Here is a 61453-nt window from a genome sequence, read left to right on the forward strand (position 1 = left end):
TGTTTTGTTACTTAAAATGTCATGCTAATCACATTAGCTCAACCGTCCCACCGATCCTGTAGAGGTTAAAAAGCCAGCCTTAATTAAAGGGTCAGTGTTGTATTTTGAGACAGCCTGGAATATGCAAATAAGCCAATAGGCAGAGGGGTAGCCTACAATGTCTAATTCTCTGTACGGTAATAATAATACATTTTATTTTTGTACATGGTTTCTTGCAACACAATGCAATTTACAGTTAGCTTTGGCCCATGGTGTTACAAACCAAGTACAATATTAATTAATTAATGTCAAGCCTTTCATGAGGTAAAAACACTTTTAAAAGTCTCATGCAATGTAGTCCTGCATTGAACACCACATATAGGCTACTGTAGGCTATATCATAGAAATTAAAATCTATTTCCATGTGAAAATGTTATGTGATTTGGTCCATTGGTTTTGTTGGTAGGCCTACTTTATGCTCCAATAACCACAATAGCCGTCTAGTAGGCTATATGTGGTGTTCAACGCGGGCCTACATTACATGAGACTTTTAAAAGTGTTTTTACCTCATGAAAGGCTTGACATTAATTCATTAATATTTTACTTGGTCTGTAACTGTAAGGGTAAAGCCTCAGTGTTCACTGTAAATGCGTGCTGGAAGTTGCACACAATTCTCACAATGTTCAAGTTTCCACTCACAAGACCTCAAATTTGCTCGGTACCCCAAAACATTAGAGGGAACATGGGTCAGGATACAAGTAGCTGATACAGAACTATACTTCCTTTTTAAGACCGTCTACACCGAGTATGTTCATACTGCAGAACAAATCACCAAGAAAAAGTAGAATGGTAATGTAAAAGGTACTTACAGAGTGAAGAGAGGAGTTTGGTAGTAGACTTTATACTGGCCATGTGAAACAGAAGAGTGTGAGTTCTGTGGCTGACACCAACTAGATGTACTGAGGGGCTAAGATGTTGATGCACAGCTGACTTCCTGTCCTCATGATGCGTCTTCCTGACAACCAACACATCACTGAAGTGCTTATAAACAACATGTGAACATCTTTTTGGAGAACACGTACTATACTGTAAGGAAAGTTGGAAAATATCCCTATTAAAATCCTTTAAAATAAATGCAACAACCTAATTGGACCATACCAATAGGCCTATGGTTTCTCTGCACTTCTGTATGTCTCACCAGCTACACTAAAACATTTTGTTTCCAGTGGACTGTACTACAGCGCTCTCTACTGGCATCTCAACAACACAACAGCCATCAATGTTTCTCAAAAACAGTCTATTTTGCAACAGACAGGCACTTCCTGGTTTCTGTGGTGGATGCCTGTGTAGTGAACATCATCCTGCTCGCCTGTGTCCACTCTCTTTGCTGCAGTAGGGGTCATGGCCTGATGTAGCCAGGTGGTTAAAACACATTGCTGTATTCATTTCTATCCACTAGATGACACTGTCCATTTAAGAGATCAGTAAATAATGTGTACAAGGTGTTATGGGATTGCGCCTGCTAATTGTGTAAGAGCGAGAGCAAGCAATTACATTGGAGAGCTGTTGTAATCCATTATGGGTCCAATGTTACTTATTATGGGTCCAATGTAACTCACCAGCATTATAACCAGGAATACGACTTTCCCGAATTGGATCCTTTGTTCGTACCCCCCAGGGCAATTCAACTTATCCCAGAGGCTGCTCCAAGATGACGCCGGCGGAGAAGAGTTATTCGGAGTGGACACCTAGTCAGACTCAGGAGGCGTGCACACCATCCACCGCTTCCAAGTATATTACTCACTAATTTTCAGTCTCTGGACAATAAAGTAGATGAGCTCAGGGCGAAAATCTCCTTCCAGAGGGACATCAGGGTCTGTAACATAATCTGTTTCACGGAATCACGCAACAGCGCCTCATCAACCTCAGGAGGCTGAAGAAATTCAGCTTTGTACCTAAGACCCTCACAAACCTTTACAGATGCACAATTGAGAGTATCCTGTTGGGCTGTATCACCACCTGGTACGGCAACTGCACCGCCCGCAACCGCAGGGCTCTCCAGAGGGTGTTGCGGTCTGCCCAACGCATCACCGGGGTCCCACTGCCTGCCCTCCAGGACACCTACAGCACCCAATGCCACAGGAAGGCCAAAAAGATCATCAAGGACATCAGCCACCCGAGCCACGGCCTGTTCACCCCGCTACCATCCAGAAGGTGAGGTCAGTACAGGTGCATTAAAGCTGGGACCGAGAAACTGAAAAACAGCTTCTACCTCAAGGCCATCACTGTTAAATAGCCATCAGTAGCTGGCTACCACCCGGTTACTCAACCCTGCACCTTAGAGGCTAGAGGCTGGTGCCCTATATAGACATGGAATCACTGATCAATTTAATAATGGAACACTAGTCACTTTAATAATGTTTACATACTGTACTGCTTTACTCATTTCATATGTATTGTTGGGTTCTGAGAATATAAAATGTTACTTATTCATGTCACTGATGGAGTGCTAAGGTTGAGGTTCTACACCAGAAGTTAAGGGTTATAGGAGGAAGGTATATAGTGGGTGCAACTAAGCTTGGAATGTGTTGAGTGCAGGGAAGCGATTACATGTGGCAGGCATTGATAAGGGGAGACGGGTGGAGATCTTAGATACAAACAATGTCACTGAGGGAGAGAGGGTAATGTATAACGTTTCCATTATGTCAGGATATGTCATTGAGGGAGAGAGGGTAATGTATAACGTTTCCATTATGTCAGGATATGTCATTGAGGGAGAGAGGGTAATGTATAACGTTTCCATTATGTCAGGATATGTTATTGTTAGCCATCAGGGATCCTCTGGGAGGAGAAGAGACACAGTCTAGTATCAATAACCATTTAGTCAATGCCACTACGACATTGCTTGTCCTAATATTTATGTATTATTTAATTCCATTCTTTTACTTTTAGATTTGTGTATTGTTGTGAATTGTTAGATACTACTGCACTGTTGGAGCTAGGAACACAAGCATTTTGTTACACCTGCAATAACATCTGCTAAATATGTGTATGCGACCAATACAACTACATTTGATTTGAGATGGGTAAATAATACTCTAATCTTACTGTCGTACCGAAGTATATCATATTTTACATCTGCAATGTATAAGAGTTTGTTTTGTAATATTTAAATGCCAGATGGTCATGTTATCCTGTTGATACTTTCAGATTGACATGAGGATGTTAGCTTCTTGCTAGCTGACTACCAGTGCTCTCAGAACCACGTTGTGGAGAGATGAGGATCTACTGTTCTATGTGGGGTTAGGGTAGCACGTGGACAGCGTTCATATGGTAATTGATGACAGAATGGATTTTAGCTTTTTGTTGATGGACATCTTGTACTCAGACATTTGAAACGTTAGAAAGTCCATTCTAACTGTGAACATTGTGGTCTTTGTATTTTCTTGTATTTTTGTTGAAGAAAGCAGAGCCACTACTGTTTCTGCATTTCATTTTGTACTTATTGTACATATTGTTTTTATGCACTTCACTAACAGATGTTTTTCACTTGGTGGTGATTTAGACTTAACTTTACTTTATGGTGACTTCACCTTACATTATCCTATTTTAAATGTAAGCGTTGACAAAATTAACAAACCCAAATGAGTTTTGTGTCCTGTGCTGGGTTTACTTTCGCCAGGCTACACTGATGTTGTCATACAAGGGACTCGAGTCACCCTAATGGGAGAGAGTAAAATGAAGTAATACCACAGTCATTGAGTCCATCTCCACACAGACCACTGTAGTTCTCAGTCAACTGACTCCAACACTCCTGTCCAGGAGAGCGGAGACATTCAGGTCCTTCTACTGTACAGGAGTATTTGCCTGCATCCTCACTGGGTCTAGGATCAGGTAGTTATCTTGGATCTTTGAGTTGGTGAGACGTTGTCCGTTCTTGTACCAGATGTAGGTGGAGTTAGGGTTAGGGTCAGAGTACAGGTGGTGCTACAGGTCAGTGTCAGATTCCTCTGCCCCTTTGTCACTCACTCCCTACATCACAAGGGACTTGCTGTGGGGTCGTACTCTGGTTACCTGGTCCTCATGTTGAGCTGTGTATGTGTCACTGTTAGGATCAGGCGGACTCTTGTCGTGGAGATTTCCTGTATTACTCAATAAAGAGAGAGAGAGAGCCACCCACTTACAAGTCAGAGTTAAATTATATATTCCATTTTTAATATATATACAAGCTTCACCAAAGCCCTTTTTTGACTCTCAGATCAATTCAGTGTCTATCAATGAATTCTCTGAGAGTCCTTACAAAACAATTCTTAGTTTCATTTATAGCCAAGATACACCCCTCTCAACTTACAAAGAATCCTTTACCCGAAAGAGGAGTATCCTATTGCTAGACAGCATCAGCTATAAATCATCGTTCAGTTTGATCTCCCAAGACAAGGTTTAAATCTCATGCTTGATACTTCACTGTCTACCAAAACATTACCTCATCCAATGGCATATATCAATTGTCATTTTTAGATACTCCCAAACCTGGACAAACTCAAAATCAGACAGTGAGCCCCTTAGGTCAAATACTAGGTCAAGATAAGGGCAACCTCAGAGGGGACATACAATGGTTCCAAAAACGGCCAAACTCCTTCCCCTTATGAGAAAAGTAGGGAGCGACTGGCGTACAGACATTGTATGAGATAACTAACTGGTTCCCCAATTAATAACTCCATCCCGTCACATGGTTTAACATATACATTGACATATGAAGATAAGCCTGACCTCTCCCCTCTCTGGCCCCATTCTAATGACAAGTATCTCACAAGCATATGATGAAAATAACATCTTTTTAAAATCTATGTTACATAGCTGATTCTGCCACGTCACTCTCTGTTGGAGAGAGAGACACACAGAGTCATGGGTAACTGCATACGTGGACTGTGTCTGGAAGTGGGCGTTCTGAAACAAGTGGGAGGCTCAACATCAGTGGGTGTATTGAATCCGAACAGCTAATTTGGCAGATTGGTTGCCACTAAAGACTATTTAAAACTTCTTATGGCTAGGGGTTCCGCTAGCGGCACCACTCGACAACATTACACTGAAAAGGCAGCGCGCAATTATTTTTTTTGAAATATGTAACTTTCACACATTAACACATCAATTGCAATACACCAAATGAAAGAAACTTCTTGTTAATCTACCCATCGTGTCCGATTTCAAAAAGGCTTTACAGCGAAAGCACAACATATAATCAGTTAGGTCAGAGCCAAGTCACAAAAACACACACAGCCATTTTTCCAGCCAAAGATAGGAGTCACAAAAAGCAGAAATATAGATAAAATGTATCACTAACCTTTAATGATCTTCATCAGATGACACTCATAGGACATAATGTTACACAATGCATGTATGTTTTTTCTATAAAGTGCATATTTCTATCCAAAAATCTCAGTTTACATTGGCGCGTTACGTTCAGTAATGTTTTGCTTCCAAAACATCCGGTGATTTTGCAGAGAGCCACATTAATTTCCAGAAATACTCATAATAAACATTGATAAAAGATACAAGTGTTATTCACAGAATTAAAGATAGACTTCTCCTTAATGCAACCGCTGAGTCAGATTTCAAAAACACTTTACGGAAAAAGAACACCATGCAATAATCTGAGTACAGCGCTCAGAGACCAAACCATTTAAAAGAAATATCCACCATGTTGGAGTCAACATTAGTCAGAAATAGCATTATAAATATTCATTTACCTTTGATGGTCTTCATCATAATGCACTCCCATGAATCCCAGTTCCACAATAAATGTTTGATTTGTTCAATAAAGTTCATAATTTATGTCCAAATTCCTCCTTGTTTTTAGCACGTTCAGCCCAGTAATCCATCTTCATGAGGCTCGAGCACTAGGTCCAGACAAAGTCCAAAAGTTCCGTTACAGTCCGTAGAAACATGTCAAACGATGTATAGAATCAATCTTTAGGATGTTTTTAACATAAATCTTCAATAATGTTCCAACCGGAGAATTCCTTTGTCTGTAGAAAAGCGATGGAACGAGAACTACCTCTCACATGAACGAGCGTCACGAGCTTGTGGTACTCTGCCAGACCACTGACTCAAAGAGCCCTTATGAGCCCCTCCTTTACAGTAGAAGCCTCAAACAAGTTTCTAAAGACAGTTGACATCTAGTGGATGCCTTAGGAAGTGCAATTTGACCCCATAGACACTGTGTTTTCGATAGGCCAAGCTTTGAAAAACTACAAACCTCAGATATCCCACTTCCTGGTTGGATTTTTCTCAGGTTTTCGCCTGCCATATGAGTTCTGTTATACTCACAGACATCATTCAAACAGTTTTAGAAACTTCAGAGTGTTTTCTATCCATATCTACTAATAATATGCATATATTAGCAACTGGGACTGAGTAGCAGGCAGTTTACTCTGGGCACGCTTTTCATCCAAACGTGAAAATGCTTAAAGTGACTGCTTGCTGCTTCCTTGTAGCATTTTAACTAAGTCTAACCCTAACCCTTTTCCTAACCTGCTAGGTTAGTTATCCTAACCTGCCACATTAATTATCATTACCTGCCTAACTCAAATCAAATGTTATTTCTCACATGCGCAAAATACAACAGGTGTAGACCTTACAGTAAAATGCTTACTTACAAGCCCTTAACCAGCATTGCAGTTCAAGAAAGAGTTATGAAAATATTTACTAAATAAACTTAAGTTAAGGTTAGTTGAGGTAATTTGTAAAGTGACTATGCATAGATAATAAACAGTGAGTAGCAGCAGTGTAAAAACAGGGGGGGGGGGGGGGGGGGGGTCAATGTAAATAGTCTGGGTGGCCATTTGATGAATTGTTCAGCAGTCTTATAGTGGAAGCTGTTAAGGAGCCTTTGGTCCTAGACTTGGCGCTCTGGTAACGCTTGCCATGCGGTAGCAGAGAGAACAGTCTATGACTTGGGTGACTGGAATCTTTGACAATATTTTGGGCCTTCCTCTAACACCGCCTAGTATATAGGTACTGGATGTTAGGATGCTTGGCCCCAGTGATGTACTGGGCCGTACACACTACTCTCTGTAGCGCCTTACCATCAGATGCTGAGCAGTTGCCATACCAGGCGGTGATGAAACCGGTCAGGATGCTCTTGATGGTGCAGCTGTAGAACTTTTTGAGGATCTGGGGACCCATGACAAATCTTTTCAGTGTTGTGAGGGGGAAAAGGTTTTGTCGTGCCCTCTTCACAACTGTCTTGGTGTGTTTTTACCATGATAGTTTGTTGGTGATGTGGACACCAAGGAACTTGAAATTCTCGAACCCCTCCACTTCAGCACTGTTAATGTTCGGCCCTTCTTTTCCTATAGTCCCCGATCAGCTCCTTCGTCTTTCTCACATTGAGGGAGAGGTCTCTGACCTCCTGAGGGAGAGGTCTCTGACCTCCTCCCTATAGGCCGTCTCATCATTGTCGGTGATCAGGCCTACCACTGTTGTATCGTCAGCAAACTTAATGATGATGTTGGAGTCGTGCTTGACCACGCAGTTGTGGGTGAACGGAGAGTACAGGAGGGGACTAAGCACGCGCCCCTGAGGGGCCCCAGTGTTGAGGATAAGCGTGGCAGATGTGTTGTTGCCTACCATTACCACATTGGGGCAGCCCGTCAGGATGTCCAGGATCCAGTTGCAGAGAGAGGTGCCCAGTCCCAGGGTCCTTAGCTTAGTGATGAGCTTTGTGGGCACTATGATGTTGAACGCTGAGCTATAGTCAATGAACAGCATTCTCACATAGGTGTTCATTTTGTCCAGGTGGGAAAGGGCGGTGTGGAATCCGATTAGGATTGCATCATTTGGGGATCTGTTGGGGCGGTATGCGAATTGGAGTGGGTCTAGGGTTTCCGGCATGATGGTGTTGATGTGAGCCATGACTACCCTTTCAAAGCACTTCATGGCTACCGACGTGAATACTACAGGGCGGTAATTATTTAGGCAGGTTAACCTTTCTTGGGCACAGGGACTATGCTTGTCTGTTTGAGACAAGTAGGTATTACAGACTCGGTCAGGGAGAGATTGAAAATGTCACTGAAGACACTTGCCAGTTTGTCCGCGCACGCTTTGAGTACACGTCTTGCTAGTCCGTCTGGCCTAGCAGCTTTGTGAATGTTGACCTGTTTAAAGGTCTTGCTCACATCGGCTACAGAGAGCATGATCACACAGTCATCCGGAACAACTGGTGAGAGTGCATGCTTGTGTTGCTTGCCTCAAAGCGAGCATAAAAAGCATTTTGCTCGTCTGGTAGGCCCGCGTCACTGGGCAGTTCGTGACTGGGTTTCCCTTTGTAGTCCGTAATAGTTTGCAAGCCCTGCCACATCCGACGAGCGTCGGAGCCGGTGTTGTACAATTCGATCTTAGTCCTGTATTGACGCTTGCCTGTTTGATGGTTCGTCGGAGGGCATAGCGGGATTTCTTTTAAGCTTCCGGGTTAGAGTTTCGCTCCTTGAAAGCGGCAGCTCTACCCTTTTGCTCAGTGCAGATGTTGCCTGTAATCCATGGCTTCTGGTTGCGGTATTTACATACAGTCACTGTTGGGACGACGTCATCGATGCACTTATTGATGAAGCCAGTGACTGATGTGGTGTATTCCTCAATGCCATCGGAAGAAACCCAGAACCTATTCCAGTCTGTGCAAAACAGTCCTGTAGTTTAGCATCTGCTTCATCTGACCACTTTTTTATTGACTGAGTCACTGGTGCTTCCTGCTTTAATTTTTGCTTGTAAGCAGGAATCAGCAGGATAGAATTATGGTCAGATTTGCCAAGTGGAGTGCGAGGGAGAGTTTTGTATGCGTCTCTGTGTGTGGAGTAAAGGTGGTCTAGAGTTTTTTTCCTCTGGTTGCACATTTAACATGCTGATCGAAATGAGGTAAAATGGATTTAAGTTTCCCTGCATTAAAGTCCCCGGCCACAAGGAGCGCTGCCTCTGGATGAGCGCTTTCCTGTTTAATTATGGCCGCATACAACTCAATGAGTGCGGTTTTAGTGCCAGCATCGGTTTGTGGTGGTAAATAGACAGCTATGAAGAATAGAACGGTCTACAGTTTATTATGAGCAAAACCTTGATACTTCCTTAGATATCGTGCACCAGCTGTTGTTTACAAATATACATAGACCCTCACCCCTTGTCTTAGCAGAGGCCACTGTTCTATCCTGCCGATAGTGTATAACCTGCCAGCTGTGTTATTCAGGTCGTCGTTCAGTCACGACTCGGTGAATCATAAGATATTACAGTTTTAAATGTCCCTTTGGTAGGATATACGTGCTTATAGTTCATCTATTTTATTACCCAATGATTGTACGTTAGCTAATATGACCGATTAGTAAAGGCAAATTACCCACTCGCCGCTGGATCCTCACAAGGCACCCAGATCTTCGTCCTCGATATCTCTTGTCTCTTTCTCCTGACGGGATGCGGACCTTGTCGGGTGTCTGGAGTAAATTCCTCTCGTCCGACGCATTAAAGAAAAGTCATTTTTCAATACGAGGTTAGTATTTGCTGTCCTGATTTCTAGAAGCTATTTTCGGTCATAAGAGATGGTGGCAGAAATATTATATACAAAATAAGTTACAAATAACTGCGAAAAAACAATTATCTTCGACGCCATTTAAACGATGTGTAGCACTGTAAGACACGTGTTTATTCTCAATCTGTTGATTGTTTTAAACCTGTTTTATTCTCAGGACCAGGACTACAACATCGAGTGTTGGGACCCAGGCCAACAACATATCCTGGTCTCTATTCTCAGGACCATGACTACAACATTGAGTATTGGTACACAGGGCAACAACATATCCTGGTCTCTACTCTCAGGACCAGGACTATAACATTGAGTATTAGGACCCAGGCCAACAACATATCCTGGTCTCTATTCTCAGGACTATAACACTGAGTATTGGTACACAGGGCAACAACATATCCTGGTCTCTATTCTCAGGACCAGGACTATAACATTGACTATTGGGACCCAGGCCAACAACATATCCTGGTCTCTTCTACATAAAACAACTAAACATTTTAAAAATACATAAGAAAAAATATGAATATACAATCAGCAATGTAAAACAAATGAAGAAAACATGAAACCAAATTCCAGATGTGTGTTTGACAATGACATTTACATGCAAGCGTTCGTTCCGCATAACTAATCACCAATAAAAAGTAGAATGGTAAGGTATAAGATATTATCAAGTGTATTTCCAGAGCGAGAAAACCGAACAGTGTGAGGTCTGTGGTTGACATGACCTATAGGTACTGATGGGCAGAGCTGGCTTCCTGCCCCCATGATGCCTCTTCCTCACAACCAACACATCATTCGATTCACAATAAAATGTGTGAACATCTTTCTGGAGCACACTTAAAATACAATAAGAAAAGTGTGAAGATATATCCCTATTAAAATCCTTTAAAATAAATGCAACAACATAATTTGACCACAATAATAGTCTTATGTCTTCTGTACTTCCGTATGTCCCATCAGCTACACTAAAACCTGGTGAAGGGTTTTACAATAAATATGTGGACATCTTTTAAAACCAAACAAATTCTACAAGAGGCCTATGATCCTTATAAAAATAGATTATTATTATTATAGATATAAAATATGTGATAAGCAGACATTGTTGAGCAGATAATGGATGTAATTTATTGATCTTTTGAATACATGAATACACACCTTGTATTGTTGAAACACAATTCTACATTATTTAAAGGATAATAGGAGTTAATGAAATAAGATACAGCTCTGAACACCCCACCCCACCACACACACACTGCACTCCTACTCCAGGACGCTTGATACATATGGATGCAGAGCTGCATATTATGCTACACAAGTTACCATGGCAATCAGACTTAGTAAACTGTTAGAGAATGGGAGTTGGATGACTCTTCACAAGATGTTTTCTATTCAACTTTATTTAGGGATCTGGAACCGGTGCCGGAGAGGAGGGAGATGAAAGAAAACATGTTTGAGCTTTCTGGTGTTTTTTCAGTGACCCCGAATGAGCAAAGCTCTTTCCACATAGACAGGAGTAAGGTTTCTCTCCTGTGTGTGTGAGCTGGTGTGTAGTCAGGCTGGAATCTTGAGAAAAACTCTTCTCACACTGATTACAGCTATAAGGTTTCTCTCCTGTGTGTGTGCGTTGGTGTTTAGTCAGGTGTTCTGATGTCCTGAAACTCTTCCCACACTGATCACAGCTATAAGGTTTCTCTCCAGTGTGTGTGAGATGGTGTTTGGTCAGGGTGAAATCTCGAGCAAAACTCTTCCCACACTGATCACAGCTATAAGGTTTCTCTCCTGTGTGTATGCGCTGGTGTATAGTCAGGTGTCCTAAATTCCTGAAGCTCTTCCCACACTGATCACAGTTATAAGGCTTCTCGCCAGTGTGTATTCGCTGGTGTGTAGTCAGGTATCCTGAACGATTAAAGCGCTTCCCACACTGATCACAGCTATAAGGCTTCTCGCCAGTATGTATGCGCTGATGTGTAATCAGGGCCCCTGAATGATTGAAGCTCTTCCCACACTGATCACAGTTATAAGGCTTCTCTCCTGTGTGTATGCGCTGGTGTGCAGTCAGGTTTCCTGACCGATTGAAGCTCTTCCCACACTGATCACAGCTATAAGGCTTCTCTCCTGTGTGTATGCGCTGGTGTGCAGTTAAGTCTCCTGATTGATTGAAGCTCTTCCCACACTGATCACAGCTATAAGGCTTCTCTCCTGTGTGTAAGCGTTGGTGTATAGTCAGGTGTCCTGATTGATTGAAGCTTTTCCCACACTGATCACAGCTATAAGGCTTCTCTCCTGTGTGTGTACGTTGGTGTTCGCTCAGGGTTCCTGAATGATTGAAGCTCTTCCCACACTGATCACAGCTATAAGGCTTCTCTCCAGTGTGTATGCGCTGGTGTGTAGTCAGGTGTCCTGAATGATTGAAGCTCTTCCCACACTGATCACAGCCATAAGGCCTCTCTCCTGTGTGTATGCGCTGGTGTGTAATTAGGGATCCTGAAAGAATGAAACTCTTCCCACACTGATCACAGCCATAAGGCCTCTCTCCTGTGTGTATGCGCTGGTGTGTAATTAGGGATCCTGAATGATTGAAGCTCTTCCCACACTGATCACAGCTATAATGCTTCTCTCCTGTGTGTATACGCTGGTGTGTAGTTAGGTGTCCTGAACGATTGAAGCTCTTCCCACACTGAACACAGCTATAAGGCTTCTCTCCTGTGTGTATGCGCTGGTGTGTAGTCAGTTGTCCTGAACGATTGAAGCTCTTCCCACACTGATCACAGCTATAAGGCTTCTCTCCTGTGTGTATGTTCTGGTGTGCAGTCAGATCTCCTGACATCCTGAAGCTCTTCCCACACTGATCACAGCTATAAGGCTTCTCTCCTGTGTGTATGCGTTGGTGTGTAGTCATGGCTCCTGATTGATTGAAGCTCTTCCCACACCAATCACAGCTATAAGGCTTCTCTCCTGTATGTATGCGTTTGTGTGTAGTCAGGTGTCCTGATTGATTGAAGCTCTTCCCACACTGATCACAGCTATAAGGCTTCTCTCCAGTGTGAATCCGCTGGTGAATTATCAATTCTGTCTGTTTAGCAAAACTCTTCCCACAGCCAGAGCAGCGGTGGTGAGGTTTCTTCCCTATAAGTCTCTGCTGGTGTTTATTGAGACGTTCTGATCTGGAGAGACTCTTCTGGAGGGATGTCTTGTCAGCATCATGTTGTTGAGGATCCCCAGATAAGCCCCTCCCACTGAGAGAGCAACGGTTAGGTCTGTCCCCTGTGAAACAAAGATATTGAATAGCATGGACATATGAAATCAGGCTACCTGATGGGACTTTGATAAATGCAGAAAATTGCCTATCAAAATAAACGTGCGACCATGTTATTTATGATTATCATATTTGATTCTGAAATTCAGACATATGAAGTTCGTATGTGAAAACTATTTCTAAGATTCATACTTTCTGTTTTTCCCTAACTCACTGCTGTCATGACTTTCCCTCCTGGGTGATGATCAAAGACAGCCCCCCCCCCCTCTCCCACCAGAGAGGAAAAGGGGGGGGGGGGGGTTCTAGGGCTTTAATGATCGGTCGTAAACTTTCTCTCTCGTGCGCGGCAGTATCGAGAAGTCAAAAATCCTTTGTGTGTAGAGAGAGAATTTGCCGCCAAAACTGCAACATCCAAAAGTGGATAATGAAACAATATTTCTCACATAAAGAATGTGGGAAATGGTTGGTGGTGATTCAAACAATTATCATGTCAAAACAGTTGTTTTGTGTATAACTAAATACATTTGAAGTCGGAAGTTTACATACACCTTAGCCAAATACATTTAAACTCAGTTTCACAATTCTTGACATTTAATCCTAGTAAAAATTCCCTGTCTTAGGTCAGTTAGGATCACCACTTTATTTAAAGATTGTGAAATGTTAGAATAATAGAAGAGAATTATTTATTTCAGCTTTTATTTCTTTAATCACTTTCCCAGTGGGTCAGAAGTTTACATACACTCAATTCGTATTTGGTAGCATTGCCTTTAAATTGTTTAACTTGGGTCAAACGTTTTTGGTAGCCTTCCACAAGCTTCCCACAATAAGTTGGGTGAATTTTGGCCCATTCCTCCTGACAGAGCTGGTGTAACTGAGTCAGGTTTGTAGGCCTCCTTGCTCACACATGCTTTTTCCCATTCTGCCCACAAATGTTCAATAGGATTGAGGTCAGGGCTTTGTGACGGCCACTCCAATACCTTGACTTTGTTGTCCTTAAGCCATTTTGCCAAAACTTTGGAAGTATGCTTTGGGTCATTGTCCATTTGGAAGACCCATTTGCGACCAAGCTTTAACTTCTTGACTGATGTATTGAGATGTTGCTTCAATATATCTACATAGTTTTCCTTTCTCATGATGCCATCTATTTTGTTAAGCGCACCAGTCCCTCCTGCAGCAAAGCACCCACACAACATGATGCTGCCACCCCCGTGCTTCACGGTGTTCTTCGGCTTGCAAGCCTCCCCCTTTTTCCTCCAAACATAACAAGGGTCATTATGGCCAAACAATTCTATTTTTGTTTCATTAGACCAGAGGACATTTCTCCAAAAAGTACAATCTTTGTCCCAATGTGCATTTGCAAACCGTAGTCTGGATTTTTTATGCGGTTGTGGAACAGTGGCTTCTTCCTTGCTGAGCGGCCTTTCAAGTTATGTCGATATAGGACTCGTTTTACTGTGGATATAGATACTTTTGTACCTGTTTCCTCCAGCATCTTCACAAGGTCCTTTGCTGTTGTTTTGAGATTGATTTGCACTTTTCGCTCCAAAGTACGTTAATCTCTAGGAGACAGAATGTGTCTCCTTCCTCAGCGGTATGACGGCTGCATGGTCCCATGGTGTTTATACTTGCGTACTATTGTTTGTACAGATGAACGTGATACCTTCAGGCGTTTGGAAATTGCTCCCAAGGATGAACCAGACTTGTGGGTCTACAATTTTCTTTCTGAGTTCTTGACGGATTTCTTTTTCCCCCCCGATGATGTCAAGCAAAGAGGCACCGAGTTTGAAAGTAGGCCTTGAAATACATCCACAGGTACACCTCCAATTGACTCAAATTATGTAAATTAGCCTATCAGAAGCTTCTAAAGCCATGACATCATTTTCTGGAATTTTCCAAGCTGTTTAAAGTTACAGTCAACTTAGTGTATGTAAACTTGTGATAGATTATTTCACTTATAATTCACTGTCTGTAAACAATTGTTGGAAAAATTACTTGTGTCATGCACAAAGTCGATGTCCTAACAGACTTGCCAAAACTATAGTTTGTTAACGTCGGAACATTCAGTCTGCAGCTGTTTAAGTACTTTAGTCCAGTAAACTCGACCGAGGACCACCGCGTGTGTACCTTTTGAAGGATCCAGTCTAACGAAGACGAGAGGGGAAGAACATTTCCCTCCTACCACCGTGTGGTACTCTGATGTATCCACTCTAACAAACACTTCCAGAACAAAGAAGCCTACAACTACAACTAAGGACACTGTGACCTCTGGTGGACAACCAGAGACTTCAATCGAAATACTCCCCATATAGACGGACCATGTGATTTCAACAGAGAGACGACCAAGACATACAAGTGTAAATATATACATTGCAATTATTTTCGAATGAGCAGTCGTTCATGTGCAAAGTATTCATTCTCATGAGCATAGCTTCCACATGTATGTACCAGCCCACACTCTTGGTCTCTCCCGCTCTCTTTATCTTGCCCCTTCCTTTCATTGTGTGACAAGCCATCATATCGGGTTAGTCAACTAGGGACTTTTCATTGCATGATGTTAGAAATCAATTCAACCTATACTGTGTGTGTTTATGTATTTATATGTGGGTAGTTAGTAAATAAATAAGCCAATTTGTGTATCACTGAATTCAGAATGAGACTGATGAGGTAAGAATTAATAATTGACTGTGATTGATGTAAGAGAAATGTATATCTATAGAGTTTAGTCTGGCGATAGTAACTCGTTAAATAACTTTTCCCGTGGTTCCCCAAGTTACTACTGAGTTAATTGTTACATGATTCATTTAATCACATAATGATTAAACATAGTGAATTGTTTAGATAAAATAGCAGTCAACACATTAATAGTGATGTCATGACACTGCACTCGCGCAAAAGAATGATGCTTGCGCTGCTCGTGCTAGCACATGCACAGATTAAATATAACACTCAGAAAACAGTGTTTTTAAAGGCGTATGCTTACCTCGATTATGACCTTAAGCCAATTAAGATAAACAGAGTAAGATGTTTACATGACTAATGCCATAACTAGTTTAATGTCAAATGATGAGTATGCATTTAAACACACTCATTGTAGGAGCGCTAGTTATTTTGTTGCTTTGACAAAGTCCATTTTGAAGATTATTATCAATGTGATTAGTGACCCTCATTTTAAGGTCAACCCTGTTACATGAACTGAACTCTCGTTTTAATATGGTGAAACATTTTGTTAAAAAAATTGTTTTCAAAATAAGCATTGAATATCTAATAGTCAAATCAGAGTAAAACCAGGTGAGCTGGCGCTACTCTTTTTTATCAATTTACTGCTGTTTTATGGTGGAAAACTGAGCAAGTCAACCCTTTTCCCCATACATAGACATGCTAGAAATGTTTTAACAAGTAAAAAATAAATTGTGAAGATTGCATTCAATTGCCACTCCCTGTTGCACAAAACAAGCTTCCATTCACCATGTCACACGCGTTTTTTTGGTTCCTTTAAAGGACAATTTTACCCATGTAATCTGGTGGTTTTGTTGTTTTCAGTAGTTCCCTGTTACGGTCAACCATGTTACATGCGGACCAAACCAACCCTGTTACATGCTGACGAAACCAGACGCGTGTGTGTATCTGCGCGCGCCATCACGTGCACGTTGATTTTGTTCACCCACACCAGAAGCGATCAGGACACGCAGGTTGAAATATGAAAACAAACTTAACCAATTATATTAATTTGGGGACAGGTCAAAAAGCATTCAACATGTATGGCAATTTAGCTAGCTAGCTTGCTGTTGCTAGCTAATTTGTCCTGGTATATAAACATTGGGTTGTTATTTACCTGAAATGCAACTGACAATTAATCCACATAAAATGGTAAACCGAATTCGTTCTCATCATCTCTCTGTAACAGTATAACTTTAGTCCGTCCCCTCGCCCCAACCCGGGCGCGAACCAGGGACCCTCTGCACACATCAACAACAGTCACCCACGAAGCATCGTTACCCATCGCTCCACAAAAGCCGCGGCCCTTGCAGAGCAAGGGGAACCACTACTTCAGGGTCTCAAGGCGAGTGACGTCACCGTTTGAAAGGCTATTAGCGCGCACCACCGCTAACTAGCTAGCCATTTCACATCGGTTACATCTCCTCCTTCCTTGAGGCTTCTTTTTCTTCTTTGGACTTTATATGGCGGTTGGCAACCAACTTTACAGCATTACTACAACCTCCCGGAGTGTGGACCTAAATTCATCACGCTCCTAAAAAACCAATGAGGAGATGGGAAAGGCCGGACTTGCAGCCCGTTGAGTGTCACAAATGGAACCAATTTCTATTTGACGATCGCTGACTCCCGCGAGCAGTGCGGGTGCAAAGATTGAATAACATTTATGTGCACGCGACGCGAGCAGTGTGGTCAGCATGTTACTTTATTTGGCACATAGGCACTTGGTATAGTAATATTTTAATTCAATGTTTTGAGATGGGGGGGAAAAAAACATTAAGTTGTACATGACAGAATGTTAAAATTAGGTGAAAAATATTTTTGGACCAAGGTACACTTAAAAACCGGTGGAATGACCCAGATATTTTCATCAATATATAATTATTAAATGAATGACTAAAGATCATAAAGATGGCAGAATTCTGATATGACGTCACTGTTTTAGCACTGTCCACTGAGTTCTGAAACTACGGTGCGCTACATTGTTCAATGTGCCATTAAATCAACACAATCTACTTTTTTGGTTTTTCAAATTGCCAACATCTTGGAGCTAAAATTGGGATCATGTTTACTGTGCTAATGACCATACCAACAGTAAAGGAGAGCAAAGTAGAATACAGTGAACTTAACAAAACAAGGAATTTGTGTTAAGTAATGCGGGCCGCCATCTTTATGCACTATTGTTTCAGAAGCAGACTGTAGTCTAATCTACACACCATGGTTCTTACTTAATGATATCAAATCTCCATCTTCCCTTTCTTCTCCTCTCTCAGTTCCACTCTGCCCCGGTGTTTTCCTGCAGTCAACCAGACCCTGCAGTAAAGCAGTACTGGGAGACGTTTGACCTGGGGACTCCGGGAGGGTAGAGGGGAACGGACTAGCTTTGTCCTGTTGGAACAAGAAATATTAAACATAGTTAATCATTAAACTAAATATTTGATTAATTTAGTCTGAACCTCTGATTGATTTGGGTGCATCCCTAGAATAACTCCTTTTTCCTCAAATGTTCAATCCTTCACTACTTCCCACTAATCTAATAGCGTTGGGTTGGTGGAGGCATGGGCTAGTCAGAGTTTCCACCATATTTATCATACCAGTCATTTCCTTTCGAAACAAAGAGGAAGAGGCGTTTTGTTGCTTATTTGATTGAATATACGTTTCATAATGATTAGGTTGTTACGAGTGTACTGATAAAAGAAGGACACATGCCATGCCAGCAACTGAGAAAAAACACTGAAGGTCCAGATCGACACTAGTTACCCCAGCCACAAAGTCATAAACCACGTCCTTTTCAAAAATGTATCTTCCTAAAATGGAATCTTAAACCTGATCTTAACCACATGGCTAACCTTATGCATGACCCTAACCTTAAAATCAAAAAAGCACATTTGTTTCCATGAATTTCTACGATATACATTTTTGACTTTAACTGTGTTAACTGCCTTCCATTTTTTTTTTTTAATATGTATTTTAATGAATTGCCATTACATATTAGAAGGCAATCGCTGGGAATTAATTATTGGGTTTAGTAGGCTAGTTGAGAACAAGTTCTCATTTACAACTGCGACCTGGCCAAGATAAAGCAAAGCAGTTCGACACATACAACAACACAGAGTTACACATGGAATAAACAAACATAGTCAATATTACTGTAAGAAAAAAGGTATATATACACAGTGTGTGCAAATTAGGTGAGATAAGGGAGGTAAAGGCAATAAATAGGCCATGGTGGTGAAGTAATTACAGTATATCAATTAAACACTGGAATGGTAGATGTGCAGAAGATGAATGTGCAAGTAGAGATACTGGGGTGCAAAGGAGCAAGATAAATACAGTATGGGGATGAGGATCATCTAACTTTCAAATCAGTGGAGGTGAATAAGTGTACACTTGTTCAGGAGGAATGAGAGATAATTAAGTAATAGACACAGATTCCTAAACATGATAAAGTAGTAAGTTACTTTGCCGAAGGAAAACAAATCCCAACGAGTTTTACCGTCGTTTTTGTCCATCAATTAAGTCCACAGGAATGTGGTGAATCAAAGATTATGAAAACTAGGCCTAGATATTTTATATAGCACATCTGGCCTATACTGTTAAAAGGAAATCAGACCTACCGTATCCATTGTGGAAACTATTGTTCCTTCAGCGTTTCTTCGTCAGACAACTTGTCTTAGACAGTAGTACAGTAACTTTATTTTTTTTTTATTTTTTTTTTAAACACAGAACATGGAAACAATTTATCTTGCTTCGGATCTGAAACCAGTAGTAAACAAAAATGTCAATGACTGTTAAACTTAAAACACAAATATGACATTCCTGCGCCACAATAATATTGTCGCCGAGTTAACTTTAGTGTTTGATTCATATAACCCGTTTCGTCATAAAACAGCGTAGCTAGGTAGCGAAATGTTAGCTAGACTCGGGAGCTCGTGTAATGGACATATGTGCTTCAGGAGCCTGTGGGTTTGATATGATTCCACCATGGGCAACAACAACTGGCTACTAGTTCGTTTTCTGACATATGTTCAACTCGGAGCTAGTTTGTCCAGTGGCTAGTTAGTATTCTGTCTCACACTGGCCGTGCAGTAGCAAAATACACAACTATCTCGATTTAAGAGTTCCTGGTAGAGATATTTAAAGAAAGGATAATATAGGAACTGTAAGAAATTGAAATAGAGACTGGAAACTAGCAATAACTACACTTCAACATAAGCCATATATTATACAAAAACACACATACTCCTCATTTCTCTTGGACATATGCTGGACTTAAGACACCAACTATAGACACACATGATTCCCCTCCCCCATAATAACCACAGACACACCCAACCCATGGTTGGACCTCAGGACAAAGAACTCTCAGGAACCAATGGAACGTGGACACCAGGCCGGAAGCAGGACTACCCAAGACCCAGATCGACCAATCGGAAGGCCGGACTCGCAGATCTACCTACTTTGCTTGTTGTCTGTATAGTACTGAACAATTCTGAAAACGCTCTCTTTTCCAAATGACCCCATACGGATCAGATAGAAAAGAGCCGTGCTGCACGCTTTGCATAATATTTTTACACTTGAATAAACCTGCCTTATTATAAAATTATCCACCTCGTCCTATGTCTCCACTTGGTCTCCTGTCTCAAGTAAAACGAATTATCATCAACAGAACCCCATTCGTTAATGAATGGAGGAACGTATATCGCCTCACCCAGAAGACTGTCGAACAATCTCGTTCACGTTGTCATGCTGGGTCACGCGGTTGCTAAACGAATCGTCACTCAATCCCTTCTCATAGTCAGGGTATGAGTCGAGAAACCTGCATGATTTCCTCCACGGTAGATAATGTCACGATTCCAAATCTATGCGATATTACAGAGAACAAGTAAAGTATCTCACATACCGGAAAATATTTGTAACGACGAAATTGTTCCGCTTTTTCTTCTTCAGTGGACTTCATTGGTGGGTGTCATCCAATATTTTTGCATTACCGCCCCCAACTGGACTATAGTATAAATCCATTATACTTTAGGGCCGCCTTGTTTACAGTATGGGTCGCGACCCGGACCTGTTAATGGTGGGTCGCAGCGTGTCAGAGTACATTTATAATTGTTTCATTAATTGCTGGAATTGATTTTGCCAAGTGCATCTGCGCTCTCTGTTCAGTGCGCTTTCTGCTTGATGGGGCGGCAGGGTATCCTAGTGGTTAGAGCGTTGGACTAGTAACTGAAAGATTGCAAGGTCAAATCCCTGAGCTGACAAGGTACAAATCTGTCGTTCTGCGCCTGAACAGGCAGTTAACCCACTGTTCCTAGGCCGTCATTGAAAATAAGAATTTGTTCTTAACTGACTTGCCTAGTTAAATAAAGGTAAAATAAAAAAAACTAAGCAGCGGTCTCTGCTCGGGTTGGCAGCTGCGCAAGTGTGCTTCGAGGTTTACCGGATCTCTTTTTCTGCAGTTTTCTTGAAGATCACTCCGCGACACACACGAGGCAGCGCTGTCGATCAGGCAGCAGATGATGCGCCGTCGATCAGGCAGCAGTTGATGCGCTGTCAGCCACTGACTTGTCTTTTTCTTTTCTTATTTTTTTTATTTTTAAATCAGTATGCACATAAGTGTACAAACAGACAATGATAACATATGCTAGGGGGTACAACAAATGACAGATTATACAAAGACCTTAAAAGATGCGCACATATTGATTGTTTTAACAGCTTTCTTATTAGAAGAATGTATAATGGTCTTAATGTATTGCTCGAATTCCTGATAGAAAACACAGAAGCGTGGTTTTTTTATTAGTGAATTTACATTTATGAATATGAAAATGTTTCATTTGCATAATTGGATTTATAAGGTAAAATAGTTGAGTCCACCATATACATATGAGTTCATAAGGACAGATTTCCTAATATTTTTTATTTATTTATTTCACCTTTTTTTAACCAGGTAGGCAAGTTGAGAACAAGTTCTCATTTACAATTGCGACCTGGCCAAGATAAAGCAAAGCAGTTCGACACATACAACAACACAGAGTTACACATGGAGTAAAACAAACATACAGTCAATAATACAGTAGAAAAATAAGTCTATATACAATGTGAGCAAATGAGGTAAGATAAGGGAGGTAAAGGCAAAAAAAGGCCATGGTGGCGAAGTAAATACAATATAGCAAGTAAAACACTGGAATAGTAGATTTGCAGTGGAAGAATGTGCAAATTAGAAATAGAAATAATGGGGTGCAAAGGAGCAAAATAAATAAATAAATACAGTAGGGGGAGAGGTAGTTGTTTGGGCTAAATTATAGATGGGCTATGTACAGGTGCAGTAATCTGTGAGCTGCTCTGACAGCTGGTGCTTAAAGCTAGTGAGGGAGATAAGTGTTTCCAGTTTCAGAGATTTTTGTAGTTCGTTCCAGTCATTGGCAGCAGAGAACTGGAAGGAGAGGTGGCCAAAGGAGGAATTGGCTTTGGGGGTGACCAGAGAGATATACCTGCTGGAGCGCGTGCTACAGGTGGGTGCTGCTATGGTGACCAGAGAGCTGTGAATAGGGGGGACTTTACCTAGCAGGGTCTTGTAGATGTCCTGGAGCCAGTGGGTTTGGCGACGAGTATAAAGCGAGGGCCAGCCAACGAGAGCGTACAGGTCACAGTGGTGGGTAGTATATGGAGCTTTGGTGACAAAACGGATGGCACTGTGTTAGACTGCATCCAATTTATTGAGTAGGGTATTGGAGGCTATTTGGTAAATGACATCGCTGAAGTCGAGGATCGGTAGGATAGTCAGTTTTACGAGGGTATGTTTGGCAGCATGAGTGAAGGATGCTTTGTTGCGAAATAGGAAGCTAATTCTAGATTTAACTTTGGATTGGAGATGTTTGATGTGAGTCTGGAAGGAGAGTTTACAGTCTAACCAGACACCTAGGTATTTGTAGTTGTCCACATATTCTAAGTCAGAACCATCCAGAGTAGTGATGCTGAACGGGCGGGCAGGTGCAGGTAGCGATCGGTTGAAGAGCATGCATTTAGTTTTACTTGTATTTAAGAGCAGTTGGAGGCCACGGAAGGAGAGTTGTATGGCATTGAAGCTCGTCTGGAGGGTTGTTAACACAGTGTCCAAATAAGGGCCAGAAGTATACAGAATAGTGTCGTCTGCGTAGAGGTGGATCAGAGACTCACCAGCAGCAAGAGCGACATCATTGATGTATACAGAGAAGAGAGTCGGCCCAAGAATTGAACCCTGTGGCACCCCATAGAGACTGCCAGAGGCCCGGACAACAGGCCCTCCGATTTGACACACTGAACTCTATCAGAGAAGTAGTTGGTGAACCAGGCGAGGCAATCATTTGAGAAACCAAGGCTATTGAGTCTGCCGATGAGGATGTAGTGATTGACAGAGTCGAAAGCCTTGGCCAGGTCAATGAATACGCTTCACAGTATTGTTTCTTATCGATGGAGGTTAAGATATCGTTTAGGACCTTGAGCGTGGCTGAGGTGCGGTGGGATTCGAAATGGTCTGTAATCTGTTTGTTGACTTGGCTTTCGAAGACCTTAGAAAGGCAGGGTAGGATAGATATAGGTCTGTAGCAGTTTGGGTCAAGAGTGTCCCCCCTTTGAAGAGGGGGATGACCGCAGCTGCTTTCCAATCTTTGGGAATCTCAGACGACACGAAAGAGAGTTTGAACAGGCTAGAAAAAGGGGTTGCAAGAATTTCGGCAGATAATTTTAGAAAGAAAGGGTCCAGATTATCCAGCCCGGCTGATTTGTAGGGTCCAGATTTTGCAGCTCTTTCAGAACATCAGCTGACTGGATTTGGGAGAAGGAGAAATAAGGAAGGCTTGGGCGAGTTGCTGTTGGGGGTGCAGTGCTGTTGACCGGGGTAGGGGTAGCCATGTGGAAAGCATGGCCAGCCGTAGAAAAATGCTTATTGAAATTCTCAATTATAGTGGATTTATCGGTGGTGACAGAGTTTCCTATCCTCAGTGCAGTGGGCAGCTGGGAGGAGGTGCTCTTTTTCTCCAAGAACTTTACAGTGTCCCAGAACTTTTTTGAGTTTGTGTTGCAGGAAGTAAATTTCTGCTTGAACAAGCTAGCCTTGGCTTTTCTAACTGCCTGTGTATATTGGTTTCTAACTTCCCTGAAAAGTTGCATATCACAGGGGCTGTTCGATGCTAATGCAGAACGCCACAGGATGGTTTTGTGTTGGTTAAGGGCAGTCAGGAGGTCTGGAGAAAACCAAGGGCTATTTCTGTTCCTGGTTCTAAATTTCTTGAATGGGGCATGCTTATTTAAGATGGCGAGGAAGGCATTAAAAAAAAATAACCAGGCATCCTCTACTGACGGGATGAGGTCAATATCCTTCCAGGATACCCGGACCAGGTCGATTAGAAAGGCCTGCTCGCTGAAGTGTTTCAGGGAGCGTTTGACAGTGATGAGTGGAGGTTGTTTGACCGCTGACCCATTACGGATGCAGGCAATGAGGCAGTGATCGCTGAGATCTTGGTTGAAAACAGCAGAGGTGTATTTAGAGGGCAAGTTGGTTAGGATGATATCTATGAGGGTGCACGTGTTTACGGCTTTGGGGTGGTACCTGGTAGGTTCATTGATCATTTGTGTGAGATTGAGGGCATCAAGCTTAGATTGTAGGATGGCTGGGGTGTTAAGCATGTCCCAGTATAGGTCACCTAGCAGCACAAGCTCTGAAGATAGATGGGGGGCAATCAGTTCACATATGGTGCCCAGAGCTCAACTGGGGCAGAGGGTGGTCTATAGCAGGTGGCAACGGTGAGAGACTTGTTTTTAGAGAGGTGGATTTTTAAAAGTAGAAGTTCAAATTGTTTGGGTACAGACCTGGATAGTAGGACAGAACTGCAGTAGATTGCAACACCGCCCCCTTTGGCCGTTCTATTTTATCTGAAAATGTTGTCATTAGGTGTCACGAACATCGTCAGGGAAATGACCGGACCAAGGTGCAGCGTGTTGAGCATACATTTTCTTTTAATGTAATAAATGTCACCAACAAAACAAGAAACAACAAAAACGAACGTGAAGCTGACTAGGGCTATACAGACCACTAACACAGACAACTACCCACAACTAAGGTGGCAAAACAGGCTGCCTAAGTATGATTCCCAATCAGAGACAACGATAGACAGCTGTCCCTGATTGAGAACCATATCCGGCCAAAACATAGAAACAGAAAACATAGAAATAAAGCAACTAGAATGCCCACCCTAGTCACACCCTGTCCTAACCAAAATAGAGAATAAGAGCCTCTCTATGGCCAGGGCGTGACATTAGGAAACTTTACCCTCCAAATATCTATAATATCAAACCTTTCCATAAACTCCCTCAAACTTGTATTCAAATTAGTGGACTGTCCCAGAGGCTATCTATCAATTAAATTATTCAGAGAAATATTAAAATCCCCACCTACAATAAGTAAAGCATTCGGGAACTTGGTTAGCCAATGGAGAATACGCTTTACTAAATATTCAAGTAAGTGATCATTTTCAAGTTTTGAATTGTACCCATAAATGTTGGTAATAATAATGATGATGTTGTTACAATTGATAACCAGACAAAGAAAGTGACCAGAGGGGTCACAGTCGGAGTGCAAAGTACTTCCATTGAAATGATTCTTTAGAGTGATAACTCCAGCAGAACGTTCAGAACCATGAGAGAGACATACATCATTACCCCACTGAGATCTCCAGAAGTTGACGTCGGTAGCAACTGAATGAGACTTGAAAAAAAACATAAATCTGTTTTAAGTTGTTTGGCAAATAAAAATAATGCTTTGCGCTTTACATTATTATTTAACCGCCTAGCATTGAGTGACACAATAGACAACGACAAAGTGGAATATAGAACAAAGTACTATGAGCTAAACAACAATCGCAAATCGAAAAAGAATATAAAAACCATATATAGATATATGGTGAGTGAGAATAGTTTAGCAGTACAAAGCTAACTGCCAGAACAAGAAACAACAAAGAGCTTGCTCACTGCCTATACTGCAGGTAAACATATCAGAAATGAGAGAACAAATAAAATAACAAATATCCATTTCTCCAGCAGTCCTGTGCAGTTAGAACGAAGGTTAAATCACCTTAGAGCCGGGAGAGGGATCTGCTCACATCAGAGGTAGCTATCTATGTAGCCTATGTTGACCACCAGGCACAGTCTATGACGGTCCTCAAGGAGGAAGGTTGATTTCGGATCCGTTGATGAAAGCCGCTTTCCCTTCTTTTCGTGCTTTTTCCACAGCTGGCCACAGTTTCTCTCTCCTTTCTCTGTCTGCTTTCGAGAGGTCTTCAGCAAAACGTAGATTGTTGTCGCATAGGAAAGTAACATCTGCTAGCTTAGCCTTCTCCACAAGTAGGATAGCTTGGCAGACTTTGATGGTCTCTTGCCGCACGTTCTCCCCATCTGCTTCGGGAACTCCATACAGTCTCAGATTCCACCGTCTGGAGTAGCTGTCGAGTTCCGCGAGTCTTCTTTGGCACAAGTCCGTCTTTCCCTCCTTCTTTTCGAAACACGCTTTTCGATGTGGGCGACCTTCTTCTTAACATCCTTGATTTCCATGCATGCAAAGTCAACAGTTTTTTTTAAGCCCTCGATTTTCATTGAGTTGTCGCCAACCATTTTCTCTAAGGCATCGCACCTTGCATTGATGAGCCTGGAAAGAGTGGCGATAACATCATTATTGGCAGTGGCATCTGGGCCCAGATAAAACATGCCTTTCTTGGAAGCTGGAGGTTTGCTTGGGGTTATAGGCAAAGAAGGAAAATCCTCGTCTGACACGATAAGTGTCATAGAGTCTGTCAGACCAGTATAGTTGTGGCAGTTGTCAATCAAACCATTTGCCTCCTGTGTAACGACATTGGATGATGCCTGAGCATTGCTAGCTGAGGAGTTAGCCATAAGATTTCTCTTTCTGTCCGCGCGCTGTGACATTTTGGAAAATCTCATCTTAAATCATCAATAACCTGGTGTTTTTAGCAAGCAAAGTATTAGTTTGGTAGTTCAAAATAATACACTTTTCACTATCTTTCAAAAGTTGGTATGCACAGCTCGGTAGGAAGACTGCGTTCAAGCTGCCATCTTGGAGCCTCCCCCAGCTACTGACTTGTCATTCCCACTCGCCGTCACTCACCGTTGTCATCAAATGGACTCATGCTAGCCACAAGTTCTGACTGAGCTCAATCGTCATGAAACGCATATACAGCGATGAGTTTCTCTCTCTTTCATACAAACTTATAACGAGGAGCGCCCACAATGTGTTTTGTGTGTGGAAGTGCTTAGCAATGGGACTCGCATAATGAACAAATTAATAAAACGACACATCCTGACCAAACATCCACAGCATGACGGTAAACCCAGGGAGTTCTTTCAGAATAGGGCAGAATGCTTCAGGAACTCTCATAGTAGTATATGTGAGTTTCTCTTTCAAACAATCCCCTGGCCTTGTTCACGGCTAATAGCTAACATTCGCCAAAGCAAGCTAGCTACTGATAGTGCAACCCCTAGTAACAGAACAGATGAAGATGAAAAATGATCAAGCCTTCTTTACATCTTACTGTAGAATTTATTGTTGAAAACTAGTCTAGGTTGGAACTGTTGCTGTTAAAATACAATAATAATTGTTATTCTTAACTGGAATAAACTGATTGAAGCAAGATGCTTTTTGAGGCAAACACACTCACAGTTCTGGGTTGCTCATCTACAGTAGGAAGCGGTCTCCTGCCTGACTGAGAAAGCAGTAGATGTTCTGGTCCAGTTTGGCACCACATACATATGTGAGTCAGGGTTCTCAACTCTTAAAAAACACTTAAAAAACAAGTACAGAAACAGTGTCAAGGCTGAGCATAACCTCAGTGTTGCACTGTCAAAAACAGAGCCCAGAATAGACATGCTCTCATTAGGACTGTGTGGGGGTTTTCTGGTCTACAGATGTGATCAATCAGTTTATTCCAGTTCAGAATAAAAATTATTTATTGTATCTTAACAGCAACAGTTCCAACCTAGACAGATATGTGTTTTTAATGGAGGAAAATAAATATGAATACATATTTATATGGATATTTAATTTAATTGTTATTTGTTTTTGTCTATATTGCATTTGTATTAGGCATAAGGGCAATGAAATGTAACAATATTTATATATAGTTGCATATTTTCCTGAGCTTGGGTCCCAGGAAAATACAGAATGTCTCAATTGGGTCCCAAGCTGAAAAGTTTAAGAACCCCTGCTTTAGGGACAGGCAGAAATGTATCCAATTACTGTATTTCCCTTAGGAAATGGGGGAGGGTCATGCTCTTTCAGTTTCAGTCAGGGGGAGGGTTTAGTGGTTTTTATTTAGTCCGGGGGAAGGTCATATCATTTATAATGGATTAAATGTCAGTATTTCTCACCATTTTGGAATGTACGTATTGAATTCCCATCTAACTTCTGTGTACAACCCTGATCTCTCTCCCTCAATTTCAATTTTAAGGTGCTTTATTGGCATGGGAAACATATGTTTATATTGCCAAAGCAAGTGAAATAGATAATAAACTAAAGGGAAATAAAAAATATAAAACATGAACAGTAGACATTACACTCACAAAAGTTCAACATGAATGAAGACATTTAAAAAGTCAAATTATGTCTATGTACAGTGTTATGATGTGCAAATAGTTAAAGTAAAAAATAAATAAACATAAATATAGGTTCTATTTACAATGGTGTTTGTTCTTCACTGCTGCTGTGATTGCACACTGTGGTATTTCACCTAATAGATATGTGAGTTTATCAAAATTGTATTTGTTTTCTAATTCTTTGTGGGTCGATTTAATCTGAGGGAAATATGTGTCTCTAAAATGGTCATACATTTGGCAGGAAGTTCAGAAGTGCAGCTCAGTTTCCACCTCATTTTGTGGGCATTGTGCACATAGCCTGTCTTCTCTTGAGAGGCAGGTCTGCCTTCGGCGGCCTTTCTCAATAGCAAGGCTATGCTCACTGAGTCTGTACATAGTCAAAAGATTTCCTTAATTTTGGGTCAGTTACAGAGGTCAGGTATTCTGCCACTGTGTCCTCTCTGTTTAAGCCTTAAACTTTAAGGCCTAATAGCTTCTAGTTTGCTCTCTTTTCTTCTTCTTCATCCCCTGAAGATTTCTCCAGCAGTTGACTTAATCCTGGCTCTTCAACCCCATTATTCCTCAAAACTAATAACAATCGCTCCCTTTCCCTCACATATTTCTGGCAATGCTCACACCTCCCAGTCAGATGTTTCCCCACCAATTTCAATGTACTATTGAGCCTTGTGTGTCTCAGTCTCAGCCTCGTGACTACACTTTCCTCCCTTCTCTCTCGGCCTGAGGACCTGTCTGCCCCCACCTTTTCCTGGATCTTATACAGGTGTCTTCCCTTTCTCTCCTTGTTCCACAACTCTTGCCATTTGTTTTTAACCACTGTTCTTATTGACCCGTTGGCTTCTGCATTACAGATTGACAATTCCATCTCAACATTATGCAGTTACCTGTATGTGCTTGTGATCAAATTTAAACTTCCAGTTATTTTTTGGAAACTATTGATCCTCTTTGGCTAAATTATGCTCTCTGGTGTATTTTGAAAATTTACAGTGGAGCTCCTGTTGTTGCATAAAAAATATATAGAAAAAAAAAAAAAAGAACATACTTTTTATTATATTTTTTGCCTCATGGATTTGGGCCCAGCATCTGACTCACACAATTGCCCAGTAACATGTATTTATTATGCAGTTGATTTGTTTATTTTTTCTTAAACAGTTACCCATCAAGGCATGGTCCCCCAGTTACCCACGTGGACCCCCTACCTCTTCTCCTCCCCCAATCTTACGATTGTCACGTCTACTCCCACTCCCCCTTTCTGACGCTTGACGTCGCCGGTCTACTAACCACCGGTCCTGGCAACCAATCATTACGCACACCAGGCAACCTTCATTACGCACACCTACGCCTCATCATTAGGCACACCTGGACTTAATCACATCACTCATTACTTCTCATTTATTTAGCCCTCTGTTGTCATCAGACCTTAGGTGCTATTGTTTTTTCTCTCATGTTCAGTACTCTTCCCGTGTTTGTGCGTTTGTATTTGTTCAGTATTAAAACTCATCTACTGCACCTGCTTTCTGACTCCTGCTGTATATGTTACGACGATTAGCAGAGCGGCAGCAAGCAGCAGCAGACTGTCTGCAATGAGAGCGGGTTCCTTTGTGCTCCTGTCATTGGCGGTTGCAGTAAAAAACATATATATATATATAGTACCAGTCAAAAGTTTACATACCTACTCATTCAAGGGTTTTTCTTTGTTTTTACATTGTAGAATAGTAGAGAAGACATCAAAACTATGAAATGACACATGGAATCATATAGTAACCAACAAAGTGTTAAACAAATCAAAACATATTTTAAATATGAGAGATCTTTATTTGTTTTGCCGTTTAAACTGAACACAGGAATGTGGAGGATCAAAGATGATAACTAGGGCTAGACATTTTGTACAACACAGCAGGCCTATACTGTTAAAACCAGACTTACCCGATTCATTGTGGAAGCTATTGTTTCTTTGTATGGCATGAAATGTTTCAAGCTACAGTACAGTTTGACTACTTTGTTGTAGTGTTCGGATAATGACTTGGGAGTTGCCGAGAGAAAATTCGATTCTCAAGCCTGCAACTGATGTGCCCCTAGACCAGAGAAATCTAACATCTATTTAAATATCAAAACGTAAGTAAGTTAAAACAAATAAACATCTCATGTAGCCTAATATTACTTCAGAAAGTTCCCGGATAACATTTTACGTGATCTATAAAAGTCGAGTAAAGTCAAGAAAACGTTCAACAACACCCACCTTCGATTAAGAATCCTGTTGTCTGCTATCTTCTACCTGACAGCCACTTGGAACACATGCGCAAAGAGGGAGAATCTCCACAGGCCTCTCTCTCGGGAGGGAGTGTCTGGGAATTAAATGTTCCGGTCTTTCGCTGCTGATATAATGGCAGCTGCTGTACACTACCAGCACAGATAGGACATAGAACTGTTTATGCAAGTCTTTGTAATGGGTGCATCGAACCTAATTCACAAGTAATTCTCCTGTCAAAATAAACGGAAGTCCAGTGGTGGAAAAAGTGCCCAATGTGTCATACTTCAGTAAAAGTAAAGATACCATCATAGAATATGACTCAAGTCAAAGTTACACAGTAAAATTCCACTTGAGTGAAAGTATTTGGTTTAAAATATACTTAAGTATCAAAACTAAATGTAATTGTTCAAATATAAGTACAAATAATTCAAATGTCCTCATACAAAGCAAACCAGACAGCACAATTTTATGTTTTTTTCAATTTACAGATAGCCAGGGGCACACTCCAACACTCAGACATCATTTACAGATAGCCAGGGGCACACTCCAACACTCAGACATCATTTACAGATAGCCAGGGGCACACTCCAACACTCAGACATCATTTACAGATAGCCAGGGGCACACTCCAACACTCAGACATCATTTACAGATAGCCAGGGGCACACTCCAACACTCAGACATCATTTACAGATAGCCAGGGGCACACTCCAACACTCAGACATCATTTACAGATAGCCAGGGGCACACTCCAACACTCAGACATCATTTACAAACAAATGTGTTTAGGTAGTCTGCCAGATCAGAGGCAGTAAGGATGACCAGGGATGTTCTCTGTTTAGGTAGTCTGCCAGATCAGAGGAAGTAGGGAGGACCAGGGATGTTCTCTTGATAAGTGTGTGAATTTAACCATTTTCAATCCTGCTAAGCATTCAAAATGTAATGAGTACTTCTAGGTGTCAGGGAAAATGGAGTAAAAAGTACATATTTTTCTTCAGGAATGAAGTGAAAGTAAAAGTTGTCAAATATATAAATAGTAAAGTACAGACACACAAAAAAACCTACTTAAGTAGTACTTTAAAGTGTTCAACTGTTCAGAGGAATTAGGCATTCATGGTTTAATTGCTGCAACAACAAAAAACACTCCTAAAGGACTTGCTTGGGCCAAGAAACACGAGCAATGGACATTAGACGGGTGGAAATCTGTCCTTTGGTCTGATGAGTCCACATTTGAGATTTTTGGTTCCAACCGCTGTGTCTTTGTGAGACACAGAGTTGGTGAACGGATGATCTCCCCATGTGTAGTTCCCAGCATGAAGAATGGAGGTGGTGGTGTGGGAGGGCTTTGTGGTGACATTGTCGGTATTTTATTTAGAATTCAAGGTACACTTAACCAGCATGGCTACCACAGCATTCTGCAGCAATACGCCAGCCCAGCTGGTTTGCGCTTAGTGGGACTATCATTTCTTTTTCAACAGGACAATGACCTAAAACACACCTCCAGGCTGTATCAGGACTATTTGACCAATAACAAGAGTGATGGAGTGCTGCATCAAAATGAAGTGATGGCACCGGAGGGGATGGCTGCCGTCTTACCGGCTCTTAACCAACCATGCTATTTTGTTTGTTTTTTTCGCGGTGTTCCTCAATTGTTTTGTACATAATGTTGCTGCTACCGTCTCTTATGACCGAAAAGAGCTTCTGGACATCAGAACTGGGTTTACTCACCTCAGATTAGACAAAGAGTTTTTCTTCAATGAGTTGGACGGGAGGGATATACTACCCGACCATTCCCAGATTCCTGTCATTCGCTGGAGAATAAAATAGATTTTGCAGAGAAAGATCAGGGTGCCTTGTGAGGATCAGGCGACAAGTGGCTAATCTGCCTTTGCCTTCCGTCCTGCTAGCTAACGTTCAATCGCTGGAAAATAAATGGGACGAACTGAAAGCACATATCCTACCAATGGGACATTAACTTTAATGGCTTATGTTTCACCGAGTCGTGGCTGAACAACGACATTAAGAACATACAGCTAGAATATTGCCTCAGATATATGTCACTCTTACAAGAACTTGTGAATTCAATTAGGCTTTAATACAAAGTAGCAAATGCTGTGCTGGTCCACGAAACAGCCAATTTCCCTGAGCACTGGCTCTGCTTTTATACACATATAGTATATGACTACATCCCTTATGTTACAAATCCCTTTTGGCCCGGCAGTCTAGGGGGATGGTATCAAAAACCGTAACATAACTCATGCAAATTATAGCAGTGAAAAAGTAACAGTGAGAACAAAAACCACAGACAACTAAATTACCGTCAAAAACTCAGGGTTTATTTGCAAACACACAGTAAACAGGGGGCAGGAAAAGAGGCTGAGCTGGACCTAAGGAAAGAAACAAATATCCAAAAATACCCCTAAACTAGCCTACTTCAACAACAGCTGACTAACCAACCAAAAACACAGAGGGTGGTCCGCCCAGTTCTATTTAGACAAAGTTTACCTACGGGTAGTGTATGCCCATGGGCAACTTGTCTTAGTCCCCCCTTCCCCACCATGAACAAACAGTCAAACACCAAAACAATACTCACAACATAACGGACAAAGTGACATGTAGCTGCTAAAACCAAACAAGCGATCTACAGACAGATGGTATTGAGAGAGAGATTGCTCTCCAGAGAAAACAACTGACAGGGTTTTTAAACCAAGGGAAAGGGGTTGTGATTGGGTAAGGGAAAAGGAGCAGGTGTCTTCTGATTAGCAACGGATTGGTGACTGATTGGGGAATGATGATTGTCACCTGTGAGGGGAGAAGGAGAAAAAATAAATACACACACAGGATACCTGTATCCGTAACACCATATGTAAAATAAGTTACTCCCCTTAGTCCTTCTGCCACCATTATCTTTTAGTCTGAGTTCTTTGCGTGTTCACGCCCAATAATGCCCATATCTGCTTCCGGATAGATTATAATGGTGGCAGGACCCCTTCATACAAAAATAATACATACATTGCATGATCACGTTTCACCAGTTGATCATTCTGCTACCATTCTCCTTCCTGTGCCCTTCTGACAATAGTATGTCCAGCTGTCATAAATGTACTTATGGCCTTGGTTAATGTACTCTTTGGCATGTTACCCTTTTCATAAATAGCAAATGTACTGGGTGTCATCTTCTCTTCCTATGGCCAATGTACTTTTTGTCCTTGCTACTTCAGCATGGCAACTACACCTATTTATATTACATTAGCTCCCACAAAGGCACCTCAGCAAAGAAGAAGCCACTGCTCCAAAACTGCCATAGAAAAGCCAGACTACGGTTCGCAACTGCACATTGGGACAAAGATCATACTTTTTGGAGAAATGTCTTCTGGTCTGATGAAACAAAAATAGAACTGTTTGGCCATAATGACCATCATTATCTTTGGAGGAAAAAGGGGAAGGCTTGTAAGCCGAAGAACACCATCCCAACCGTGAAGCACGGGGGTGGCAACATCATGTTTTGGGGGTGCTTTGCTGCAGAAGGGACTGGTGCACTTCAAAAAATAGATGTCATCATGAGGAAAGGAAATGATGTGGATATCTTGAAGCAACATCTCAAGACATCAGTCAGGAAGTTAAAGTTTGGTCGCAAATGGGTCTTCCAAATGGACAATGACCCCAAGCATACTTCTGAAGTTGTGGCAAAATGGCTTAAGGACAAAAAAGTCAAGGTATTGGAGAGGCCATCACAAAGCCCCGACCTCAATCCTATAGAAAATGTGCGGGCAGAACTGAAAAAGTGGATGCAAGCAAGGAGGCCTACAAACCTGACTCAGTTACACCAGCTCTGTCAGGAGCAATGAGCCAAAATTCACCCAACTTATTGTGGGAAGCTTGTGGAAGGCTACCCGAAACATTTGACCAAAGTTAAACAATTTAAAGGCAATGCTACCAAATACTAATTGAGTGTATGTAAACTTCTGACCCACTGGGTATGTGATGAAAGAAATAAAAGCTGAAATAAATAATTCTCTACTATTATTCTGACATTTCACAATCTTAAAATAAAGTGGTGATCCTAAATTAACTAAAAAAGGGAATTATTACTCAGATTAAATGTCAGGAATTGTGAAAAACTGAGTTTAAATGTATTTGGCTAAGGTGTATGTAAACTTCTGACTTCAACTGTATGCATCTGTTGGTCACAGATACCTTAAAAAAACGGTAGTCAGTGTCTGGTGTGACCACCATTTGCCTCATGCCGTGCGACATAAGATAAAGGATTTAATGTATTTTTGTATTGAATACATGTGTCGTGGAAATTACTACCAAGGACTCAGTCAAACTTAAATGAATCATTATTTACTTTCAGCAAGCTGGAGAAGTTGCAACAAACTTAATGCACCATAGTACACATCGGTCGGGAGCTCTTTCGGGAAAGTCACGTTAGTTCTCTTATATACTGCTTACACAGACAAGTTATATTTGCATGATTTACATTATTCATCATTAACGTTTGGTTCCTGCATGTAACTTATAGAACATATTCTGGGCATTCTGCCAAAAGGTCTGAGGGGGTCATGACTGTCTCCCCCTCACATCTATACCCAGCACCTACAGGAACCAATGATGTATGAGACAAGATGTACAATTCAAGGCTCTCTCTTCAGACAACATTTCCCCCACACATGAATATACCCCTACTATTGGTGAAACATTTTATTGTACATTATTTAATGGAAAATATGAGATAATAAAATAAGATACAGCTCTGAACACCTCCTCCCCACCACACACACACACCACTCCAAGACGATTGATACATAGGGATCCAGAGCTGCATATTATGCTACACAGTTTACCATGGTAATCAGAATTAAACTGTTAGAGAATGGGAGACATAACTCTTTGCAATATGTTTTCTATTGAAATGTTATTTAGGAATCTGGAACCGGTGCCGGAGAGAAACGAGATGAAAGAAAACATGTTTGAGCTTTCTGGTGTGTTATCAGTGGCCCTGAATGAGCAAAGCTCTTTCCACATAGACAGGAATAAGGTTTCTCTCCTGTGTGTATGCGTTGGTGTACAGTCAGGGATCCTGATTGATTGAAACTCTTCCCACACTGATCACAGCTATAAGGCTTCTCTCCTGTGTGTATGCGTTGGTGTTTAGTCAGGGATCCTGAGTCACTGAAACTCTTCCCACACTGATCACAGTTATAAGGCTTCTCTCCTGTGTGTATTCGTTGGTGTTTAGTCAGGGATCCTGAACGATTGAAGCTCTTCCCACACTGATCACAGCTATAAGGCTTCTCTCCTGTGTGTATGCGCTGGTGTGTAATCATGGATCCTGAGTAACTGAAACTCTTCCCACACTGATCACAGCTATAAGGCTTCTCTCCTGTGTGTATGAGTTGGTGTGTAGTCAGGGTTCCTGATCGACTGAAGCGCTTCCCACAATGATCACAGCTATAAGGCTTCTCTCCTGTGTGTATGCGTTGGTGTACAGTCAGGGATCCTGATTGATTGAAACTCTTCCCACACTGATCACAGCTATAAGGCTTCTCTCCTGTGTGTATGCGTTGGTGTTTAGTCAGGGATCCTGAGTCACTGAAACTCTTCCCACACTGATCACAGTTATAAGGCTTCTCTCCTGTGTGTATTCGTTGGTGTTTAGTCAGGGATCCTGAACGATTGAAGCTCTTCCCACACTGATCACAGCTATAAGGCTTCTCTCCTGTGTGTATGAGTTGGTGTGTAGTCAGGGTGGAATCTTTAGTAAAACTCTTCCCACACTGATCACAGCTATAAGGCTTCTCTCCTGTGTGTATGCGTTGGTGTCTAGTCAGGTCTCCTGAGTTATTGAAGCTCTTCCTACACTGATCACAGCTATAATGCTTCTCTCCTGTGTGTATGCGTTGGTGTCTAGTCAGGTCTCCTGAGTTATTGAAGCTCTTCCTACACTGATCACAGCTATAAGGCTTCTCTCCTGTGTGTATGCGTTGGTGTTTAGTCAGGGATCCTGAGTCACCGAAACTCTTCCCACACTGATCACAGTTATAAGGCTTCTCTCCTGTGTGTATTCGTTGGTGTTTAGTCAGGGATCCTGAACGATTGAAGCTCTTCCCACACTGATCACAGCTATAAGGCTTCTCTCCTGTGTGTATGCGTTGGTGTCTAGTCAGGTCTCCTGAGTTATTGAAGCTCTTCCTACACTGATCACAGCTATAAGGCTTCTCTCCTGTGTGTATGCGCTGGTGTACAGTCAGATTTCCTGAATGATTGAAGCTCTTCCCACACTGATCACAGCTATAAGGCTTCTTTCCTGTGTGTATGCGTTGGTGTTTAATCATGGATCCCGAGTCACTGAAACTCTTCCCACACTGATCACAGCTATAAGGCTTCTCTCCTGTGTGTATGCGTTTAGTCTGGGCTCCTGACTGATTTAAGTATTTCCCACAATCAAAGCAGGTATAAGGTCCCTCCCCTGAATGAATTCTCAGATGAGATTTTAAGGTTTTAGATACATGCTCTGGAGTGTAAATTTTCTCATGATTTGTCAAGTCTTGTTTAGCAAAACTCTTCCCACAGTCAGAGCAGCAGTGGTGAGGTTTCTTCCCTATACGTGTCTGCTGGTGTTTCTTGAGGTGTTCTGGTCTGGAGAGACTCTTCTCTTTCATGTCAGCATCATGATGTTGTTGAGGCTCCCCAGATGATAAGCCCCTCTCACTAAGAGAGCAACGATTAGGGATGTCCCCTGTGAAACAAAGACATTGAATAGTTTAGGTTTTGCAAATATGGGTCCATAAACAGATGGGTCCTTCCAGGAAATTAAGGCCTTTTGCGTCCCTTTCATATATTTCCAGTAGAAATTGAGCACCAGTATTACATTTTAAATCTGTTATTAAATAATATTAATGAACACTTGATAAAGTGACAAAATTCTGAATTGTGACAAGTCCCTCCGTCAACCCTGTGTAACTTCTAGAAAGATTTTTACCCAACTAATTCAATAATTTATCCAAGTTTTACAATCATTGAGTACAGTTACAAGCGCAGAATAATACGTTAATTGTGAAAACAATTAGCATTAGAATTTGATTTAAACATTGACATGCTTTGAAATAACAATTTCCCTAATAAACCTGTTTACATGAACACCTACCTGATGGGACTTTGAAAAAAGCTGAAAATTGGCAATCAAAATAAACGTTCTACCACCTCGACTATGTTTATTTTAAACAGTATAACGGTTGTATGTGAAACTATTTCTAAGCTGCATACTTTCAGTTTTTCCTGAACTCACTGGACTCGGTCAAAAGAAGTTAGCTGGCGCTGCTTGTGTTAGAACATGCAGATGAAATACACCTCTATAACTCTGATTAAAGTGTTTCATGTCCTAATCATTCTAAAGACTGATCAGAAAACCAGGTGTTTTTAAAGGCGTATGCTTCCTTCTGTTATGACCTTACACCAATTAAGATCAGCAGAGTAAGGTGTTTACATGACTAATGCCAAACTCAGCCTACTGCCATAATCAGTTTAATAGGAAATTATTAGTGTGCATGTAAAGCACTAGTTATTTGGTTACTTTGACAGTCATTTCTGAACATTATTTATTTCATGTAATTAGTGATTCATTTACATCTGTCCCTCATTAAGGTCAATCCATGTTTAATATGGTGAAACTGTTCCTTACATTTTTTGGGCAAAAGAAACATTAAACGTCAACTCATAGAGTAAAAGCAGGTTTCCTAGTGCTAGTCTTATCGATTCTCTGGTGTTTTTTGAAGAAAACTGAGCAAGTGAACCATTTTACCCAGAAATTGGTATGGTAGAATAATGTTTTTGTGGAGCTAGCATTCAATTTTCACTCCCCGTGGAACAAAACTAGCTTCCATTACCCCTGTCATGAGAAAATTTGTGGCTGATTTAAAGGACTATTTCACCATTGTAAACTAGTGGTTTTGTTGTTTTCAGTAGTCCCCTGTTACTTTATTTAGCACTTCCTACAATATGTACTTTCATATAACCTCTTGAGATGGGAAAACATGTTTTTATTACATCGAACATGTGCTCTTCATAACAGAAAGTTAAAATTAGGTGAAATCAAACGTTTTTGGGGGGGACCAAGTTACACTTCTCAAAATTGGGTGGAACTACCAAATATTTTCATCAATATAATTAACCAATTAATTGTTAAAGAAGCAGACTAATCCACACACCATGGTTCTTACGTAATGAAATCATATCTCCATGTTCCTCTTCTCCTCTCTCAGTTCCACTCTGCCCCGGTGTTTTCCTGCAGTCGACCAGAACCAGCAGTAAAGTACGGAGAGGCGGTCGACTTGGGGACTCCTGGAGGGTGGAGGGGGACGGGCTAGCTTTGTCCTGTTGGTCACAATAAGTTAACAGTTGATCATTAAACCAAATATTTTATTAATTCAGTCTCAAACTCTGATTTGGGTGCATCCCTCGAACATCTCCTTCCACCTGATATGTTCAATCGTTCACTACAACCCACAAATCTAAGAGCATTGGATTGGTGGGCATGGGCTAGTTTCCACCATATTTCTTATACCAGTCATTTAAAATCAAACAACACGGAAGAGAAGCAAGAGGGTCAAATGGGGGGGTCACTAGTTACCACAAACAAAGCCATAAACCACACCCATTTCTACAACTTATCTTTTTAAATGTGATTTTAACCCTAACCTTAAAAACACTAACGTTATGCTTAACCCTAAATAAATAAAAGTACGTTATAGATGTTCGTGATTGTGGCAACTAGTGAAAACACGCATATCTGCCCTCTCATTGGCTATAATGGTCCCACCTGATCTTTCCTCTTCCCGAATGGCTTCCAGCTGCGTTGTGTTTCAAACTCAACAACCCTCGGCCATAAACCCTCAGCCCTTGAATTGCGTTTTACATCCGAGTGTACCTTAAAAATGTCCCTTAACCAAGCGAGGGAGAGTGATGATCGGAGGCAACGTCCTTGGTGGAAATCTTGAAGATTAACTTAAAAACAACCAACCTAAAGCTATCAATGTACCTAGTAAGCCAACGTATCTAGCTAGTGTCGTGGAATTATTGGTCCAATAATGTGGGAAGCTTGTGGAAGGCTACCCGAAACGTTTGACAAAAGTTAAACAATTTAAAGGCAATGATTCCAAATAATAGAGTGTTGGGAATGTGGGAATGTGATGAAAGAAATAAAAGCTGAAATAAACAATTTTCTACTATTATTTTGACATTTCACATTCTTAAAATAAAGTGATCATAATTGACCTAAGACAGGGAATTTTTACTTGGATTAAATGTCAGGAATTGTGAAAAACTGAGTTTATATGTATTTGGCTAAGGTGTATGTAAACTTGACTTCAACTGTACCTTCCTAATATAGGTACATGTCTAGTGGTTCCTATCAATGATTAACTAATGAGCATGTCCAATAGCCTTCACAAGACCAGGCTAATGTAACTATCAATGATTAACTAATGTGCATGTGTAACAGTTTAACTTTACGTCCGTCCCCTCGCCCCGACCCGGGCGCGAACCAGGGACCCTCTGCACACATCAACAACAGTCACCCAAGTCTCAGAGCAAGTGACGTCACCGATTGAAAGGCTATTAGCGCGTACCACCGCTAACTAGCTAGCCATTTCACATCCGTTACACATGTCCAATAGCCTTCACAAGACCAGGCATGACCCCGAATGGTTAAGCCTGTATTGACTCAGCTTGCACATACACATTGGTTCTGCTTACACATATACTAATGGTTAACCCTATATCGATTCTGCTTAATACTTCTAAGAAAACAGTCTAGGTACTGGAAAATACCCAACACTAGCACTCCTGTCAGCTAGCTAGCTACAGTTACCCATAGCTGGCTAGCTAGTTTTATAGTTTGGTCATTTATTCCAATACATTTCAGAATTGCACTCCTCACTACAAAACTAAGCCAATTTGCCAACACTAATATATATATTTATTTAAATTGCAAACTAGCTTCATATTTTTACTGAGATACCGAAAATGCTGGTTGTTGATTAAATTTGACACTTCGTGGCCACCAGAGTTTGACATGTGACTACAGTTTGCAATGACTTGTGGGTCAAATCACCCCCGCAAGCGACCAAAGTTGTTCACTCGCTCCTTCAAGCTAAATCGAGGGCCAACGTTAGGGAATTAGACCTCCCTAAAATGGCAATCAAACTGCATCCGGTTTCGACGGGGATACCCCCGAGGGAAAAACAACGTGTTTGGACTGCAGCCATTTATTTTCTTTACTAGAACGGCCACTTGAATATCTGGTTAAATAATGGCTAATATATAAGAAATCAGTGAAGGAATGTGAACACTTAGGGAGGAAGGATAGAATTAGGTTAAAGTCACAGATTCCTAAACATGATTGTATGAACTGCTTAATTTTGCTGGACCCCAGGAAGAGTAGCTGCTGCGTTGGCAGCTAATGGGGATCCATAATAAATACTGTAATGAAACAAGCTGGGAGCAGGTCTCGAACCCTCGACCTTCTAGCCCGAAGTCCAGCGCGCTATCGAATGCCGCAAAAGAATGCTCGAGCGGCAAAGTCGACATCCGCGCTTATAAACCCAGGGTCGTTACAATACAACTGATATAGTTGTAGGCTACTTTTTTAAATTTAACTAGTTAAGTCCGATATAGAAAAAAAATCTTTTTTAGAATCACGGCATATGAACAGTGGATTAACTGACTTGTTCAGGGACAGAACGACAGATGTTTACCTTGTCAGCTCGGGGATTCGGTTACTGGCCCAACGCTCTAACCACTACCTGCCGCCCCAAACAGAACACAGCAATGTGGAGGTTCAAAGATGATGAAAACTAAGCCTAGACATTTTATACAACACAGTGGGCATATAATGTTAAAACCAGACTTACCCGATCCATTGTGGAAGCTACTGTTTCTTTGTATGATATGAACTGTTCGCCGCTTGCTGTCCGCATCAACAATTTGTTGTTTTCTTGTTCTTCATTAAGGTTTAATGGCAGACTACACCTATTGCCGCCACCTACTGTACGGCGGGTGAACAACAAATACAAATATCCATCCAAATTATTTACATCGTAGGTAAAGAATTCATGCAGTACATCTCTCCATAATTGTGTCAAATCTTCATGAATTTGTTCCATTATAAATCAGATTCTTTACATGAATACCATTAAAAAAAGATGCAACACTGTTTCTGGGTGGTGATTAGAATTGGTTCAATTTGAATGTATCTATTTTTTTAACTTCATGTAGTGGTTGGCAGGGTAATATGAATTAATAATTTTATTAAAAACTTCCTTAATTGTGTTAGTAAGTACGTATGTGTGAGACAACAGATATTATCAATAAAACGATTTCAATAAGGCATGACATTAGGTATATAGATAGATACAAAATCCTGTTGATACAAGGCAAGTATCGCTCTGTTGTTGAACGGACCAAAACAAAAATAAATCTTTATTACTTTGACTATTGAGTCAACAGCGGTAATCAAAGGTAGGTTCTGAGGGTCTTAACATGTTCCTGAATAATAAAGCAACACCTGAGGGAATGGAGACTAAAACAATTGTAAATTCTTTAGGCGTTGTAGGGATCTTGTAAAGTGATAAGAATGAGTCATAATGAAGTAAAAGACCCTCTGCATTTACAAGTTGTCTCACCAATAGGATATTATTTATAAACCAATATTCTAAAACAAAGATTTATTATTACACAATATGTGCTGATTATTCCATATATAATATACGTGTGGAGAGAAATTATACTTCGAAATGAAGGACCATGACTAGAAAACCTGCCAATGAAAAGAAGAGTTTCACTGGAACTTTGTCAATAGCAAACCAACATGAAGTTAAGGCCACCAAAAGTAGAAAAGACATAATGAGGAATAAAGTTCCACATAGAAGTAGGTCTATGAAGTGTTTTATCAAATTGATCTTAAAAGTATTATTTAAGGTAGGAATGTCCATAAAATTCAGCCCACCATACTCATAAGTGTTCATTGCAACAGTTTCCTAATGTGATGGTGACGGTTTCTCCACAGAAAGTTGAAAAGCATCTGGTCTGTAGAAAGGGTTTTACATAGAACCCTAAAGATTTCTACCTGGAACCAAAGAGGTTCTACCTGAAACTCAAAAGGGTTCTCCTATGGGGACAGCAGAAGAACCCTTTAAGGTTCTAGATAGCACCTTTATTTCTAAGAGTGTAGTGCTGCTACGCCCACTCTTCTACAACACTTCAACCGTCCAAATAAATGATGTCATGGAGCATCACCATGGCGATGATGATTTGTGAGACGTCATTGCATCGACAATCCCCAATAGTGACTTAATGACATTTGGAGTTCCTGACATCATTTGTTTGGCTTCTAACTGTTAGAGAGGATGGCTGCATCTGAAATGTCACCTGACAGTATATAAGGAATAGGAAGCCATTTCACACACAGACTATGTGTAGGTCTATTATATTCTGGTGGATGGATGGTGTAATGGATTGGTCTATTAACATGGTAATCTGCCTAGATACGATTATCACTTACCTGATTGGTTAATCCTGTGACCTCTGAACTTTAATACAATGATAGAACCCACTGCCTCAAACATGCCCCTGTTTTGTACTACCCTGTTTTGGATTAGTAAAGTTTCCAAAATGAGCTGCTCTCTCCTGTCTAGTTATTATTAGTCATTCTATAGGTGATAAAACCTAAAATACTACAGATGGGATGTGATGATTAAATCACTGTGTACATTTATTGTTAGGCCTCTTACATAAAGCTGACTACATTGTGCTATTTAATACAAGGAGCGTACTGTTCTTTACTGAATTGCCAAGTTAAATAAAGGTGCCATTGTTTGGGGGTGAAATCAAGCCCAGTTTTATCATATAATTTTATTCAAGAGGATAGTTCAACCCTAAATGAAAGTCATTTTAATTGAGCATTTTACTAAATCATTGACATTTTTTTTTTTACATTATTATTAGCAAGATGTGTATGAAGGGCCCAATTCAGACTTGAGATAAGTAGACTCAACATATTTTGCCTTATGTCCATGTGAAGTCAACTTATCTAAAGTCTGAATAGGTTCTGAAGTGAATAATAGTTTGGCTGTATAGTCTTGTACATTAATCGTTAACAGTACTGAAGCTACAGTAATGATTCCCCAATTTGTTGTGCCATCACCTATGACGACCTAAAACATTATGGGCAACATTTTCCTCTCGCTAAAACACACCCAATGAGTTAAAGAAATACTGTTTAATGACAAGTTTGGTATTGTCTTGTTCCCTTTCAGATATACAAAGCAAAGCTCAGTCTCAAGCCATGAGCCCACGAACCACGAATACATAACGCACTAGAGGGAACAAGGTAGCATTTGGGATGCCACAAAGATCATCTTGTGTTCATGTCTTCTTGATTCTGGGTTTGTTAACTGTTCTATAGAACACAGAGAGTGCAGGTGGTCATTCCAGTTCAAGTGTTAAGCAGGCTGATAACTTGTAGATAGAAACTGTCTCTGAGCCAGTTGGTATCAGACCTTATGCTCCGATACCGTCAGCTCGACTGTAAGGGTGTGAACAGCTCGTGGCTGGGGTGTCCTTGATGATGGGGGCCTTCCTCAGGCACCGTATTGTCTGTAAAGATGTTAATACATTTACACTAAACAACTGATGGTCTGCTTAACATACAAGTCTTGTATGCATTCCTTACTGTCAAGCACTAGAATCATTTACTTTTGAAATGATCTGAGATGTTGTAGTGGAGTACAGAGGCACTTCTTGGTTATTGGAGCCAGAGAAGTGGACGCTGGTGTAGTGACTGTCATCCTGCTCGCCTCTGTCTGCTCTCTGTGCTGCAGTAGGGGTCATGGCCATGCCTGAGATGTTGTCATACATGGGACTACAGTCTCCCTGATGGAGAGAGGACAGACAAGACAAGCAGACCTGGGGACTATTCCATTGGTTCCATTGTACCAGGCAAGATTAATCAACCAATGAAATAGATCTGATAGAAAACAAATACTATTTGATCTGAACTCACCTGTCCATCGTCTGCTCTGTCCTTAATGTCAGAGGTGGATTTGGAGCCCTTCTTCCTGTTTTATATGAATTAATTAATGGTTGGATGGATGGATGAATTAATTAATTAATTCATGGATGGATGGATGAAAATGATAAAGTGAAAGGAATGTCTTAGAAAAATTCTCACCTGATCCACATGAAGCCGGAGACACAGAGGATGAGAACCAGAACAACCACTGTGATTTCTACAGCTACAGTCATAACTGATGTTTGTTTCCCTAAAGAAAAATGTGGATGAAATTACTACATAGATGTTCTAATAAATTTAAAACAAGAAAAATACATTATTGCTATAAGCCTAGAAATACAATGCTTAGAATGTTTCTCGCTGAGCTTTAAGTGTAATGATTATGAGAAAATAATGAGCTTGAAATGTGTATTTTTATGTAAAGGCAGACCATTGAAGATTAAACTGTACCTGTTATAATAATCATCAGAGCTGTAGAGTTCTTAGATGTCATTTTATTCCAGGCCTCGCAGTGGTCATGTCCACTGCCCTCAGACCTGAAGTTGGTGATGTTGTAGATCTGTTCGAATCCATTTGGTAAAGTCCTATTTTGAAAGTACCAGTTGTGTTTGTCCACAGGTGGGTTGGCGTCACTTCTGCAGGTCAGAGTCACTGAACTGCCCTCCACTATTTCACTACAATGACTGACTGACACTGAGGTGTTCCTTGGAGGATCTGGTGTTGAGAATGAAAGGAGGGTTTAATTTTTCTCATTTAAGTTGACTGAGATTACATTCTCATTTTTAGCAACGACCTAGGGAGTAGTTACATGGGAGAGGGGTTGAATTAGCCAATTGGAAGCTGGAGATGATTAGGTGGCCATGATGGTATGAGGGCCAGATTGGGAATTTAGCAAGGACACTAGGGTTAACACCCCTACTCTTACAATGAGTGTCATTAGATCTTTAGCCTCCATAGAAACCTTCTGTACGATTGTTGAAAACGATGTAGGTGACTTACTGAAAGACAAACAGAAACACAAATCCTATGATAACCCGAGTAGAGACGAGAGAATGGCTCTTAAAGACTTAAATTCAGATCCTTCGATTATCATAAAATAATGTGACTAAGGAGGAGGAATTTGTATACAAAACAAATGTGACTATGTGAATGAATGTCGCCGACAACTATCTAAAGGTGACTTCTATCGCAAACTGAATTGTGACCCTACCCTGGAATTCCAGCATAATATTTCATCCACAGTGGAAAGCTGTTTGGAATCAGGACAAATCACTAAACAAGAAGTTGAATTTCTATGTGTGACATTTCCCAAGATACCAACGTTCTATACAGTCGCTAAATTACACAAACAAGTATCTCCTCCTCCAGGTAGACCCATTGTAGCAGCAATCGACTCTGACATCGAACATGTCTACATTTGTGGATTACCACATTAAACCGATGGTTGAGAACCTCCCATCTTATGTCAAAGACACAAGTCACTTGATCTCATTGATAGAGGGCTTAGGAAGGATACCAGAGGGCACCCTGCTGGCCACTTTTGATGTGGAGAGCTTGTACACTAACATCCCACACACTGGAGGCTTGCAGGCGCTACAACACTTCCTTCAGCAGAGAGCCTCTACCCTTGCTCCATCCAATGATTGCATCTTACAACTTACTGAACTGGTATTATCCCATAACTACTTTGTCTTTGAGTCAGACTTTTTCCTTCAAATTCGGGGTGTAGCCACGGGCTCCCATTTTTCCCCCAACTATGCAAACCTGTATGTGGGACAATTTGAAGAAGCATTCCTTTTTAAAACAGACACACACCCCTGACTTTCTAAAATACTTCTATGGAAGAGATACATAGATGATGTCTTTGTGCTCTGGGAAGGAAGTCAGCAGGAACTAAATTAATTCCAAATTCTACCAAACGAGACCTCTGAATGCCTCAAATTCACCACGCAGACTGATGAGAGAAAAATAAACTACCTGGATTTATGGATTATCAAAGAGAATGATGCATTACACAGACTAATACACAAAGCCCACTGTCACGGCCGTCGAATGAAGAGGACCAAGGTGCAGCGTGGTAAGCGTACATATTCCTTTATTTACATGACGCCGACAAAAACAATAAACAATCCAAAACACCCGTGAAGCTAAATGCTATAGTGCCAACAAACAAAGGCAACCTCCCACAAAGACAGGTGGGAAAAAGGGCTACCTAAGTATGGTTCTCAATCAAAGACAACGATAGACAGCTGTCCCTGATTGAGAACCCTACCCGGCCAAAACATAGAAATACCAATAATATAACTAAAGAACATAGAATACCCACCCCAAATCACACCCTGACCAAACCAAATAGAGACATAAAAAGGATCTCTAAGGTCAGGGTGTGACACCCACAGATCGCAATACCTTGCTATGTGAGGATAGTATGCATCCCCTTCCCCTCAAGAATGGTCTACCATATAGCCAGTTATGCAGGGTTAAACTAATCTGTGGCCACCAGTCAGATTTGGACAGCAATGCTAAAGAAAATTACAGATAAATTCAATATGAGAGGCTACAAGGACAAAACTCTTGTTTCAATGATGAAAATATCTCAAAAACCAAGAGATTAATTACTAAAAACTCAACCAAAGAAGAAAAACAACTCAACCTGTAAAGGTCTGGGTGTAGCTGGTGCAGAGGAGTCAGGCGCAGGACAGCAGAGATGAGTAATAGAAGTAACTTTACTCAAAATACCAAGTACATGTAGTAATACCAAGCCCACACAAAAGGACCGGAATACATAAAACAAACACGCACAAAAACCATGGGGAAAACAGAGGGTTAAATAATGAACATGTAATTGGGGAATAGAAACCAGGTGTGTAAAACAAAGACAAAACAAATGGAAAATGAAAATAAATATGGAATAACAGCACTTTGTAAGTCCAAAACCAAAGGTCAGTCATGTAGACAAAGAGGAAGTGTTCTAGCAGAGGGAGCAAGTCTCATCAGTATATCATTTGACTTCAGTTAAATGCATAGAAACAATGAATAAACATTATAACAGCCTTGAATTAAATGCATAGGTACACTAGATAAACATTACAGCAATTTTTCCACCATAGTGGGCAGTATGATAGGGAATGATAAAGACTGATACAGTATAAGGGAGAAGGGAGTATAGGAATTGAGTTTGGTACGCGTACTGAGTAGAACATCATCAGATACAGTTGCAAATATTTATGTTTTAAGAGAAACGGGGCTGGCAGATAGGATTTAGTTCCTCGATCTCTGTTGCTGGCCCACACTCCAGTACAGTAGGTGGTGTAATGCACCATAACGTTGGATGCCAACCGCCGATAAACCCCACAGAACAAGATGTCTTTTCATCGTTAGAGTGTGTATCTGGTCATATAATGGATAATCTGACTTTCAAATCAGTGGAGGTGAACAAGTGCACACTTTCGGAGAAAGGAGAGATAATTAGTTCATAGTCACAGATTCCTAAACATTATATTATTAGTAAGCTACTTTGCTGAAGGAAAAAAAGTTTCACCGTCGTTTTTTTGGTCCAGCCATTTAAACCGAACACAGGAATGTGGAGGATCAAAGATGATGAAAACTACACCTAGACATTTCTACAGCACAGCAGACCTATACTGTTAAAAGTAAACCAGACTTACCGGATCCATCGTGGAAGCTATTGTTTTCTTCAGTGTTTCTTACTAAGACAAGAAATGTGTAGGCTACAGTACAGTTACTTTGTTGTCACAGAGTTCAGATAAGGATTAGGGGGTTGCCGGGGGAGAATTCCTGTCTCAGGGCTGCAATCATTGATTGATTGCAGAGCAATCAATCATCTATCATTTAAATATCCTAGCTCGATAACGTTATGACGACATAACGTCTCACATCTCATCTAGGCTAATCTTACTTCAGAAAGTTCTTGGATGAGATTTGACCTTTTTTTATAAAAGTCGAGTAAAGTCAAGAAAACGTTCAACAACACCCCTTTCACTAAGAATCCTGTTGTCTGCTATCGTCTACTTGTACCTGACAGCAACTTGGAACAGAGTTCTATTTGAGTCCAGTTGTTCTCAAGGCTGTTGTTGCATCTCCCTCCCTGCAGCCTAGAATCATAAAGAGACAACAAACACACTTTATAACTGGTGGAAAACTACACCTGATACTTCAATTAAGCAGGAAAAAGCACTTATTATAACAGATGTGTAGCACTGTAAGACACGTGAATCTCTGTTGATTGTTTAAAACATGTTTTATTCTCAGGACCATGACTACAACATTGAGTATCAGGACACAGGGTAACAACATATCGTGGTCTCTTCTACAGAATTCAACTAAACATTTAAAAAATACATATTTAAAAAAAAAAAATGTATATGCAATAAGCAATGTAAAACAAAACAAGAAAACATGAAACCACATTCGTATGTATGTTTTACAATGACATTTACATGCAAGCGTTCGTTCCACATAACAAATCACCAATAAAAAGTAGCATGGTAAGGTATAAGATATTATCAAGTGTATTTCCAGTGTGAAGAGAGAGAGGTCTGGTAGGAGACCTTACTGGCTGTGAGGAAACAGAAGAGTGTGAGGTATGTGGTTGACATGACCTATAGGTACTGATGGGCAGAGCTGGCTTCCTGCCCCCATGATGCCTCTTCCTAACAACCAACACATCATTTGATTCACAATAAAATGTGTGAACAACTTTCTGGAGCACACTTAATACACAATAAGGAAAGTTCAAAGATATCACAAATGAAATCCTTTAAAATAAATTCAACAACATAATTTGACGACACTAATAGTCCTATATCTTCTGTACATCCGTATGTCCCATCAGCTACACTAAAACCTGGTGAAAGGTTTTAAAAATTGGTTATTAGATTTAAAAAAACATATAATTAATGTCATAAGCAGACGTTGTTGAGCAGATAATGGATTAGATTTATTGAATACATGAATAAACACCTTGTATTGTTGAAACATTATACAATTAATTAATGGATAAAAGGAGTTACTGAAATAAGATACAGCTCTGAACACCCCCACCCCACCACACACACACCACTCCTACTCCAAGAAGCTTGATACATATGGTTCCAGAGCTGACTCTTTACAATATGTTTTCTGTTCAAACTTTATTTAGATATCTTGAACCGGTGACTGAGAGGAGGGAGATGAAAGAAAACATGTTTGTGCTTTCTGGTGTTTTTTCAGTGACCCCGATTGAGCAAAGCTCTTTCCACATACACCTTACTCCTGTCTCTCTCTTGTGTGTATGCGTTGGTGTTCGCTCAGGGCTGCTGATTGATTAAAGCTTTTCCCACACTGATCACAGCTATAAGGCTTCTCTCCTGTGTGTATAAGTCGGTGTTTGGTCACGGTGGAATCTCAAGCAAAACTCTTCCCACACTTATCACAACTATAAGGCTTCCCTCCAGCATGAATCCGCTGGTGAATGACCAATTTTCTCTGTTTAGCAAAACTCTTCCCACAGCCAGAGCAGGGGTGGTGAGGTTTCTTCCCTATAAGTCTCTGCTGGTGTTTATTGAGACGTTCTGATCTGGAGAGACTCTTCTGGAGAGACGACTTGTCAGCATCATGTTGTTGTTGAGGCTCCCCTTATGATAAGCCCCTCCCACTGAGAGAGCAACGGTTAGGGCTGACCCCTGTGAAACAAAGATAATGAATAGCAGGTTAACTGATGGGACCTTGATAAATGCAGAAAATTGTCTATTAAAATAAACGTACAGCATCCATGTTATTTTTGATTAGCATATTTGATTCCGATTTTGAACATTAAGTTTGTATGTGAAAATTTCTAAGATGCATACTTTCAGTTTTCCTGAACTCACTGCACCCGAGCAAAAGAAGGAAGCTTGCAATGCTCGTGCTAGAACATGTGTAACGGATGTGAAATGGCTAGCTAGTTAGCAGGTACGCGCAAATAGCGTTTCAATCGGTTACGTCACTTGCTCTGAGACTTGAAGTAGGGTTGCCCCTTGCTCTGCAAGAGCCGCGGGCTTTTGTGGAGCGATGGGTAACGATGCTTCGTGGGCGACCATTGTTGATGTGTGCAGAGGGTCCCTGGTTCGCGCCCGGGTCGGGGCGAGGGGACTCCGTAAAGTTATACTGTTACATTGATGCTGTTGACCCGGATCACTGGTTGCTGCGGAAAAAGAGGAGGTCGAAAGGGGGGTGAGTGTAACGGATGTGAAATGGCGGATGGGGACGGTTTAAAGTTATACTGTTACACATGTAAAGATTAAATATGCCTCTATGAATCTGAAGGCCTTGACATGTCCTAATAAATTGAGAAATTGCTCAGAAAACCAGGTGTTTTTAACAGCGTCACTTTGATTATGACCTTAAGCCAATTAAGATAAGCAGAGTAAGGTGTTTACATGACTAATGCCATAACTAGTTTAATGTCAAATGATGAGTGTGCATGTAAACACACTCATTGTAGGAGCACTAGATATTTTGTTGCTTTGACAAAGTCCTTTCTGAAGATTATTATCAATGTGATTAGTGACCCTCATTTTAAGGTCAACCCTGTTACATGAACTGAACTCTCGTTTTAATATGGTGAAACTATTCCTTAAAAAATTATGTTTTCAAAAGAAACATGGAACATCTAATAGTCAAATCACAGAGTAAAAGCAGGTGAGCTGGTTCTACTCTTTTTGACAATTTACTGCTGTATTGTGGTGCAAAACTGAGCAAGTCAACCCTCTCCCCATACATAGACATGCTGGAATTGTTTTACAATTTTTTTTTTTTGTGAAGATTGCATTCAATTGCCAACCCTTGTTTCACAAAGCAACCTTCCATTCCCCTGTCATAAGAAGTTTTAGGGTTCATTTTAATTTACTATTTTACCCATGTAAACTGGTGGTTGTGTTTCACTATATTGGATCACACCAATACGTCATCCGAGTGAGGATTTATAGATTCACTCTCGTGTACACCTGTGTCACGGCTGAGATCCGCCCCTATATCTACACGTCTTTCATTTTCTCGGCGGACGTCCGTATGGTTTGAGGTACAAACTTTCTGAAGTTCGCTTGGTAAGTCACTGGTAAGCGTAATATCCTGCGTGGAAGTATACTCACTGGCTGGTTGCAGCCTGGAGCAGCTGGCCACATGGAAGCCTCTCCTCTTGAGTGCTACACTCGCTGCGCGCGGTTTATCAGTATCTTCCGCCCCTGGTTTGTTGTACTTGTGTTTCATTAGCGTTACACTACGACTCCGTGTGCATCCATTAGTATGGTGGTTCTTGTTGACACAAACTGTATTTACCTTACACAACCTGCCCACTGGCTTGTACTATGTGTGTGTTGTGAATTGCTTTAACATGCTGCTACCCGCGCCAGGTTCTCTGCAAATTACCCTGCAGGGTTTTTTTCTTGTTCTTTCCCCTGCAGAGTGTAAGAGTATCATGCTGGGCTTTCCACTAGTTGAGACATTAACTTTGGAGTTCCTTAACGAAGTTACTCCATATGGTGCTGTTTTTACTTCTTGGATAATAAACCGGCTAGGTAATATTACAATTGGCCTAAAACAAAAAACAAATAAATCAAATCCATTACTTGGTTTCTGTTTTTTTGTCTGCCTGTTTTTCCCACACGGGTCTTCCCTATTTCTTTACAGAGCTACTGGGTAATTTATCCCTCATCGGGTTCCTATTCCTCCATGCGGGTCACGACATAGCTCTCCCAGGGCGTTGGACCTCTGCTCCGTGGCCTTGCTGGCTTGGCTGAGCTTATGGCTTCCCTTTGTGACGGGTGTGATAGTGCAGGAGAGCTGGGCCTCTGCCAGGGGGCTCTCCAACTCACAGCAGAGACTGGACCATGGAGTTGTTGCGGGCGTAGTGTCCTTCGGCCTCCGGGAGTACCACACCATGATAGCTGCCATGGTCCTCCCGGACCAGGAGATTATAGAGCGGAACCCGCGACTGAAGCCGGGACCCCCCCAGGGTCTTTGATGCGGACTTGAAAGCCACATATGGGTCCCTCTGTTCTCTTGGCCACCTTACCAACGTGACTATGCTACTGAGTTCACGCGGGGTGCAGTATGTCCTCCAATACCTGCAGCCTCGCTTGGATGAGGGCTTGGCAGCCTCTACACTGAGAGGGTATTTGGCCGCTATATCTGCCTGCCATGTGTGGTGGATAGACAGGCCAGTGGGGCGCCATCCCTTGGTCTCCAGGTTTATGAAGGGGGTTCATCGCCTGCGTCCAGCTAGGACACGCTCAATGGCGAGCTGGGATCTGGATGTGGTCTTGGCAGCTTTGGCAAAGCCAGCCTTTAAAACCGTTGGAGTCTGCCTCCCTGAAACACCTCTCTACGAAGGTGGCTTTCGTGGTAGCAATAACTTCCATGAAGAGGGTGGGTGAGCTCTATGAAGAGGGTGGGTGAGCTCTATGAAGAGGGTGGGTGAGCTCTATGAAGAGGGTGGGTGAGCTCTATGAAGAGGGTGGGTGAGCTCTATGCTCTTTCAGTAAGTTCTGAGTGCTACCGGATGGACCCCGGTGGGAGGAGTATATCTCTTCGCCCCAACTCTTCATTCCTCCCGAAAGTTCTGTCAGACAGGCATGTGAACATCCCTTTTATCCTGTCTGCTTACGACCCCCCGGGAGTGGCCCAACGGCATGCTGTGCCCTGCGCGGGCACTGGTTGCATATGTGGAGCGGACACAGGCAGTGAGAACAACAGACCAGCTCTTTGTCTGCTATGGTGAGAGTCCTGGGGGCTGGGTTATCAAAGCAGAGGCTCTCTCACAGGATTGTGGACACGATTACGACAGCATAGGGATCTGTGGTGGGATCTGGGATCTGTGGTGGCACATTCAACACGAGGTGTGGCTGCATCCTGGGCTCTACTTAGAGGAGGGCCTCTCGCTGATATCGTTGCTGCAGCCAGCTGGGCTTCCTCTTGCACCTTTGCTAGGTACTATCGGGTAAATGTGGCACCTCCCTCTGCAGTTGGTTCAGTAGTCCTGGGCATCGCCTCCCCTTCCACCGACTAAATCTGGTACGGGTATACCAATATATTGGAGTGATCCAATATAGTGAAACATAACGAAGGTTATGTATGTAACCACGGTTATGTGAGCTATGTGGATCACTCCAATCCTCTACGGTGCTAGAGGCTCCTCAAAAATTATGTAGAGAACGTGTGTCGTGGCCATGGGTTCTATATTTGGGACCCAGCCATGACACAGGTGTACACGGGAGTGAATCTCTAAATCCTCACCTTGGATGTATCCCTCCGCCACGGAGAGCTTTGCTTGGGTCCCGGCCCATGTGGGGTTGAAAGGGAATGAGGAAGTAGATGTACTAGCTAAACAGGCCCTTAGGAGACAGGAGGTTGAGGTGCCAATATGAAAAGCAGAGGCTAAGGGAATGATATGGGCAGTAGAGGTGCAGAGATGGCAGGAGCAGTGGAACAGTGACAATAAGGGCAGCCATCTATTCATTGTTTACATTTGAGTAATTTAGCAGAAACACTGATCTAGAGCGACTTACAGGAGCAATTAGGGTTAAGTTGCTCAAAGGCACAGACAGATTTTTCATCTAGTCGGCTCGGGTTACTGGCCCAACGCTCTAAACCACCAGGCTACCTGCCACCCCCATTCCAGGTACAGAGTAAAGTAGGCGAGGATGGTAGGAATGGACAGAAGAGAGGAGGCTATCCTTACAAGGCTAAGAGTAGGGCACAGCCAGCTGAATAAGTTATTAAATGTGATAGCAAATCATTCAACAGGAAGATGTGATTACTGCCAGGAAACCGAGACAGTGGAGCATGTATAGATGCAGTATGATGGGGAAAGAGAGAGACTGATACAGTATGAGAGAGAAGGGGTACAGGAATTGAGTTTGATAAACTGTTGGGGATCGTTTCCTTGTTCCTTGTCAATCATTGGCTCACTGGTGAAATTAGCATTCTGACAATATCTTTAATTAAATCATTCAAAAACCTTTATTAATGGAATTGCAGACAGAAGTTGACAACAGGAACATAACGCATGTTTCCGAGTAAGTTCTGCATCAAAGAAAAGGTCCCATGTTATTTTATCAAACGCGAAGTCCAGCCCTAGTGATGTCACTGCCTACACCATTATCTTTTACTCATGAGATCAAAACCATGCCTACACAGCTACACAAACAAGACTTTTAGTGTTATTTAAAAGCTAGCAGTAAATGTCCAAGTTGATTTATAGTGGAATGTCTGACGGGCCTCCTATCTCTTATACTCCCCTGCAGAGTTCTGTCTTCACAGTCACACATTTCTCAGACGGTTTCTTCATAAGAGGCAGAAAGCCTAGAAAAGTACTGTGGAACAATATTAAACCTCATAATGTGTATATATATTGTTAATCTGTAGTCTAGGACCCTATAAATGTAAGGAGGGAGAGGTCTTATAACCCCTCCCCTTCTATTAGAACAACATAAGCAAAATCAATTATTCTAATACATCAATCATTTGGTACAGCCCCAATCATGACCCCTGGGTGAACCTCTAACAAAGCATACTGAGTAGAACATCGTTAGATACAGTCGCAAATATTTCTATTTTTTTTAAGAGAAACGGGGCAGGCAGATAGGATTTAGTTCCTTGATCCCTGTCGCTGGCCCACACTCCAGTAAAGGAGATGGCTTAATGCACCATAACGTTGGATGCCAAACACTGATAAACCCCACAGAAGATGTCTTTTCATCGTTAGAGTGAGTATCTGGTAATGTAATGGGTAATCTGACTTTCAAATCAGTGGAGGTGAATAAGTACACACTAAGAGGAAGGAGAGATAATTAATTAAGAGACACAGATTCCTATACATGATCAAGTAGTAGGTTACTTTGCTGAAGGAAGAAAAATCCCAACAAGTTTTACCGTCATGTTTTTTTTTGTCCAGCCATTAAGTCCACAGGAAAGTGGTGGATCAAAGACTATGAAAACTAGGTGTAACCGGTTCTGTACCGGTACCTTTCTGCGTTGTGTTCTGGTAAGGTGTAGGTGGAAGACAAGGCTCTGGACACAATTCTGTCGGTTGTGTCTCTTTTAATGACTGCATGGAATGGATACAAATACAAGGTGAAAGTTCCTGCTGCCGTCTGGACTCCCATACAAGTATATTTGCCTCTCCTCATCACGCGCTGAGCAAACTCATTAGTAAAAGCATCAACAACAAAAAAATACATTGAAAATATGAACATGTACAAAAGACTCAGATTTCATTTTATAAATGTTGTACACCAATACAATAATAATTTGCTAATAAGTGCTAAATATTTCTTAGTGTACTATTGTACCATTATACCTGAGGCATACTAATGAAGCAACAACGCCATTTTTGACATGACCTTGGCCATTTTCTGTTATAATCTCCACTCGGCACAGCCAGAAGAGGACTGGTTCCTCTCTAGGTTTCTTCCTAGGTTTTGGCCTTTCTAGGGAGTTTTCCCTAGCCACCGTGCTTCTACACCTGCATTGCTTGCTGTTTGGGGTTTTAGGCTGGGTTTCTGTACAGCACTTTGAGATATCAGCTGATGTAAGAAGGGCTTTATAAATACATTTGATTTGATGACCGGACAGGTAACAAAGAGAACGACAGCTAACTAGGAACATTAAACATGAAATACAAAATCGTCACATTTCACAACATACCTGCACGGAACAGATACAGGGCAAAAGTTAATGCTGCCGTCTGGACTCCCATACAAGTATATTTGCCTGATAATAGACCGTGCAGAATGCCTGTGAGAAAATCATTTTTGTATCTCAGCTGCCGTCCACCTATCAGCTGTTTTGAACTTGAAAACCGCAGAAAGAGAAGGATCTGGGCCGTGTTTCACAAACATCATCGTTACCTCTCAGCTGGAGTACTCGATGCGCCGACCCTGCCTCCTCAAACACTCCTTGGCCACATCTACTGCCTTGTTCAAACGGATCCAGTACTCCATGGGGTTCTCATATAGTACTTGTGAAGTGTTATAAAAAGAAATCGTCAAGAGGCATGGATGAATATGTCGACTCACTGAAAAGTTATTTCCGTATATCTATCACTTTGGGGTTCTCGTGAGGTTTCAGAGATGTATTGCTGCGGAGTTTTATCTGTACGATGTCTCTAGCTCTCCCCAGAAGCTTGGACATGTTCTCCTGTGACTGTTCTATGACCGGCATGCCCCTCTTTCTCAGGTAAGCATCCATGAGCTCCTCCCATTCATGTACTGTGTACTTGTCAGACCCCTCCCCTCTGAAACATGGAGTCTCTCTCACGTCAGACTGCACGACCAACTTCATACAAGATAAATTAAGGGGTGTGTCAGTGAATGTCTGTCTTGCACTGGAGCTCTGAGAATTTGCGCCTCTATCCTCCTTCCTCTCACCTTCCTTCCTAATTTGAGCTGATATAGACTGTCCTATCTGATGGGCGAGTTGTGTGATAAGATTTCCCAAGTCAGGACTGGCCACCTCTGAACTATCTGAGTGTCACTAAGCACAATTACAGGAGCTGAGGGTGTGTCGTTAGCCACCCGAGTAGAGCAAAAATGTGGTGAATCGACAACATCTATAGTTCTAGCTGGGGTCTGAGTCAACTCCCTGAAAAACCTCCCTCTCCCAAGACCCAGTTGAAGCTCATCACTGAAAACACGGTCTCCTTTATCAACAATATACAGTTGAAGTCGGAAGTTTACATACACCTTTAGCAAAATACATTTAAACTCAGTTTCACATTTCCTGACATTTAATCCAAGTAAAAATCCCTGTCTTTGGTCAGTTAGGATCACCACTTTATTTTAAGAATGTGAAATGTCAGAATAATGGTAGTGATTTATTTCAGCTTTTTTCTTTCATCACATACCCAGTGGGTCAGAAGTTTACGTACACTCAATTAGTATTTGGTAGGGTTGCCTTTAAATTGTTTAACTTGGGCCAAACATTTTGGGTAGCCTTCCACAAGCTTCCCACAATAAGTTGGGTGAATTTTGGCCCATTCCTCCTGACAGAGCTGGTGTAACTGAGTCAGGTTTGTAGGCCTCCTTGCTCACACACACTTTTTCAGTTCTGCCCACAAATTTTCTATAGGGTTGAGTTCAGGGCTTTGTGATGGCCACTCCAATTCCTTGACTTTGTTGTCCTTATGCCATTTTGCCACAACTTTGGAAGTATACTTGGGGTCATTGTCCATTTGGAAGACCCATTTGCAACAAAGCTTTAACTTCCTGACTGATGTCTTGAGATGTTGCTTCAATATATCCACATAATTTTCCTCATCATGATGCCATCTATTTTGAGAAGTGCACCAGTCCCTCCTGCAGCAAAGCACCCCCACAACATGATGCTGCTACCCCTGTGCTTCACGGTTGGGATGGTGTCCTCTGGCTTGCAAGCCTCCCCCTTTTTCCTCCAAACATAATGATGGTCATTATGGCCAACAGTTCTATTTTTGTTTCATTAGACCAGAGGACATTTCTCCAAAAAGTACAATCTTTGTCCCCATGTGCAGTTGCAAACTGTAGTCTGGCTTTTTTAATGGCATTTTTGGAGCAGTGGCTTCTTCTTTGCTGAGCGGCCTTTCAGGTTGTGTCGATATAGGACTCGTTTTATTGTGGATATAGATACTTTTGTACCTGTTTCCTCCAGCATCTTCACAAGGTCCTTTGCTGTTGTTCTGGGATTGATTTGCACTTTTTGCACCAAAGTACGTTCATCTCTAGGAGACAGAACGAGTCTCCTTCCACAGCGGTATGACGGCTGTGTAGTCCCATGGTGTTTATACTTGAATACTATTGTTTGTACAGATGAACGTGGTACCTTAAGGCATTCGGAAATTGCTCCCAAGGATGAACCAGACTTGTGGAGGTCTACAATTATTTTCCTGAGGTCTTGGCTGATTTCTTTTGATTTTCCCATGATGTCAAGGAAAGAGGCACTGAGTTTGAAGGTAGGCCTTGAAATACATCCACAGCTACACCTCCAATTGACTCAAATTATGTCAATTAGCCTATCAGAAGCTTCTAAAGCCATGCATCATTTTCTGGAACTTTCCAAACTGTTTAAAGGCAGTCAACTCAGTGTATGTAAACATCCGACCCACTGGAATTGTGATACAGTGAATTATAAGTGAAATAATATGTCTAAACAATTGTTGGAAAAATGACTTGTCATGCACAAAGTAGATGTTCTAACAGACTTGCCAAAACTATAGTTTGTTAACAAGAAATGTGTTGATCGGTTGAAAGATGAGTTTTAATGACTCCAACCTAAGTGTACGTAAACTTCCGACTTCAACTTTAAGTCATATTCACTATCAAAATACACAAATAAAATGGAATATATGTAACAACAATTTCAAATGTATCAGTTAATCTAAGAGATATACCAAACAAACCATTAGCAATTTTTTTGTGTGTTTAAGAGATTTCCCTTCCAACCTATTTATAGCATAGCAACTCCCGGCGACCAAGCTGGTGTTGATCAATGGCGATTCATAATGATCCACGTTGATCTGGGTCACGGCACCAATGTAACCGGTTCTGTACCGGTACCTTTCTGCATTGTGTTCTGGTAAGGTGTAGGTGGAACACAAGGCTCTGGACACAATTCTGCAGGTTGTCCCTCTAGTAATGACTGCATGGAATGGATACAAATACAAGGCAAAAGTTAATGCTGCCGTCTGGACTCCCATACAAGTATATTTGCCTCTCCTCATCACGCTCTGAGCAAACTCATTAGTAAAAGCATCAACAAAAAAATATGTAATTTTAAAAATGTTGTACACCAATACAATAATAATTTGCTAATGAGTGCTAAATATTTCTTAGAGTACTATTGTACCATTATACCTGAGGCATACTAATGAAGCAACAAGCCATTTTTTACATGACCGGACAGCTAAAAAAAAAAAAGAACGACAGCTAACTAGGCACATTAAACATGAAATAGAAAATCGTCACATTTTACAACATACCTGCAAGGAATGGATACAAATACAATGCAAAGGTTAATGCTGCCGTCTGGACTCCCATACAAGTATATTTGCCTGGTAAAAGACAAAAGACATTACAGAATGCCCGTGAGAAAATCATCAGAAAACTCAAGATGTCTGCACCTGAAAGAGATCCTCTCCCGCAACAAAGCTAACGGTAGCTGGGCTAGCCTTGCAAAGTTGCACTCGAATATTATCCCCATTCACATTAATATATATTCATATAAACAGCAATGCAACACTAAATCAGTGACGATAGAACCTTTGCTTGTCTCTTCTTGTGCATTTGTGAACATGTGCATTCAAAAGACCGGAGCATACATAACACATACATACCTCTCCTCATCAGGCTCTGAGAAAACTGAGGAGTAAAATAATGGCTCCGTTGATGACATCACAGCATTGACACAATTTCGGAAATAATTACAATAAAATAGTTCACTCTTGAAAGTAATGTAATATATCCCAAAATAACATTAAAAAAAATATGAGGGATTTTCGGTGAAATACACAACGTATATTTTACACCTGTTACATAGGCCTATACATTTTATATTGCAACAGCAGGCCTACACTGTTAAAAGAACCAGACTTACCGGATCCGTTGTGGAAACTATTGTTTCTTCATCAGACAACTTGTCTTAGACAAGAAGTGTGTTGGCTACAGTAGTACAGTTACTTTGTTTTAAGTGTTCCGGGAGTCGACATTTCGTTCCGTCGGAAGGGCACTCTGAGTCCTTAACGAAACACAAAACATAACGGCCAATTTATCTTACTTCGGATCTGAAACCTAATAGGAAGCGTCAACTTCAATGACAGTTAACATAAAGTTCAAACACATATGACATTCCTGCGCCACAATAACATTGTCGCCGAGGATGGTTTGTTAGCTAACGTTAGTGTTTTATTCATATCATCCGTTTTGTCATAAAACAGCTTAGCTTTGTAGCGAAATGATAGTTCGCGACGCTAGCTGACTCGGGAGCTCGTGTGGAGACATATGTGCTTCAGGAGCCTGTGGGTTTGATATGATTCCACCATGGGCAACAACAACTGGCTGCTAGTTCGTTTTCTGACATATGTTCAACTCAGCTAGTTTATCCACTGACCACCGCATTTGAAAGAACTACAGGCTGGCTAGTTAGTATTCTGTCTCACACTGGCCAAGCAGTAGCAAAATACACAGCCATCTCGATTTAAGAGTTCGTGGTAGAGATATTTAAAGAAAGGAGAATATAGGAACCCCATTCGTTAATGAATGGAGGAACGTATATCGCCTCACCCAGAAGACTGTCGAACAATCTCGTTCACGTTGTCATGCTGGGTCACAAGGTTGCTAAACGAATCGTCACTCAATCCCTTCTCATAGTCATGGTATGAGTCGAGAAACCTGCATATTTTCCTCCAAGGTAGACAATGTCACGATTCCAAATCTATGCGATATTACAGAGAACAAGCAAATTATCTCACATACCGGAATATATATGTAAAGACGAAATTTTTATTCTTCAGTGGACGTTATCAGTGGTTGGCATCCAATATCTTGCATTACCGCCCCAATACTATAGTATAAATCCATGATGCTTTAGGGACAGGCAGAAATGTATACAATTACCGTATTTCACGGAAGAAAATGGGGGAGGGTCATGCTATTTCAATTTCAGTCAGGGGGAGGATTTATTTTATTTATTTTTTAGTCCAGGGGAGGGTCATATAATTTGTAATTAAATGTCAGTATTTGTCACCATTTTGGAATTTACGTATTGAATTCCCATCTAACCTCAGTGTACAACCCTGCTCTCTCTCTCTTTCTCCCTCTTTCTCTCAAAATTTCAATTGAAGGTGCTTTATTGGCATGGGAAACATATGTTTACAAGTAAAATGGATAATAAACATAAGTGAAATAAACAATACAAAAATGAACAGTAAACATTACACTCACAAAAGTTCAAAATGAATTAAGACATTTCAAATCT

The 61453-nt window shown here is 41.3% G+C and overlaps 1 protein-coding gene and 1 long non-coding RNA gene across 7 annotated transcripts; both read right to left on the reverse strand.

The window, feature by feature from the left end:
* Window positions 1–9659: 9659 nt before the first annotated feature.
* LOC129839950 (zinc finger protein 883-like) lies at window positions 9660–41526 on the reverse strand. 6 transcript variants are annotated; one of them, XM_055907678.1, is made up of 4 exons: window positions 41310–41526; window positions 38607–38772; window positions 35376–37138; window positions 9660–12593 (listed from the first exon to the last, which is right to left on the reverse strand). In XM_055907678.1, the coding sequence occupies exons 1-4, from the start codon at window positions 41373–41375 to the stop codon at window positions 10941–10943; spliced, it is 3648 nt and encodes a 1215-aa protein (XP_055763653.1). In that variant the 5' UTR covers window positions 41376–41526; the 3' UTR covers window positions 9660–10940. The 6 variants fall into 6 exon arrangements, with proteins under 6 accessions (XP_055763653.1, XP_055763651.1, XP_055763652.1 ...); XM_055907676.1 differs by lacking the exons at window positions 35376–37138; window positions 38607–38772; window positions 41310–41526 and adding exons at window positions 17738–17897; window positions 19127–19265; window positions 20413–20932 and having other exon boundaries at window positions 9660–12805; XM_055907677.1 differs by lacking the exons at window positions 35376–37138; window positions 38607–38772; window positions 41310–41526 and adding exons at window positions 17738–17897; window positions 19127–19265; window positions 20221–20405 and having other exon boundaries at window positions 9660–12805.
* A 12916-nt stretch (window positions 41527–54442) lies between these two features.
* LOC129839975 (uncharacterized) lies at window positions 54443–61101 on the reverse strand. The gene is made up of 2 exons (XR_008757136.1): window positions 60952–61101; window positions 54443–60214 (listed from the first exon to the last, which is right to left on the reverse strand). It is a non-coding gene; the product is annotated as an uncharacterized LOC129839975 (long non-coding RNA).
* Window positions 61102–61453: the final 352 nt, after the last annotated feature.

The sequence above is a fragment of the Salvelinus fontinalis genome, chromosome 40 (genome assembly GCF_029448725.1).
Source record: "Salvelinus fontinalis isolate EN_2023a chromosome 40, ASM2944872v1, whole genome shotgun sequence".
Classification (NCBI taxonomy): domain Eukaryota; kingdom Metazoa; phylum Chordata; class Actinopteri; order Salmoniformes; family Salmonidae; genus Salvelinus; species Salvelinus fontinalis.

What these genes read in the sequence shown, in the direction of transcription:
- LOC129839950 (XM_055907678.1), bottom strand. Translation starts at nt 41,375, where the DNA reads ATGCGGACAGCAAGCGGCGAACAGTTCATATCATACAAAGAAACAGTA. An exon ending in TAGCTTCCACAATGGATCGG is followed by an intron (nt 38,773 to 41,309) that starts GTAAGTCTGGTT and finishes TGTGACCAACAG; the next exon opens with GACAAAGCTAGCCCGTCCCC. An exon ending in CACTGATAACACACCAGAAA is followed by an intron (nt 12,594 to 35,375) that starts GCTCAAACATGT and finishes ATAATTCACCAG; the next exon opens with CGGATTCACACTGGAGAGAA.